Raw genomic sequence first — 72,089 nt, 5'->3', positions numbered from 1 at the left:
AGACGCGCTGGCACACAGCTGGCCCTCGGGGCTGCGCAAGTACGCATTATCCCCAGTGAGCCTTCTTGCACCGGTGCTGTGCAAGGTCAGGGAGGACGAGGAGCGAGTCACGTTAGTGGCCCCCTACTGGCCCACTTGGACTTGGTTCTCGGAACTCAGACTTCTCGTGACAGCTCCTCCCTGGCAAATTCCCCTGAGAATGGACCTCCTCTTAAGACGGCCCTGCTGATCGGCTCACCTCTATCAAGAGGGTCGGGGACCTGCGAGCGTTCTCTGTCAGCGACACTTGCCTGGAGTTCGGTCCGGCGGATACGTCTGTGATCCTAAGACCGCGACCGGGCTATGTGCCCAAGGTTCCTACCACACCATTCCGAGATCAGGTATTGAACCTGCAAGCGCTGCCCCGGGAGGAGGCAGACCCAGCCCTTTCGTTGCTGTGTCCAGTGTGCGCCTTTCCCATTTACCTGGACCGCACACAGAGCACCAGACGCTCTGAGCAGCTCTTTGTCTGCTTTGGGGGACGGCAGAAAGGGAATGCCATCTCCAAACAGAGGCTCACCCACTGGGTTGTCGACGCCATCACACTGGCTTATCACACCCAGGCCGTGCCCCTACCCTTGCGGGTCCGAGCTCACTCAACAAGGGGTGTTGCGTCCTCGTGGGCACTGGCCAAGGGCACCTCCCTAGCAGACATCTGTAGAGCCGCGGGTTGGGCAACACCCAACACCTTCGCGAGGTTTTACAACCTCCGCGTTGAGTCGGTTAGCGTCTCGTGTTTTCTCAGGTCCGAGCCCGTAGAACTTCGGTAACACGTGAGACCGACCGGCCGGGTGGATCGCTTGCGCTCAGCCCTTTTCCTGGCGTCAAGATAAAGTAGTGTGCCTTCTTCCCAGGGCGCCCCACTCCGAGTCGGGACCCTGGTCGATTCCTCCCCAGCCCTCCGGGTCCGCGGTTCAGTGGAGGAACTCGCCGACCCAAGCCACTGCGGGTACCCTGATGGCTACCCTGTACCGGTATAGGTGCTCCACAGGTAAGGCCTCCTGTTCGGACTCCCCCTGTGTGTAATTCCATGGTTCTGTCCCCTTACGAGCGGACCCCCGTGTCTCCCTTAGGCAGTTACAGCTGCCCCGGTCGCCGTGCTGTAGCAACTCCCCCCTTTCGAGGCTGGCTCTACCACCGCACCATACTTTCCACATGAGCCCTAAGACGGCTGTGTGACGTGTCTACCACTTTTCCTCCCCAAGAAAAAGGGTAGGTGTGGTCTCCGCAGGGTCTGGGTAAGACCCCCTTCCCTATATGCGTGTAAGGGCCCGGCCGTGATTGCTCTATGCGAGAAACATAGAGAGAAAAGAGGCCCAGCCAGGCTGGCCCGTTCCCATGTTGGCAAACATCGCCTTGTTCCCCTCCCAGGGTAACTAGAAGGATCCCGATGTTCTTATGGGGCATTGGGGAAGGGTACATGCAGCCAGGTACAGACGATGCGTGGCACTGGATGAAATCCCTGCCCGCCTCTGTATCGGCGGTTCACGTACACGGTTCAGCGCATGGCAAGATTGGAATGGGTCCCCTAGTGTCGCTTCTCCGACACAACGTGGAGAGAGCGACAGAAGGGGAACGTTTGGTTACGTATGTAACCTCCGTTCCCCTGAACCTTGCCATGCGCTGAACATACGTAACCAAACGTTACATGTTTAAATCTATGATCATCTAAACAAACAATGAAATAGACATAAATCATTTCAATATTTATTGTGAGAAAATTATCCACCACACCAAACATTTTTGGCACTAATAAATATATATATATATATATAGAGAGAGAGTATATACACACAGGGTGACATAAGTGGTTGCCTAGGGTGCAAAATGACAGAGAGGTGCCACAGGAGAGATTAATTTGTTGGAAGTGCGCCCTCTCGTGACATCCGTTCGCCCCTCTACTAGGGCTAGCCGATAAAACGGTATCGTATTTATCGACGGTACACCTTTATCAATAACGATATACAATTTTTTTCGATATAACGCTTAATAGTTTTATTTAAATGCATTCAAATGTAGATAGACATGAAGTTTGGTTGCATGAACAACCCTCAAGCATGCACCCCCCTGGATCATAAACAGCCTATCATATGGCTTGATATAGGAGCGTGCTACGAGTGACAAGCAAACAGCCAATAACAAGTTGCGTTGCTGTGGGGTTCAGTTGCGCCATCGCCAGGTGACATCAGAACACACAAACACATGCGAAAATGAGGAGGAGATAATGAATAAAAAAAAGGACATGTCAGGTCGACAGTGTGGCAGGTTTTTGGTTTCTTTACATCTGACCAAATCCAATTTTATTTATTAAGTTCAATAGTTTCTTTAACACTTTATATATTTAATCTTCATATAAGATATAAGAAAGAAGATATCTGTTTAAATTGTATTTTGTTTTTGACTTTTAAAACTAAAATAATTTTTGGTTTGCATTAATAGAGTGGGTAAATTACAAATACAGTGGTTAAATTCAAACCTTTTTTCTCATGGTGTTTGTTTAAAAAAGGTTATTATAATGTATCAATAATTATCTATTCCGAATTATATGAAACATTATACTGTGATATATTTTTTCAAAGTATCGCCCAGCCCTCTACCCATATATTGAGCACTAGCACTACGCGATTATATTATAATCGAATCCTAATCATATGTGGAGAAAATGAGTAAAAAAAAGCCCAGATTATAGGGTGCACAAGGCAGGAAGCGGCACAAAGAAGAGGAGCAGAAAAAACGAGCAATATAAAGGTGAGAATCACACGTTAATAACTGTTCATGTCAGCCATTGATGTTTATTTACTACTTTGAAATAGCTTATTTAGAACCTCTTCACTGGCACGGACACTGTGGGCCGTTTTTTGCTTGTTTTATTTAGCCTAAGTTTAGTACAAGTTAAAGGTGCAGTATGTAAGATTCAGAAACCCTTGTTATTAATGACACCTGTGGCCGTTAAGTGAACTGCAGCAGCTACCTGTTGCTCGTGCTCATGCACACACTTTATAGGGACGCAAGCGAACATCGACCAAAACAATGACGTAACGTACAAAGAGACTAAACATGATTCACCGTCATCATGCTGACAGATGAGGCAGCATAATTAAAATTACACAGTTATGATTGTTTTACTACAAATATTGAGATTGTATATTATATTTGACTCTCCAGTGCTGGAACAGGGCTAAAACATATTGTGGATATACTGTCGGTCTGACAATGAGAGACTGTAGTTTGAAGTAATCACTTTTCGTTGCATGATACATTGACTGCATTTATACGATAGCATAAAGCTAGCTCGCTAGCGTTAGCTAGCTAGTCAGCTTTATCAATAATTACATATTCAATAATAATTATGAAATGTTGACACAATTCAGTATTGATGTGATTCCATCACAACTGTTATTTTGATCTATTGATGCGCTTTTATTTTATAATAATAGAATGTATTTATTTTCTGTATAATCAAGTTACGTTACACTAATGAATGGAGCTTTTGGCATTATCTTGAACATTGTCTAGCATTCATTTCATGTGTTATTGTAGTTTAGCTAAAATGACACAGATCAATCCTTATGGCACTATATTTCACATGCTTTGCTGTTCTGTCAGTTTACCTGTCCAATAATAAGAACGCCAATTCAGGGTCGGTTTTGAGTCCCAAAAACCAAACTAATGTCCATCCAGGAATCAAATGCCCTGCCGATGCTCACTCTAGTTTTCGCTTAACCATGATCATATTCCCACTTAGCCAGACGGGATTCAGTATATAAATGATTTTTTTTTGTTTAGTTTACTCTGAGTTTGTGGATGAGTCAGTGTTGTGCTGGGAACCGAACGTTTGCTGGTTTCCATCTCTAAGATAATGTTACCTAGTGTTGCAGACTGTCTGTCGACACTGTTGAATAGTGGAAGAGAAACTACTGTCTGAGGCAAGGCTCACGGGATCGCACATAAATGTCACATACTTTGGATTTTTCTGGCAAAAGCGACCCGCTCCCTTTGCATGAAAATCAGTCTACAGGCTTTAATAGGCAACCTAGGAAGTCCGGGAAAATTGCATGCAGTGTATTTTCTTTCAAATAAACTTAAGTTTCTATAATGTTGCTTTAATTTCAGTTATATTGCTGCTTGCTTTCAGTACACCCAAACACTCCTAAGTGTCTTCTTTAAAAGAAACCATGACTAGGACTGTAGTCTAAAGCATTCATGCTTAGCAACCTCAAATGAAACTTAGAGCACCTTCAATTGCAGACCAGGGCAAACTACTGCCCGCAGGTCGATTTATCATGAATGTTTTTATTAGATATTTCATTTATCTTGCTTTGGGACTTATTGCACCTCCACAAGCTTTTTACATGCTCAGGGTTGCTAGATAATAGATGCAACACCCCAATCCGTGATTTTATACATGCACAAATAGTAAATATTTCACCTTATGTCATACTTAATTTATGCAATCTGGCAACCATGCATGCAAGTGCACACATTCTCTCTCCTCTTCGGATAAAATAAAATCAAATACTTAGCGCTCAATAGTGCAATATTATGCTCAAAGAAAAGTGTGATGCAGCCACTCTTTGTCCATTCATGAGTCTGCGTGTGCCGTTTATTGCCAAGTCTCCAAGCAAACATTTTCAGTGATGACCTTTAGTAAAATCCCAATAGATCTTTGCATCATTCGCACATGGAGGGGACATGCGAGCAAAACCAAGAGAGAGAGGAAAATGTTTGTTCTTTGTGTTATCTGTGAATGCTGAAGTCCCTCACACCTGTATGTGAATGTTACTCGGGCAGTAATCATTTATCAGTGTCATGCAGACTTTTTTATTCAGTTGTGTGCTGAATGGGGTGCCAGTCAAACTACATCATGACCCATGAGCGTAAACAGTAAGATACTTGTTTTGAGAATAATCAACTTTATCCACTTTGCGGCAAACATTATTAAAGTAAGCTTTTAGAATCTATAATTTCGGAATATTTAATTTTATTATTAAACCAGACACATGATGTAGAGTGTTAAATTGAATACTCAATTTCCACTGCATTGAAGTATGGTAAAATAATCAATTAATAATTGTATTCAGCCTTTATTCAGTTTTACTAACACGTGATAGAAAAGTAGCAGCGAGACTTCAAGCAAACACAGAATGGTCTCATCAGTCTGTAAACACTTCAGAAAATTGTGCATCATTCATTGAGTGCATGAGTGCACTACTACTACTGGGATTAAACATCTTATCTTCTCTCTTCCAGGATCTACTTAATGGATGATGCACTACGAGAAATGATTGTTCGCTTACCACTTAATCTACCCAGACCTTGACATGTGGCCTTGTTAGGAAATGATCACCATTTTTTGCTTTACCTGTGAGTGGTAAATGTTTTGGCTCATCAGTGAAAAAATATTTTAACAAGACTTTCTAGAAATCTTCAGTGCTTAAAGTGCCCAAAGTTGAAGAAACACCTGAATACAGTATGTTTAAATGTAATTATATATATATATATATATATATATATATATATATATATATATATATATATATATATATATATATATTTAGATAGGAAAGTGATGTAGTCATCAAGCCGGGGGAAAAGTAGTGGTATTATAATATGTCTTACATACATGAACCCTAACCCAAACTGTGGACTCAAGGAAGTGTATGCTGCTGGACTTATGGCAGTTGATGGGATCTGAGGACAGTACTGCAGTAAGTGCAGTGACTAGAAAACCAAGGTCTTCCAGTTCAGCTCACCAGAATACTGAGCATGATGTTACATAAAGATAAAAGCATGTGCTCCCATTCAGGTGGATTATCTGTGCGAGTGTGTGTGTGTGTGTGTGTGTGTGTGTGTGTGTGTGTGTGTGTGTGTGTGTGTGTGTGTGTGTGTGTGTGTGTGTGTGTGTGTGTGTGTGTGTGTGTTAGCAAGAGAGAAGGGATCTAGAGGGACACATTGAGAATATTCATTGCATCAAAGCATCCAACATCCCTAAATGGCAGAGGAATAAAGCAACGTGAACACAGCGGCAGATAATGAATGGCCTTGTGTGACATACAAATAGGAGTATCTACAATCACCTTTTACAAATTTATGGTGTGAATAATTGCACACTGTTCCTCCATGCAATAGATGCATTTTCCTATTTCCCAAAGGCCAAATTAGATGTGGCATAGAAAAAACTAATTAAAAATCTTCCACAATTCTTTTTATGGGGCCCTTTTTAGCCGACTTATTTGTAATATTTCCTCCATAAACCGTGCTTTTTCCCCCTGATGTCTTGAGAAAAAGAATGAACAGCATTTGTCTCAGAAATGCATTGTCATTGAATTTCAAAGGTGCATACAGTACGATGCATAATACATTACCTGTTACCTGTATTACCATAACAATGGCTCTTGGAAACTGAACACAAAACTAATATTTAGACAGTCTCCACCTTCTGTTTCACCTACAGTCTTGTGAAAACATGTTATAGTCACTTGTCACCCAAAAATATAAAATAATAATACTTTGTATTAAGAAAATTATACATATTATACGATCTGTAAGATTTTTTTGCCTTGCGATATTAGTTATTAAACAAAACTAATAAATAAAAATTATTTAAAAAATATTTGTATTAACCTAATTAAAAAATCGTATTATTATTATTTTGTAATTTCCATAACTCCTTAATTGATTCTCATTACGGTAATGCACTAATACACTTAAATCTTACTGTAAAAAACTGATATTTCTTTTGTGAAATAAGTAAATACATTTCAATACAAAATATTTTAAAAAAATGTGTCTTACAGTAATGGTGACCTACAGACCTACAGTTTGGTGAATCTCGAGAAAGTACAGTATGTCCTAGTAATACACTAAAATACAATTAACTGTGATAAACAAATATTTTGTTCTTGTTAAAGCAGTATAATTTTAATTACAATAAATACTGATGAAATATAAATACTCTTTCAACTAAAAGTATATATTTTTGTGCTACAGTAAGGATAAGTATAGTTTGATGACATGTCCTAGTCACATTTCACCCCAAAATCAAAAAGTGGGGAAAGAAATAAATTCTATTTTGCATAAAAATGATGCATATATTTTATTAAATATGTTTTTTTACATTAAAATAAATAAGTATTTATATGACAAATATTATTAACCATGTTTCCATTCATAATTTTTTTATGTAATTCACTCATACATTCATACTGTAATACACTAACATACTCAAATAAAGTGTAGTGTAATACAATTGTATTTTATATATATATATATATATATATATATATATATATATATATATATACATTTTTTTTCAAGAGTCATATTCTAGAGCTGTCTGTGAAGCAGGACAAATGAAATGTGGTGTGCTGTCTGCTCTGCCCTGCTTTAAAGACAAATCACCTCTGGTGAAATTATGAACTCTCTAATCCTTTGTACTAATTCTTCTGCCCACAGATATAAACGGGTGCGCACTGTCTCTTTTTTTGCCTGTTAACAGGCAGCTGTATAATAATGTAGTTTCCTATGATGTTTTGACACCATCACTCCAGGCTCAAGCTTAGTTGGCAGTGTACAGGATCAAGAAAAAAGTGAGCCAGTAAACCAGAGCCAGAACAAAAACTCGTAATCACAGGTTTCTATTCCTGAAGCAAAACATAACTTCTGATTTCTTTCTTTTAATTGTATCGTGGATTATGATCTGGACATGTTCTTGATAGGTTTTAAGAGATTCAACCAGATACTCTACAGGGCCAACTCTTTGATATAAAGGACCAATGCTCATTCTGTGTGAACAGGTTCACCACTGAGAGATATAGTGATAGAGAATGTAGCTCTGTTTGCATGCTCTAATTGACAACTCAGTAAATCTCGAGATTTGGAAGAAATGAAATATTTAACCGGAAAAAACGTCTATTTATAGATTGGTGTTGGTTGGGGTAAATTATTGACGTGAGAGTGTGAGTTGGGCTTTTCCTCAGCATTGAGAGGAAGGTAAGGCGATGCAGATAAAGAGAGACAAAGGGTGGTGTGGCTGTAATGCTGTTGGGCACACCTCAATGAGAGAGTGAGCGAGGAAATATATGTCAGAGGAAACTGAGATGTCAGTACTGGCCCACTTTTCCACTGAATTAAGAACCTAACGATTATCTAACCGACAACATTAATACATAACCAGCCCACAAACACACAGAGCAAATTGCGGTCTTTGTAGGAATGTCATTCCATGCAGGAATTCCATCCTTAATTAGGAAAACACAGGACATCCCACTGTAGCTGTGGGCAGATGTTCCCTCATGTCCTCATTCACCCAGTGTTATCCTAGAAATCTACAATTTCTCATGATTTACTCACCTTTAAACCATCCAAGATGGGTTTGTTCAGAAGAAGCAAAATGAAGATTTGTTTAAGCACATTTCAACTGTATGTCCATAGAAATCAAGTGAATGGGTGCCATGAGGATGCTGTTATTTAGCGGTCCAAAAGGCATACAACTGGGGGCCAAAAGTTTAGAATGTACAGATTTTGCTCTTATGGAAATACATTTTATTCACCAAAATAGCATTCAACTGATCACAATAAATAATGTGAAATATTACTACTACAATTTGAAAAATTAATTTTCAGAACTAAACTTAAACTACTTCAAAGAGTTCTCATTAAAAAATCCTCCATGTGCAGTTATGACATCTTAGACATCAGATTATTGGCATTCTGCATGTCATTTTGTCCAGATACTCAGGTGACATTTCACCCCACACTTCCTGTAGCACTTGCCATAGATGTGACTGTCTTGTCGGGCACTTCTCATGCACCGTACTGTCTAGCTGATCCCACAAAAGCTCAATGGGGTTAAGATCCATAACACTCTTTTCCAATTATCTGTTGTCTAATGTCTGTGTTTCTTTGCCCACTCTAACCTTTCTTTTTGATTTTCTGTTTCAAAAGTGACATTTTCTTTACAATTCTTCCCATAATGCCTGCACCCCTGAGTCTTCTCTTTACTGTTGTACATGAAACTGGTGTTGAGCGGGTAGAATTCAATGAAGCTGTCAGCGGAGGACATGTGAGGCGTCTATTTCTCAAACTAGAGACTCTGATATACTTATCCTCTTGTTTAGTTGTCTCTTTCTGTAATTTCAAGCATTGTATTGCCTTCATTCCTCAAAACAATGATTTGACTGACAAGTTTCTAGAGAAAGATGTTTCTTTTTTACATAATATTGATCTTAAGACATGCCAGTCTATTGCATAATGTGGCAATTCAAAAACAATCACAAAGACAATGTTAAGTTTAATTTAATGAACCAAATAGATTTTTAGCAGTGTTTGATATAATAGCATGTGATTTTCTAGCACCAAATGATCAATTTAGCATGATTACTCAAGGATAAGGTGTTGGACTGATGGCTGCTGAAAATGGGATCTGTCTAGATTTGATAAAAAATGACTTTTTTCAAATAGTGATGATGCAGTTTCTTACATCAGTAATGTCCTGAATATACTTTGTGATCAGTTGAATGCCACTTTGGTGAATTAAAGTACCAAATACCTTCAGAAATATCTGTACATTATTCCAAACTTTTGGCTGCCAGTGTATTTAAACAGCATACAATTAATCCACACGACTCCAGTCGATCAATGAATGTCTTCTGAATCTAATCGCTAGGTTTGTCTAAAAATTTTTATTGATAATTTAAACTGTATTAACTTTTAAAAAAACACTTCCTGGTACCAGTCGTCCCATCACAGAGCTGTGGTGTGACATAAGCGATATGGTGCGTTCACTCGAGAAGTCAGAAGCGCACGCTTCGTATACAACAGAGGAACAAACTTCACGTGAGAGTTAGGTCATTTCAAACAGCAATACAGCAGTGGGCGGAAGCAACGATTTAAAGTAAAAAACATTTGAATTATCGATTTGTTTCTTATACAAACCTTGCTGCCTAAATATGAATTTTGGACCATCAAACAGCCAGCAGTCTAATGGCTCCCATTCACTTTAATTGTATGGAAATACAGAGCTAAAAAGTGCTTTTAAAAATCTTAATTTCGGTTCTGCTGAAGAAGGAAAGACATACACATCTGAGATGGCTTTAAGGTGAGTAAATCATGAGAGAATTATAATTTTTGGATGAACTAATCCTTTACTAAATGGTTTCTACAACCAAACCAGACATCACTTCAAAACCTCCATAAGCCCCCCAGAAAGGACCCGGAGATATCAGATGGTGTTACAAGCCTTGTCCATGACTAACATTGGAAATATGTTTAAAAGTGCCTGACAGGGTCAATAACGTGTTTTGGCAGCGTGTGTTGTGTGTGTGAGTGAGGCAGTGGGAGTGTGTGACTCAGTAATGTGCATTCACAAAGAAGAATGGTGAGTGTTGTGGAGGCGCCTTGCGCTACATCCAAGGCCAGATTGTATTCTGTTGGTGAAAATGGACTTGCTTTATGTCTTAAGAAGACGTGACAGAGTAAAATCTAGCAGAGTGTGGGTCTGTTTCATAATGATGCATCATCTGATGTCTCATGTTGAAAAATGTCTTATACTGTAGCTAACTTGACAGTCTCTTCTATTGTTTGACAGTTGAATAACTAACAGTACAGTGTCTAATCTCTGGCTGAAATTCTTGTCCATCAAGATCTCAAGAGGTTTACAAAAAAATATTGCTGTATTAACTAAAATGTTAACCGCTTAATTTCTGCTGCATATTTTGGCTTGTGCATTGTTTCACACCAAAATGTAAAACCTTACACACAGTGGACTAATTACAAAATATAAAATCATTTTAAGAAGTCATCAATCTAATGATGTACTTGCTTTTTGTATCCTGTCTTTAAAAAAGTGTGAGCAAACAGATCCTGAATCAATGTCCTTGCTAAAAGTGTTAGTGTATTAAACTGGATGGCAGAAAGTACTAGGAATAATAAATGTCCACTGTCACCTTCCATTACAATATACAGATCTGAAATGAAGGTGGCGCTCTAATTCAGCTAAACCCTCGCCTTGTGCTGTCCATAGGCATTCAGGCTATTTTGTGATCCCATGCACCTTTCCTCCCGTTATGTCAACTACAAGCTTAATCTAGGTGAGATCCTCAGCTTTCCAATAATATATCATAGCAATATCGCATGAGCAAGAGTGCTCTTATGACCACATATCATGCTGCACGACTGTGATTCAGTCATGAGAAAGAGTCCACAAGCCAAGTGCTGAAGGTAATCACAGCCAGGCTGATATACGGACAAAGCAGCACAAGATCAAGTGAGATTCACTTGAGATTCAAGTCATCTACTTGTTTGTTGAACTATTGTATTAAATCACTAAGGTAAAACTAAAGTAGTAAGGAAAAAGTACTGTCTCAATAAACTCACTTGTGTGTGGAGCTACTTTCTTACACCACAGATCAGGATCTGCAGTTTCTAGTTCCAAAGGTGTGCCCAAGCCTCTGTTACTTATTAGAAAATGTCACTTTATAGCTAGTAAGGATGGCTTGGGTTGTTTTTAACAAGTAATTGGGGAAACAAGGACGTGTGTGTGTGTATGTGTGAGAGAGAGAGTTTGAGCATGTGATTACCAGCTACAATAATGCTGAAGCTGTTAGTTTAACACTATTCCTCAGCTGTAGTGTGATAGTAATCCGCTCTGAGCGATTGTGGAGCGATGCTGCCTATCAATGTGCTATTGGAAATATCCTATGAGTATTATATTAACTATTATGTGTTTTGATTTCAGAGAGAAAACATGGAGGACGCCAGTTTCATTCTTGTATATTTCTTGGGGAATTCTTATTTCTAAACGTCACAGTACTCTCTCCGCCACGTTGTAAGTTTAAGTCACCTCTCAACTCGGAAACTTGGATATCTGGTAGGCGCACTGAGTGTGTTTGATCACACCTTCTTTCACAACTCTCAGCGGTGAGTGGCAGTAATGTTGAAGCAGTTAGTTTAACTCTATTTCTCAGCTATAATGTAGCAGTTATCTGACCGATCATGGAGTGAGTCAAGCTGATGATGTCAATCAAACCCGATCACTAACAGTCAATGAAGTCTCTCTTAGCGACAACTCAACTCAATCATAACACATAAATTACTTTTTTTTTTTGTCGCCACCAGCTGGCTGAAATTTTAATGCCACAGGAACTAATTAAAATCCCCACATCTAGCTGCTCTTACACTTTAGTTTTGAACATCACAAACACAAAAGCTTTTATTTTGATAATCATTGGAACTGTGGTTTTACTGCAACAAAATCAACTGCATTGTCACATTACTGAGAAGGAGAGCTTTCATGGCGCTTATGTGCGACTCAGATGTTTTATGTAATTTTATGTAACATAAATCCAAAAGTGATGGGGTGTTGTGAAAACTTCAGATTCTATGCTTTGAAACGGTACCACATATGACTATTTATGTATCTATTTATTTATTTATATATGTAACCAGATGATTTAAGTATGTCATAAGACATTGGATACTTCATATGTCATTGTCTGAACCTTGGATTTAGGATGGAACACACCGAACCTTACCGGCCAGGTTGAACTGTGTTTCACATCCCTGATCTCTGCCTGCATCACCTCAGTCTATTGATGGACTACGATCTTGAAATGGAATGCATAGACTGACAATTGCCAACAAAAGCATTCAACAGCCAATTAACAAGGACAATTGCATCTATATGAACTTCTGCAGTTAATCAAGGATGTACTTCAAAGACATTGGTCATTAATCTTACAGTTCAAACACAATCTTTGTTTAAACACAGACCCTTAACACTTACTTAGTTTAATAATTTTAAACCATGATTTTAACTATACATAAGTAATATTTACATTAAATTCATAATGTTAGCCAGAAGGGAACTGGCCCCCACAGTGAGTCTGGTTTCTCCCAAGGTTATTTTTCGCCATTAATCAACATCTTATGGAGTTTTGTGTTCCTTTTCACAGTCGCCTTCAGCTTGCTCACTGGGGTTATTAATACAGTTATTATATAATTACTTATTTTTAAACACGATTAACAATCGTATTTTATCTAATTACACAATGAGGATTCATCGACATTATAAACATTACAGTTTTATCATCTGTTAATGCTGATCTTCTGTAAAGCTGTGTGTTGTAAAAGCCGCTATACAAATAAAATTGACTTGACATGACTTATAATTCCATCATGTACAAAATATGATAACATGTATGAAGCTGAACATTCATTTCCACCCCAATGGCCAGACCCTCATTGGGGACTTCTATCAACTTCTATTGTTTTTATCCTTAGCTAATGTTATTTTCCATTCACTATTCATACGCCTACATCTAACACAAACCCATTTGCATTTTTAGCTTTTTAATTAAGACATTATTTAACATGTTTATTAAGTTGTTTTTACTGTGGGGACCGTTGGCACAATCAGAACCTCAGTAATTTAATAAACAAAGAAACTCGAAAAAGAAAGTTCATCTCGACAAACTTTTAATGTTGGCTTGAAAGCATTTTCTGGAATATTATAACAGTTTTGAGGTTAGTTTGAAGTTTATATAGGCTTATGTTGTTTGAAAACTTTGGCAGTTTGAAGAGATATTTGAAGTTTTAATGTTTGATATATTGCATGCCTTGCTGTTTTTGCTAAGGTGTTCTGAGTGAGATATAATTAGTTTTCCAAAGACTAACTAAATTAATAAAAACAGACTCAATGTAAATTGATATGACTCATGTGGATTTGCATAAATATTGCACAGCATTTTGAACACACCATTTCCAGCATAATCAATTAAAAAGCATGCAATATTCAGAACAAGGATGTGATTGTTCAAACCAAATCTTTATAATATGATGAACGTTTCAAATAAATTTTGGTTTGCTTGGTGTGGTCTTTCGAGTGTAGGACGAAGACATGCATAGAGTCATTATTTCATAGCATGAAGGCTACTGAAGAACAAATATTTCAAGAGCTGTAATATTGGGAATATTAAACTTTTAACAAATGTCATAATTCAAGTTATCAGGCTCCTACTCATGTAAATACTATTACCACCTAATGAAGGCATCAATAGCAAATATAATTACCCAAGATGAATTATCTCTGGTGTCAGAACTGAAATTACGAAATTGCAAAAGTATGCAGCATTGCATGCTGGCCAAACAGGAAGGACATCAACATTCTGAAATTTTTTAGGACATTTGAAACATCTATCCAAAGGCAACATAAAAAAAAAGACAAAAACACAACAAGGCACAGAATCCTGACCACATACAGCCTATAAAACAACCCATCAGTGAGCGGTGAAAGTTAATGAAGTATTTTGTGATTGTTACACTAGTGGAAAACTTTCAGTTATTCCTTGCTTTACCTTTAATATGGTGACAATCAACTTTTGGGCTAGGGTTCAAATTTATAACTGATATGTCAATAATGTAGACACAGGCTCCATTCCAAAATCTATTAATCGACATTGCTGACTATTGCCTATACATAGGCAGCTACCTTCTTGCATAATGCTAAGCTAGCATCATGCTACTTTAGAAGGCATAAACATACATAACACACAAATTATTAGATAAATTAAACAAGACAGGTTCAGGCCTAAAAGGTACTTTTAATGCATTGTGGGATTCAACTTCAATACATTGGAAATGTGCAAGTGATGGTACCTTAAAATTTGCCCAAAATAAAGTATTGTACATAGGGCTGGGTATCGTTCAAAAATGTTTGATATCGATACTGATACCTTGACTTCGATACCTGTTCCTAAACAATACTTTTTTCTATACCAATTTTATGAAATCCATTTTAACAAGATTACAAACATTACACATTACCTCAAAAAAAATTTGGATTTATTTTTTCAGATTGTTGACTTTTTTTATAGACTCAAAGACTCATCTCCTCAGCCTTCTGGTCTCCTCATGCCAGGCTTGGCAGGCGCAGAGGATATAACATTAATGTGAAGAGGATAAAAAAAACAAGAAAGCTAAATGTCTCGGGTTACTTAACTGTAACCCCTGTTCCCTGATAAAAGCGGAACGAGATGCAGCGCTGATTTAGCGCTTTGGGAACGTCTTTAGGAGTGACCAGCTGTGAATATGTGTGCAACACATCAATGAAATTGACTAGAATTTATAGCCTCTGCTGGTGACATCATCAGGATGTACCTGTAGCAGGGCTATAAATAGATGGTTTAGTTGCATCATCGGTGCATCGTCAGGTATTTTTTCTGAAGTGCAGTCCAGGGGCATCCTCAGTGTGGCAGTGAAGCACAGCATCTCGTTACGCTTTTATCAGGAAACAGGGGTTACAGTTAAGTAACCCGAGACGTTCCCTATCAAAAAGCTACACTTTGATGCTGCACTGATTTAGCGCTTTGGGAACGAGAATACCCACGCCGCCGCACTGTGGATGTCTGGACCCTTACGATTGTGTAGTTGTGCTCACAAGAGCGAGAGAGGTCTCAGACATGAGTGCTTGTGATGTTGACTCAAGGACATAAGAACCCGGAGTGGCATGAACATCCAAACTATAGAATCTTATGAATGTATGCAGAGAGGACCAGTCCGCCTCATTACAAACATGTTGCAGAGGGACAGCTCTGGCCAAAGCTTTAGAGGAGGTGACCCCTCTGGTAGAGTGAGCCCTGATACCTACTGGCGAAGCTTGACCGCACGTCTCGTAGGCAAGGGCAATAGCATCCCTCACCCAATGTGCCATAGTTTGCTTGGTGGCGGCCGCCCCTTGGTTACGGCCCCCATGACAAACAAATAATTTTTGAGCCTCCCTTCTTAGAACGACCGGGGCTAGAATGGGTGGCCGGCGGCCCCTCCCTCTGAGTGCGGCGAGGGATGAATTTCCCAAAGGCTTCCTCATGGCTTTTCGCCTCCTGGAACCTGGTGATAACCGTGTTCATGGTGTCACCAAATAGGCCAGAAGGCAAAACCGGGGCATCAAGGGGGAACACTTTGTCCCTGTCTTTGATGCCCGAAAGGTTTAGCCATAAATGTCTTTCTGTGCTGACCAAAGCAGCCATAGTCTGGCCAATGGCGTGAGCTGTCTGTTTGGTTGCCCAGAAAGACAGATCTGTTGCACGACGAAGCTCGGCGAAAGCCTCTTCGTCGACCGTACTACCCGCACTCAAGTCAGGTCAGCCTGGTACGCCTGCAACACTGCCATAGTGTGCAGGGCAGCACCAGCCTGAACTGCTGCCTGATAAGCTTTTCCCACAAGCGTGGAGGTGGTCCTGCACGGCTTTGTGGGGAGAGTGGGTCTCTTAAGAGATGATGCTGAGCCAGGCGAGAGATAACCCGCAAGTGCCTCTTCTACCGGCAGCATCGTTGAATACCCCGTGTCTCAGCACCCACAATAGTCGAATATGTCGATGTTGAGGGCATGAAGACACGGGAAGTATAAGGTTTCCTCCATGAACGAGAAAGCTCGTTATGGAGGTCATCGAAGAAAGGAAGGGACTGATATAGCGTTCCCTTCCTTTTATTTATTTATTTATTTTCCCCCTTTTTTTTGGGCCACAGAAAGAAATATGTCTTCTAGTCTCTTGTTCGCGTGGCCAGTCTAACTGTAACCTCGAGTAATTCCTCAGCCGCTTTGCTATTGTGCATGGAATTATCAGAGGTGCTTGCTTTGCACACACTGCTTGCTTTGCTACACACTCATTCTTGGAAAGAAGAAAAGGTTTTCTGCACACTGCCTAACAAATTCTAACTCCTATCAGAGGAAAAGAAAGTTCTGACAGCTTGAGAAGCACAACACACAGAGTGGTCTGAAAACAAAAGATCTGACGATGCACCTGTGACGCATCTATTTATAGCCCTGCTACAGATGCATCCAGATGATGTCACCAGCAGAGGCTATAAATTCTAGTCAGTTTCATTGACGTGTTGCACACATATTCACAGCTGGTCACTCCTCCGCTGGGAACTACCGGAATTCTGTAACTACTAGAATGGCCATAGTGGTCATTCTGACCGTTCAAACTAGACTGTACCAAATGTCATTTTTTTATGTCATATTTACATTTGAAGCTTCTATTGAGGTTTTAGAATGAAGCTTCTAATGTCTGTCATCATATTTTATGACGTCATCTAGTAGTGCTAGACTATACAAATGTTATGCTGTAAAATCATTATGAACGAATTCTCCTAAAAGTGGGACCACTTGAACAAGGCATCTGGTTGTTTTGGGGGCAAACACCGCACATCATTCGCTGATGCTTGTTTTTCTTGCAGTTTCTCCACACTTGGCACTGCCTTCCCCTCTCCATTATCAGCTGCTCCTGCCTGGGTCCTCGCACCATCAGCTGTGTGGCTTTTGCTGTCATATGGCGGTTGCGAAGTTCATTTGCCAGTCGCATTATGAAGTTCCTACGTGACATTCTCTCATTTGTGCATTTCTTGAACAGGATGGAAGCATTTATCACAGCCAGGTCAAGGATATTATAAAACACAGCCACTGGCCACCTACATGTGGGTGCTTTCACAGAGTATTTCCTCACCATTTGATCTAGCACATCTACTCCGAACTTGGTTCTGTAGTAGTATGTGACTGTCTCTGGTTTAGCCTTTTGGCCACTTGTGATGGCAACAGCTGTGTGGACAGTGCTTTCCTTCTTTTGCACTGATAGACTTTGAGCTTTGTATTGTCACGATTTCGATTTTGCTAGCTATCTATAGCCAAACATCCATTTTCATATTTTTTTATTTATAAATATTTGAATTATTCTGCATTATTTATATGAATTATCTTCATTTGGGGGCCTTTCTCAGCAAATAATGATGTATGCGATTAATTGTGATGAATTAAAATTATTAATCAGCATATATTTAATTTATATGGATAAATGATTTTCAACTTAATAGATAACTAAATATTAAAGGAAACAACTAATAAAATGCAACCTTTCTAGTAATCAAAATACTTTTTGAATGTAACTGTATTCTGATTACCAACGATTTAAATTGTAACTGAAGTGAAATACGGTTATTAATATTTTGTTACGCATCATGCATTAAATGCATCATACTTTTGCACGTATTCCGTTACTCCCAAACACTGGGTCTGTCAACACAAAACGTGTTTGGAAATGATGCTTGATTCAGCTGTGTCATTCTGCTACAAACTGAAGTACTGTATCAATCTTCAAATCGAAAACCTATGAGTGTGAAATTGGCTTTTTGCATGTTGGCAAACGTTACTTATTGCAATGCAGTGAAGAGTTATGTCCCATCAGTATTGCTGGAGACAGAGAATGTGTGTGAGAACTGAAAAAAAATTAAAATGGAGGAAGATTGAATCGCACCCCAGTCTGATGATATATGTAATCTATTTAGGAGGCCTTAGAAGAAAATAATGAAATTATAACCTTTAATTGAACACATGGATGAAAGCTAAAAACACATTCATCTGCAACCCATAAAGGAAAATAGATGAAGAGAAGCCAGAGAGCACTGATCATGTGTGACCATGAGTGATGAAGGCTGGCTTGAATTACTGTAATTATAATAACACAGGGATGTTTTTCATAGCGGTGTATATTTGAATTTTCCCCAGCACAGAGACTCTCAGTCAGTTTGCCGATTACTGGGTGACTGAATCCATGCAGCTCTGGGCAGGCAGGGATGAACTGGGCTCCCACGTCCATGAGGGAAGCTTTAATTGGATTTTTCCTTTATGATGAAGAAATGAAGATCCTGTAAGTATAAGGGCTGATGGTTTGAACAGCTTAAAGCACCCTCTATGGTTTCCTTACATTGTGGAGAACCACAATGAATGCAATTCATACAAATAACATGGGCACAACTTTTACAGTTCTTGTAAGTCAGTGATTTATTCTAAACCTGTTGTGCTTAGCATTAAACTTGACCTGTAATGTCTTATAACCACTTAAGAATATGTATGCAAGTAAGCATATTTATAAGAAGACATTGCTTTTGTCACTTTACATAAAGCATATATTATATATTAAAACTATTTATGATACATTATAACATAAAATTGGATGTTGCTTGTGTTATTATGCATTATACTCTGAAGTATCACTATGAATAGGTAACTATTATAATGTATTATAACTGTGGTTACAATTATTTATGAGAAGTTATGACATATTATAAGGTGTTTTATGAGACATTACTAATGCATTATAATGCCTTTACAATTCATTATAAATATGGGCTTCTTAGAAAGTGTTACCCAAATTATATATTCACAATTTGGCCTTCCATAACAATAAATGTAAATAAGTATATAATATAAATGAATTAAAGTTTTATGAATGAAGTGTTTAAGGTTATTGAACAAACCATTTATTGCTAAAATGATGCTTAATATTTCTCTTTTAAAAGATTTCCCAAGAAAACACCGACGAGCATGCAAATCATTGCACATTGAGGTACTATGATTGTTTGGTTATATGAATGCATTGTAAAAACGGGAATGTATATTTTTTTATATAGATTACATTATAGAACGCAGCTCACTGCAACACAGGTCTAACGGGAGGAGAATAGATAGCTTAATCCACTCTGTTTAATTAGCCATGAATTTTAATAACCAGGCCCAGATGGGATCTGCAGACTTTTCTCACACATTTTTGTGGCTAAATCTACAGAATTCTGTGCACTGAATTCAAATACACAAAAAAGTGTTCAACAGAGCCGAGAGTACAACACTCTTATTAGTCATTAGTCCTAGTCATTCTGTCATTATTTGCTCACCCTTATCTCATTCCAAACTCGTGTGCTGTTATTTCATCTGTGGAACACAGAAGGAGAATTTTTGAAGAACCCTCACACAGATCTTTTTTCAATAAATACATAATGACAGAATTTTTGCTAAAATTCAATGCCGGAGAAATACACATCTCACATTTATTAACAACGTGCACTAACCTCCCATAACCCTTAATGCAACCCAGGTTTAAATGGATACCTTTATATTTTAATCTAAATATATAACAGAGAAAAAACTGTGAGTGAAATAAAGAGTCAAAACACTGACATTTTTAATAAATGTAAATTTTATTCATATAAATTTAATTTGAAAACAGATGGTGGAAAAACTTGTCCAACAGGAAACCGTAATGTCACTACCGAGGTGAGCTGACCGCTTAGGTTAAACCTGCAGTACCGGTGACTCCGCCCTGATTATCAGACAGAGCCAGAATGTTCGCAGATTTGATGAGAGCAGCATCGGAGGAAAAAACTAGACCCACTTTATGTTAGGTGTCCTTAACTACTATGTACTTAACCATTTGATACAATGTACTTAATATGTACATACATGTTGATGCATTGTAATTACATTTAAATTACTTGCATTCAATTACATTTGTAGTTACGCTGATAACTTTACCCCTAACCCAACCCTTACACCAAAACCTAACTCTATCCATAACCTTACCTTTACCCCAAATTTACCTCAACCTCAGTAGCAGCAAATGTGGGCATTATGCAGAACAACATGTAGTTACACAGTATATACTTAGTCTTGTTTGTATTTAATGTTAGTACATAGTAGTTAAGACCACCTAATATAAAGTGTGACTAAAAAACCTGTAAAGGAAAAAGAAGAGAACTGGGGAAGAAAACCGGTTTAAATTGAAACTCAACGGTCTAAAATGTTTATCATTGTTAAACTGAGGCCTAGTCCACACTAATACGTTTTCGTTTGAAAACGCATCTTTTTGTCTCCGTTTTGGCCTTCCGTCCACACTGAGACGGCGCTTTTGTCCGTGAAAACTGAGCTTTTTGAAAATGCACTCCAAAGTGGATCATACATTTAAAAACGCCATTTTTGCATTGTTGTGTGGACTTGAAAACGGATGCTTTGGAAAACGATGACACATTTTAAGTCATGTGATCTATCCAACCAAAACAATCAAGATGGCGGCCCGTGTTATAGCGGCGCTGTTGTGCCTGATACTCACTTTGATAACGTTGTTAAAAAATAAATGGCTTTATACAACCTTCACATTGCATTCCTTCAAAGGCGAAGGGAAGTTTACTCGGAATTGGTGTCCGGCGAAGGAACACGAGGACAATTGCGTTTCAGACCATACGTGCAGCGGGGATTTTCCACATGCGCAGTGACACAATTTAAACATTTTCATACGTTTCAGTGTGGACGAGCATCTTTTTGGAAAACACTTGAAAACGCCAGTGTGGACGGAGAGCGTTTTGAAATGAAAACGCCATTTTCAAATGTATCCGGTTTAATGTAGACGTAGCCTCAGCTGTTGGATGATTGTTTTAAACCTTAAACATTAAATTAGAGATGAGTGAGGAGTTTGAGCTGAGTACCATTTCAACTGTGTCGAACGAAGAGAAGAAATCAGCAAAATGAACTGTGTTGTTGGAATTTGGGAATCAGTGAGTTCAATGTTCAAATTTTAAACATTTTATATACGTGTTGATCTGATGTATAATTCAAAACGTTTATGTATTTTCACATTATATGTGATGTATGCTGTGTGCATGCTGTTAGCTAACAAAACTAATCCAGAGATTGTGTAATGGTGAATAATGTTCATTCAGTAAAATTTTCAAGCTCATGATGATTTATTTTAAGCGAACTGAGAGTAATAAAAAAAATGGATCAATTGTCACACATTATACATACATTTCTGCATATACATGGTGAAATTATTTATTTTTCACATATCCCTGCTAAGCTGGGGTCAGAGTGCAGGGTCAGCCATGATACAGCGCCCCTGGAGCAGATAGGTTCAAGGGCCTTGCTCAAGGGCCCAACAGGGGTGTCTTGGTGGTGTTGGGGCTTGAACCCCTGACCTTCTGGTCAGTAACCCAGAGCCTTAACCGCTGAGCCACCACTGCCCTAACTAGTATTGTCCTGCTGTGTGCAAGCAAGGTTATTACTGTTGTTTATAACATGGATTCTACTTCGGATGTCGTTCGCTTGGTCGTTCATCAAATTCAAACCGCAAGTGAGAAAAAAAAGATGGCGATCCACCCACGGGATGGAGCATGGAGTGAAATTTCCAGGATTTGCACTGTTCATCTGGTTGGATAAACTTTTAAGTCTAAGATTTGGAGTGATTTCTGAACTGTTCATTAAAAAAAAAATATTATTACAAATATTAAGAAGTATTGTCGGGTTGTGTTCATTATGGTTGCATGACATTTACCTGGTAATGATATAACGGAGTGTGGGTTTCCAAAGAAAAGGTTAGACTAAAGGTTAGAATAAACCCAGGAACCATAACTAATACTTATTTGAATTTACCCTAATTAGGCGTTAACTAAATAGAATTTCTAAAATAGGATTTAAACTAGAATAAATCAAACAAACCTAAAGACAGAGGGAAATTGACTTATGAAGATGTGATCAATCCAAATTAAGTTTTGGGTTTTACTGTGTTTTATTTGATGTAAATTTCATTTCTTTGTTTATTTCACTGAAGTCCAACCGATTGTTATACCATTTGAAATCCCTTAGTCCTTGTAAGCACACTAATTGTATTGTTTTGTCAGATTAGTTTTGTTTGTCTCTGCCCAATATTTCTTTACATAAACAAACGTTTGTGTGCGCCTTCCTTCTGCGAACTTGAGTCTTCTGATGGCCCAATACTGTTGCTCAGAGTAATGTCGTTTAACTGTTTCTCTTTACACTGAGCGTAACTTTAGTGACACACGGGTCTTACATTAACACTTTAGAGATCTCATTTGAAAACTGCTGTTAGCAAAGTGCTAAAATGCAACTTGAGAAGATACTGCTGTGGCTCTTTTTTAATGTAGACAGTGGGGATTTCTTTAAGACTGCAAGGGAAGCTCAGCTTCCCCTATAATGTCGAAAAAATAATGGTCAAATATGTACTATTGTGTAAACAATTTATTGACTAAAAATGCGTTAGAACACGTTCATCTCGAAGACGAGTTCGTTCAGAATCAGCTACATTACATATAGCAGGTCGGCTGACTCGATTTACTTCTCATACATTCCCGTGAAGGCCAGTGCATTTCCCTGTTGAAGCCGAAGGCCCATTGACTTCAATGGGGCTGCTCTGAACAGTTTTTTCAGTGCTCCGAAAATAGACGGTCATTGGATAAATGCTGCGATTATGTCCCGCCCACGGACGCTCAGCGTCTCTGGGGGTGAATGAGGAGTGGGCTGGCCCGGACTCCGGGCTTCAGCGTGATGATTGGAGGATCTGTCGAAAGACTGCATCTCCTTTTGATTGACAGCTAATCTGTACTATAAGAAGTCACTGAAGCTATTTCACGCTCAGTCCCATCATGGATTTCTCAAGTGTAGTCGAAAGACAAACTGCTGCAACCTATTTCTTTATATTTGTTTGGCTGAAATTGCTAGTCAATTTGCATAATACATTTCACACAATTATACACCACATTCCTTGTATCAGTTTTACCAAGTTTAATATATTTTGTTTTAGAGCGTCGTTCGTTCGTTCGTTCGTTCGTTCGTTCATTCATTCATTCATTCATACAGTAGGCTAGGCTAGTGTCGTACGGGTGAAACTGCGCACGATGGCAGACGTTGCTAATATTGTCGACCTGATTTTGGCGAAGCCATTTGAAAGTCTTCCTTACGAGGAAAAAATTAGAATTAAACAGCAGGGCAGATCAACACCTAAGATTGATTTAGTGCAAAAAATAGGGTAAATATGTTTATAATGTAGGCCGAAAATGAGCTTCCCCTCTTTGAAAGACCAGCAGCCGCCACTGAATGTAGGGTACGGTGGGATGCACCATGTGAAATTACAGTTATCGATCTCTGTCATTACTTGGTGTGTTGCTGCTGTTAATGGGGATGCATTATTTAGTGGCACACCACAACAATTGTAAGTCTGTTTGGAAATGTAGCTCTTGAGTATTTGTGTGTGTGAGTGAGAGAGAGAAAGAGAGATTAAACTACACTAAATAACTATTACTCTGCTGCACACATTAATGAGACAGTATAGCCCATCTTGGGAAATGTAAATTTTACATTAGATTTGCTTTTCCAGTAAGGTGCTTTCTGGGGTTTCTGATTGGGTTGGGAACATCCAGCCACATTACTGCTGCTACTGTATACCGTAGGGCTTGTATCTATTAAAATGATAAAAATCACTCTCTTCTGTGCAGTGCTGTTTACTTTTATTTCTGATGTGGGAGTGATCAGTTTGGATCCACAGATCAACCTCACAATTTCTGGTCACACTTTATATTATTTGGCCTTAACTATTATTAAGAGTATTAACATTAAATACATACAGTACATGACTGTATTTACTGTATAAATACATGTTGTTCTGCAAAATGACCACATTTACACTATCAACGAATTTGGAGTTTAACTTAAAGCAGGCACTTATTAGATCTTGTTGAATGGGCATAAAAAGGAAAAAAATAGTCACTTCCAAACCAAGCAACTTCCTATTGGTCAAAGCTATGAATTTACGGTCACCTAAAGTCACCAAACTTTAACAGCATGCAAATTTGCATAGGTAAATTCTTCTCCAACCGATGTAGAAATTTGTGTGGCTTTCCACTGATATGAAGGTATTTCGCCCCTCAAAATGTTGTGGTGCAATGGTAAATTTAGAATTTATTGGATACATAAGTATCTTAATTCAGCGCCTTTATGCTAACACAAGCCGTCTTTGATGTAAGACGCTATTTAAATATGTAACAAAAAATATCCACATATTATATATATAAATCAAATCATTATATTTCAGACTGGTGGGAAAATTTAAGCACTTAAGTTGTATTTCAGCATGTTCATTAATTGAATGCATGAAGCATCGGGTGCTTGAAATGTTGATTATAATGGGAGCGATCTAGTGTTGTAACTAGTTATTGTTTTGAGACCTGATCAGATTACTTGGAGACATTATACCACTTACTAGCCTCTTGAGAAGCTTGTAATAGTGTGGACTTCCCAGTGGTTTTCTACGGTTTCAGTGCTGCACACTATGGCAATTTTCTCTCTGAAACCCTCCTTCTCCCCAGCACCATCCCTCTAGATCTGCTTCAAGGGGATTATATGGATGTTCAACATGCTCAATGCAATATGTCTTTGTGTGTTCTAGAATTAACAAGTGTTTGTACATGTTCTGTAGCAGCAGCAGCCTAAGCAGATCTGCCAAGACCAAACCTAAAATCTTTATAACACCTTAAATTTATTCTGAGAGTTATCATCACTGAAATTACATGATCAATTGAATTACATGATCAATATGTAGTCGTGATAAAATCATGAATATAAAAATGGATAATTTCTCAAGTGTGTGTGCTTACTACCAGGCAGATGGCATTTGTTTTGTAAGTCAATGATGTTTGTTGTAAAATAATGTAAGTTGTGTTGGCTGTGTTTTGTGTAGGAATGAATTCCGTAACCTAATGTGCATATGTTTTTGCTCGACTATACCTGTTACGAATGCAGACAGCAAAGGCAGACGAGGAGAGCGGATCTAAGTGCAGCTTACGTTATTATTACAAACACAACACCGAAAACACAGGCAGGGAACACAAACCGAGCTAACAACATTCAACGAAAGACAAGGACTGAACCAAAAACCAGGATATAAATACACAAGGACAGGATGATTACAAATGATAAACAGGTGTGAACAAAGACACAAAATGGCAGTGATGATGACAGGTGGATACTGGGAAGTGTAGTTCTTTAAAGAATAGACTAGTGAGACAGTGGAGCTAAACAAGGGACAAAAGTGAACCTATGGAAAACAAAAGGGACAAAAATGGAAACCAAAGGGGCAACGGTAAAACAAGACAAGGTAACCCTAACATAGCCCCCCCTCTAAGGATCGGATCCCAGACGATCCTAAAAGAAAAAACACCAAAAGACAAAAAGGAACCCACAGAAAACAAAATGATGGCACCGGGGGCAGGCAGGAAGTCCAATGGGGCACAGAGGGCAGGCAGGAAGTCCAAGGGGGCACAGAGGGCAGGCAGGAAGTCCAATGGGGCACAGAGGGCAGGCAGGAAGTCCTGGGGGGCACAAAGGGGCAGACAGGCAGTCCGGGGGGCAACGAGGGGCAGACAGGCAGTCCAGGGGGGCACAGAGGGCAGGCAGGAAGTCCAATGGGGCACAGAGGGCAGGCAGGAAGTCCGAGGGGCACAGAGGGCAAGCAGGAAGTCCTGGGGGGCACAAAGGGCAAGGACAGGTTCAGTTGGTCTGGGAGCTGGCCACCGGGCAAGGATAGGTTCAGGAGGCCTGGGAGCTGGCCACAGGGCAAGGATAGGTTCAGGAGGCCTGGAAGCTGGCCACCGGGCAACGATGGGTTCAGGAGGTCGGGGAGCTGGCAACAGGGCAAGGATAGGTTCGGGGGACCGGGGAGGAGGCCACTGGACAGGAACAGGGTCAGGGGGCCTGGGAAGAGGCCACAGGACAGGGGCCGGGTCAGGAGGCCTGGGAGGAGGCCACAGGACAGGGACTGGGTCAGGGGGCCCGGGAGGAGGCCACAGGACAGGGGCCGGGTCAGGAGGCCTGGGAGGAGGCCACAGGACGGGAACTGGGTCAGGGGGCCTGGGAGGAGGCCACAGGATAGGGGCCGAGTCAGGTGGCCTGGGAGGAGGCCACAGGTCAGGAACAGGGTCAGGGGCCCTGGGAGGAGGCCACAGGACAGGGGCCGGGTCAGGAGGCCTAGGAGGAGGCCACAGGACAGGGGCCGGGTCAGGAGGCCTGGGAGGAGGCCACAGGACGGGAACAGGGTCAGGGGGCCTGGGAGGAGGCCACAGGATAGGGGCTGGGTCAGGAGGCCTGGGAGGAGGCCACAGGTCAGGAACAGGGTCAGGGGCCCTGGGAGGAGGCCACAGGACAGAGCTGAGGAAGGTTCAGGAGACGGAACTGAGGAAGGCTCAGGAGGCGGAGCCGAAGAAGGCTCTGGAGTCTCTGGGGCCTGAGCCGTAGGAGGCTCAGGAGGCTTTGGGGGCAGAGCCGTAGGAGGCTCTGGAGGCGGAGCCGTAGGAGGCTCTGGGGTGGAGCCGTAGGAGGCTCTGGAGGCGGAGCCGTAGGAGGCTCTGGGGTGGAGCCGTAGGAGGCTCTGGAGGCGGAGCCATGGGAAGTTCTGGAGGCTCAGGAGGTGGAGCCGTGGGAGGCTCAGGAGGCTTTGGGAGTGGAGCCGTAGGAGGCTCAGGAGGCTCTGGTGGCGGAGCCGTAGGAGGCTCTGGAGACGGAGCCGTAGGAGGCTCGTGAGGTGCTGGAGGCGGAGCTGAGGGAGGCTCAGGAGGCAGGGCCGTAGGACGCTCTAGAGGCGGAGCCCTAGAAGGCTCGGGAGTCTCTGGGAGCAGAGCCGTACGAGGCTCGGGAGGCGGTGCCGTAGGAGGCTCGGGAGGCAGAGCCCTAGAAGGCTCTGGAGTCTCTGGGAGCAGAGCCGTAGGACGCTCGAGAGGCGGAGCCCTAGAAAGCTCTGGAGTCTCTGGGAGCAGAGCCGTAGGAGGCTCGGGAGGCGGAGCCGTAGGAGGCTCTGGAGGTGGAACCCTGGAAGGCTCGAGAGGCTTGAGAGGCGGAGCCCTGGAAGGCTCGAGTGACTTGAGGGGCAGAGCCCTAGAAGACTCGAGTGACTTGAGGGGCGGAGTCCTGGGAGGCTCGAGAGACTTGAGAGGCGGAGCTCTGGAAGGCTCGAGAGGGGGAGTTCTGAAAGGCTCAAGAAGCTTGAGAGGCAGAGCCCTGGGAGGCTTGAGAGGCGGAGCCCTGGGAGGCTCGAGAGGTGAAGCTTTGGAAAGCTTGAAAGGCGGAGCTCTGGAAAGCTCGGAAGGCTCAGAAGGCGGAGCTCTAGGAAGCTCGGAAGGCGGAGCTCTGGAAAGCTCGGAAGGCGGAGCTCTGGAAAGCTCGGGAGGCTCGGAAGGCGGAGCTCTGGAAAGGTCGGAAGGCGGAGCTCTGGAAAGCTTGGAAGGCGGAGCTCTGGAAAGCTCGGGAGGCTCGGAAGGCGGAGCTGTAGGAAGCTCGGGAGGCGGAGCTCTGGAAAGCTCGGGAGGCGGAGCTCTGGAAAGCTCGGGAGGCGGAGCTCTGGTAAGCTCGGAAGGAGGAGCCCTGGAAAGCTCGGGAGGCTCGGGAGGAGCTGACTCTTGGACGGACACGACCACTGGCGCTGGCTTTTGGACGGTCATGGCTACTGGCGCTGGCTCTTGGACGGTCATGGCTACTGGCGCTGGCTCTTGGACGGTCATGGCTTCTGGCAGACGGACAAGACCACAGGCACTGGCTCAGGGACGGTCGAGGCTACAGGCGCTGGCTCTTGGATGGTCATGGCTTCTGGCAGACGGACAAGACCACAGGCGCTGGCTCAGGGACGGTCGAGGCTACAGGCGCTGGCTCAGGGGCGGTCGAGGCTGCAGGCGCTGGCTCAGGGGCGGTCGAGGCTACAGGCGCTGGCTCACTGACGTCGGAGGCTACAGGTGTTGGCTCACTGACGTCGGAGGCTACAGGCGCTGGCTCACTGACGTCGGAGGCTACAGGCGCTGGCTCACTGACATCTGAGACGACAGACGCTGGCTCACTGACGTCAGAGGCTACTGGCGCTGGCTCACTGACGTCGGAGGCTACTGGCTCGCTGGCCGTGGCAGGCGTGGGCTCTGGCTCGCTGGCCGTGGCAGGCGTGGGCTCTGGCTCGCTGGCCGTGGCAGGCGGAGACTGGGGAGCAGAAGCCTTTCCTCTTCTCCTCCTCCGGGCGGATCGAGCTGGCAACGCTGGCTCGCTGGTCGTGGCAGGCACGGAAAGCCCAGAGGCGGAAACCGGGATCGAGAGAGGTGGTTCCCCGGCAGCGAAGTTCTCCCAAGACTAAACTCACATATTCCCTCCACGTGAGGTCTCCGGAGTTCGGCAATTCCCTCAGCTGGTATGTTGGTAGCCCGAGCTGGTAGATGGTCTTTAGGGATGCGCCGTCGAGCTGGTGTGGGGGGCAACAGCGGAAAAGAAGTGGGAGAACTCGCGGATGGTCAACTCCGCCTGGGTCAGTTCCATGAGGTAAGCTGCTAGATCCATTTGTGGTCTTTTGTTCTGTTACGAATGCAGACAGCAAAGGCAGACGAGGAGAGCGGATCTAAGTGCAGCTTACTTTATTATTACAAACACAACACCGAAAACACAGGCAGGGAACACACACCGAGCTAACAACATTCAACGAAAGACAAGGACTGAACCAAAAACCAGGATATAAATACACAAGGACAGGATGATTACAAATGATAAACAGGTGTGAACAAAGACACAAAATGGCAGTGATGATGACAGGTGGATACTGGGAAGTGTAGTTCTTTAAACAATAGACTAGTGAGACAGTGGAGCTAAACAAGGGACAAAAGTGAACCTATGGAAAACAAAAATGGAAACCAAAGGGGCAACGGTAAAACAAGTCAAGGTAACCCTAACAATACCAGGGTACTCACATAATTCAAGTTCTCAGATCTCAACTTAAATGGCAGATTCTTTGCATTTTCAAGAGAGCATGTGTGTTTTTCACATATAATATTTCATTTCATTGACTACACATTACAAGGACAAAACCTGTGAAAGGAGGTCAGGACATTAACAATAGCAGCCTTTCAAAGTTCTGGCATTTTTTCCTTTAAACCTCAAAATAAACAGAATGTTTTAGGATTTTGAAAATGTGAAACAAAGACACGTTATGACATGTATAAAATGAAGAATAACACTTAATTTTCTAATCAAATGCAAGTAAATGACATTGACCATGTTAACCTCAGTTTTGCTTGCTTCCATTGAAGTACACATGGGATAACACAAACTGATTAAATTTATATCATGCATTTTTTTTACTATTTTATTTTCCTTGGAGTTCAATTTTAATTTTAGTAAACTTTTTTGCACAAAAACAGCCATGATATAGAATTAAATTACCTTTTTTTCCACCTCTATCTGATAAATTTGGAGGGCTATCCTGTCCCCTTTAAGATTTCATTATACTCACTACTGTGTTATTATTTGCTAACATCTTTGAAGTGCAAACACCCCTTGCCAAAATTCGTGGAACTGTTTTTTTCAAGAATAAAAGAATGAAAACATGATTTACAAAATCCCAATTTATGTGAAGCATGCAATCGAATTTCAACAGTTGTTCCGACTTACATAACAATCGAAAACTGAACAAAGTCGGCAAACTGTTGCGCCCGAATACTTATATTACTATGCATACAACATATGGTGATATTATGCTATATAAAACTGAGAACAGTGAAAATAGTCCAGACTAACACAAGCTGTGAATGTGAAGGGTTAATAAATCTGTATCCAGCGGAAATGTTCTTTCGACCGGGGTGTTCGCCTCTGCAGTGTGGCCGCTATAATATGTGCAGTGGACCGGGGTAAGGGATAGCACTTGACTGTTTCGCTGCTTATATAGGATATTGGGCGTCCTGACGCATTCATTTCAGCCAATGTATGGGACGTCCTGGCTAATACAAGACAGACGAGACAGCAACCACTAGTTTCTCTACACAACTGTCCTCCGTTGCACTTCTTACATAATAAAATAATTTAATCTCACATAAATATTTTATAAGCAATTATGCATTTCTTTAGCAAGTAACCATACAATAAGCACAATCCAATGCATGTTGAAATCCTGATCAAGGTTTATTTTGTGATTAAAAACAGCTACAATTACTTAAATATCAAACAAATGCAGACAGAATAGTAGTATTACGTTTGTTACTCACCAGCATTACTGCCATGTCAATGTAGTTGGCAGCACTGCTCCATCTTTCAATATAAGTTTCTTTGCAAAGTCTTAATCATAATAGCTCTCAAAAAATCCCTGTGACAAATGTGCCGAACAAAACGGATAATCCCATATTGACGCATTCGGGAACTTCAATTAAATAATCCACTCATTCCTAACGTTGGGATGCTTCAGAATGCTATGCAGAGATGCAGTTTTTCCACAACCAGGAACACTACAATGTCTAGTGTACTTCACTCTGCAAGGACCTTTCTTCACATCTTAATCTTTTAATTGTCTTAAAGCAAACAACAGTAACAATAGGACAATAGTAACAATGTTGTGGAGGCAGGGCTATTCAAATAACACTGCACTGTGATGTCACAATGTACCCAATTTTAAGAGTAATTTTTGCAGAGCAGAAACAATAAATGCTCTTTTTGGACTGGAGAGGAAGTTTTGAGTTCTAAAATGTACAGTATGTTTTTATATTTCAATGAACTCTTATATGTCCATATATCAATGGAAATGTGATTCCTCATGACATGACCCATTTAAAGCAACTGGGGACATACCGAATGCTCAGATATTTTGAAAGTCATGTTAAAGGAATATTTTACCCAATTGAAGTAAATGGTGAGCAAATTAGGATACAATCTTATTTTTTGGGGTGAACTTTCCCTTTAATTCTCATTCATTTGTAATGGTTTGTTTGTATTGAATTAGAAAAAAGAAATCTAAGAATTTTCACTATTAGTCTCAGACTTTTGGACCCCATTGTATGTGAAAAGCAAGTTGACTATCACAGGTTGCCAGAAATAATCATTAGACCAATCGCCCACAAAGCTATTACACAAGAAGGAGGAGGACACATCAGATCAAAAAATGAAATGTTTTGAGAGGTGAGGAGTATAAAATGACCACAGATCAAGTATTTTTTTATGGAGTTCTGAAAGGTGAGGTGTCATACAAGGCTAACGACCCATAAAGCACTGATCTTTCTGGTTAATTTCACTGAGGTAATTGAATCTCTTGTTTTAATGTGCTCTGTAAAGACCTCTTACCCAGGCAGGGCAGGGTAATGATGGTCAATATAAGCTATGGTCAAGTAAGTTCCTTGTTTTACATAATGGGGTTTTAGTGCCGCTTGCCACTTCCTGTTTACTAAGCACATCCTCTGCAATCAATAAAGGATTAAATTAAATACGCAGATGTTGGCTAACTATTTTTTCCTCTTTTGCCACCATACAGATCTATTAAATTAAATGCAAATCTAGCTGAAGAACGTAAACGTGCATGAAATTCTGTTTTACATTTTGTGAGAGAAGATTGTAATTTGTATTACTTTTTTTACTACTTAAAACCTTGTTAATTGGTTAGCTGTAAGTTACCTTAACAGGGTGATTCTCACGAAACCTGTCAAGAAAATGTCCTGATCAAATTAATACAACAATCATGTATATATATATACATATAAAGAAAATGTTTGGCAATATATGTATAATTAGATTTATGGTGAATATCTTTATTTAATAAAACAATACAGGTAAACTTGCACAGTAAATTACAGTTACATTTATTTAAAAAAGTAAATTGTGGAAATGTGGAACTACAAAGATCATCTAATTTGGAGATCAGTTCACCATAATACAAATTCACTCTGCACTGAAAACAGCCCCCACAATTGTTAGCACAATGTGTGATGCCATCAGAAATGTGTGATGTCGCACAGGCATCATCATTGTCAGAGCTCGTGAAAAATAGTCTTTACACCTGCAGTAGCACATCCAACGACAATACCATCACCATTGGAGTTAGTCACAGTCAGCAGTCATACACTGCTGTGTGTGTGTGTGTGTGTGTGTGTGTGTGTGTGTGTGTGTGTGTGTGTGTGTGTGTCAGGGTAGGAGAGGATCAATAATCACTGATTTCATCACTAATGAAGCTGTTCTCTTCATGATCGTTTTCAGATGCTTGTTTAGTGAAGTGGACATACTGTAGCTGACAGGAAATGACAGAGAGGGAAAAAATTATGCCCTCAATTATTTATACAGCACGAGGTTACCAAATCAATACAGCAACATGATACCGGATGTTAAATGGTTGCTAATGTTATTGCAAAATGTTACACTGTGTTAACCAGATATTCTTACAAATACTTTCAATACAACATTTCACTCTCTGTGTCTACTTGGAGAAAAGCTGGAATCTACACAAATGTGGCTATTTTGTCAAAAGTTAGCTACAATGTAGGATAGTTTTAATTGAAAATTTTTGGTCATTAATTTTTGTGAATTATTTATTTATTTAATTTTTTTTGAAAAAGCAAGTCATCAATGAGAGTGTTCAATCTGGCTTTTTTTGGAGAGAGAGAGAGAAATAAAGATGAGTTATTATGCCATCTTTCAGTTGTATCCTAGCAATTCAATATACACTAAAAGGAGGTAGCATTGTAAGCTTAAGTTTATTGTATAGGCCATTGACGTCAATGGTTTCTGTGATCTGCTTGGGCTTATGATGCTTTTGGGAAACAAAGCCATGGTTGATTAATTATGGTCTCTGATAGGGGTGGGTAAAAATGTTGATTTTTCGATGCATCACCATCTTCATTTGAACAATCTCGATATTGATCCTTAAATCCCAAGATCAACCTTTTACTCTGCGCAACCCTTTATACAGTGAGAGGAAATCACTTGCATTTGCAATATATTTTATTTTGCAACTGGCTGGTAAATGTTTAGATTTCACTCATCAGTGATTGTGTATTTGAGTGGTGAAGTATTCAGCAGCAATATCATTTCATTGGGTTTTCAAATGTACCCACTTGGGAGAGTTTTTTTTTCTCGAAAAGCTAAATTTTCACTAACAAAAATGCCATCTCAGAGAAACAGATGCTTTTAAAAAACAAACAAATATATTAGTGTGGATGTGTCCTGCTTGCTGAGAGCAAAAATTGTTCTGAATAATGTGTGTCCAAAGACGATATCCACACAACCCATTTGTCATTTAATAATGTCTCTTTTAAAATCCTTCTTGTTCTTTTACAGAAGCACTTTCAAAGTCTTTCTAGCAAGTCAGTCCACTGTCGGCCATCTTTCGAACGCTTTTGGGAAGCTATTTCCTGTAGTCTTGGGATAGATGCCTTTTTCACGCATCGATAATCAGAAGATATATCTGGATTTTTTCAGATACATTTGAAGCCAGATGTTTACATACACTTAGATTGAAGTAATTTAAACTAATTTTTTAACTACTCCACAGATTTCATATTATCAAACTATAGTTTGGCAAGTCGTTTAGGACATCTACTTTGTGGATGACACAAGTATATTTTCCAACAATTATTTACAGACAGATTCCAAACACCTGAATGTACCATGTTCAGCTGTACAAACAATAGTACGCAAGTATCATCATACTTCATACCGCTCAGTAAGGAGACGCATTCTGTCTCCTAGAGATGAACGTAGTTTGGTGAGAAAAGTGCAAATCAATCCCAGAACAACAGCAAAGGTGAACATTCTGGAGGAAACAGGTAGACAAGTATCTATATCCACAGTAAATGGAGTCCTATATCGACATAACCTGAAAGGCTGCTCAGCAAGGAAGAAGCCACTGCTCCAAATCCACCATAAAAAGCCAGATTACAGTTTGTAAGTGCACATGGGGACAAAGATCTTCCTCTGGTCTGATGAAACAAAAATGTTACTGTTTGGACATAATGACCATTGTAATGTTTGGAGGAAAAAGGGTGAGGCTTGCAAGCCGAAGAAAAAGGCTCCCAATCCTGAAGCTTGGGGGTGGCAGCATCATGTTGTGGGGGTGCTATGCTGCAGGAGGAACTGGTGCACTTCACAAAATAGATGGCAACATGAGGAAGGAAAATTATATATTGAAGCAACATCTCAAGACATCAGCCAGGAAGTTAAAGCTCAGTCGCAAATGGGTCAACCAAATGTACAATAACTCCAAGCATTCCTCCAAAATTGTGGCAAAATGGCTTAAGGACAACAAAGTCAAGGTATTGGAGTGGCCATCACAAAGCCCTGACCTCAATCCGATATGAAATCTGTAGGCAGAACTAAAAAAGTGTGGCATACAAACCTGACTCAGTTACATCAGTTCTGTATGGAGGACTGGGCCAAAATTCCAGTAACTTAATGTGATAGGCTACCCAAAAAGTTTGACCCAAGTTAAACAATTTAAAGGCAAATACTAACAAAGTGTATGTAAACTTCTGACCCACTGAGAATGTGATGAAATAAATAAAAGCTGAAATGATTCATTCTCTCTACTATTATTCTGACATTTCACATTCATTTTTTTTATCCCATATTCTCCCAATTTGGAAAGGCCAATACTTAGTAGGTCCTCGTGGTGGCGTAGTTACTCACCTCAATCCGGGTGGTGGAGGACAAGTCTCAGTTGCCTCTGATTCTGAGACCGTCAATCTGCGCATATTATCATGTGGCTCGTTGTGCATGACACTGTGGAGACTCACAGCATGTGGAGACTCATGCTACTCTCCGCTATCCAACTTACCACACTCACCATTAAGAGCAATAACCACTAATCGTGACCACGAGGAGATTACCCCATGTTACTCTACCCTCCCTAGCAACTGGGCCAATATGGTTGCTTAGGAGACCTGACTGGAGTCACTCAGCACACCCTGGATTCAAACTTCCCACTCCTGGGTTGGTAGTCAGCGTCAATACTTGATATTTCACATTCTTAAAATAAAGTAGTGATCCTAACTGACCTAAGACAAGGGACTTTTTCACGATTAAATGTCATGAATTGTGAAAACTATGTATATATGTATCTGGCTAAGGTGTATGTAAACTTCTGACTTCAATTATATGAATGGAGCTGCTCCTTGCACAACAGTCTTTGTGACAAATGTGGCAAAAATTATATATATATAAAAAAACTAATAAAAATAGAATTATTAAAACAAATATTTTCACAATGTTCCTATTTGAAGGTCCCCTGTATAATTAACAGCATCAGCTGTGAGAGAATTTCTTAATTATAACTGAAATACACCCATGTATCCATACTGAATCTAATCGAAATCTAAGCGAACTGTGAGCCTGTGAATAGGAATCGAATATGGAAATCTATATCAATACCCAGCCCTGGTCTCTGATCAAAACTCCTCACTCCAGCCCAGACCACCTCTAAAATCATCATACCAGACCAGCATGACTGGTGGAAAGCAGCTTTGTAGCCAGCTGTACCACCTTGGGCTGGTTTAAGATGTTATAATTATTTTAATTAATGTTTTCAGCAAGTGAATTTCACCTGAGACGTGTTTGACTGACTGAGCTTCTGAAATGAAACACCCTCTCAGTATTTGCGGGGATTTCGGCTCAGACTTGATCCTGTTCTACTTAAAGATGAAAACAATCTGCAAATGACTGTGTGGAATTACTAATTGAGCTTTAGAAAACCGAAAATCCGATCGCCAGGGGCAAACTCAGCTTAATTTACTGACACGATTATTTCTTTCTACTTTAATATCCAGGGGCGGGAAATAATGATCAGGCGCGTCGTGCAGCTTACAGCCGCAGACCGCGTGCGCTATATAAAGCCCGAGCGTACCACAAGCGGATTACAAGCAGGAGCTGTCCAGCGAGAGTGTGGTGCTGAAATCACCGCCGAGACTTCTGCACGAAACAAACGCGCCATGGAGGCCGGAGCGAGAGGAATGCATTGGAAACTTTTTATACTTTCTTGTCTTTTGGTGGACGGGATGAGCCAGGACTTTGGACAGACCCAGTTCATTTGCACGTCTGTGCCCAAGGATATGGACATATGCGCCGCCACACTGCAAAACAGCGTGCCCGGGGAGGATCTGAAGAGCACGGTCATGCAGCTGCGAGAGACCGTGCTGCAACAGAAGGAAACAATCATGAACCAAAAGGAATCGATCAGGGAACTGACTTCCAAGTTGGCGCGATGTGAAAGTCAGAGCGCGTCCGAGCCCGGTGACGCGCGGGTCGGCGGGCGGCGGAAAGAAACGGGCACTAAGAACACAATGGGAGATATATCGAGAGGTCCGACAGATACATTGGCTCAACTCTCACAGACTTTACAGTCACTCAAGCAGAGGCTCGAAAACCTGGAGGTACGTTTCTCGGGAGGTTCGCTATATAGGCTACCGAGGAGTGCATTGTTTAATTTTTGAGAACGCTTTGAGGCAAGATAAAAAAATCAATTCTTCACAACTTTAGTATTTTTTTTTTTAGCACATCAACTAGCTCTCTCGTTTCTTAAAAAGAAGAAGAAAAAGCAATGATAATAGTGAAAAGGATATAAAGTACGTAAGGACGTAGTCCATAGATATAAATAAATAAAGAAAGAAAGAAAGAAAAAATACAGATTAAAGCTACACTTTAAACATGTTTCGTCATGAAGTCTAACTTAATTTTTTTTTTAAATAATAATAATAATAATATAATAAATCAAACATTGAACGTTGTCAACCGTTCTTAATGAACGTTTTACCATATTTTTTTATATTTTCGTATTTTTAATGTAAACTTAAACTCATTGAAAATGTTTGTGTTTTTTTCTTCTTCTTCTTCTTCTTCAAGACCAATAAAAATGTAATGTTTGTTCACATTTGTTTCGTTCATAGCAATTTAGCCGGAATAACAACTCAATCCAGGCGAACAGCTTGAAAGATCTTCTGCAGACTAAGATTTACGACCTGGAGAAGCAGGTCCTGTCCCGTGTGAACGGCTTGGAAGAAGGAAAACCGGGACAGCGCAACGAGAGCGAGCAGCGCGGGCGCGTGGAGTCAACTCTCACCTCACTGCACCAGAGAATCACTGATCTAGAGAAAGGTAACAATAGGCATTTCTGCTTCAGCTCAGTACCGTATAGATCGCACGAAGACATTCAACAGAAAAATGATCGTTTTTAGCAAGCTGGGAAGTTGCCGACGTGGTATCGCTTGCCTGTCGCAGGAGACATGAGGGAGGGGGCTTTACAGAGCTGCATTGCTTTGCATATCCAATTCCACCCAACCAGTTTTATAGCTTGATTTACGGATATAGTAATCGGAAGCTGGTTTTTGCAAGCTCATGTGTTTTGTGCATTCACGTTTTGTGCAATCACGTTGTCAGTCGTTAAAATATAGCCCACCCTTGTCTCAGAGCCTTTTACAGTAGCAGGATCAGCTTTATGCTGATGCAAATCCTGTCATCATACTCACCCTATGGGTACAAACCATCATACTCACCTTAATGTTCTTAACGTCCAACGTAATGACTTCTTCTACAAAACACAAAAGGAAATATAGCCTAGTGCAAAATGTCCAAGCGGTGCTGTTCTATGGAGCCCCTAAAAGACAGTGAGGGAATTTTCTAAAATAGTTTTGCTTTCCTTTGCAATAAATGTTGCGTTCCATTGCAATAGTTTTGTGTTCCCTTGCAATAGATGTCCAATTCCTTTAAATACGTTTTGTGTTACCGCGCAATATTTTAGTGATTCCTCCAAAAACATCAATTTTCTCGCAGTAGTTTGCGTTCCCTTCCAATAGTTTTGCAATCCCTTGCAATAGCTTTGCTGTTCCTCGAAAAACGTTTAGTTTTTTCGCAATAGTTTGCATTCCCTTCAAATAGTTTTGCAATTGCTCGAAAATGTTTTTCAGGTTCCCTCGCAATAGTTTTGAGATTTCTTGAAATACGCTTTGCATTTTCTCACAATAGTTTTGCGTTCCCTCCCAATAATTTTGCATTCCCTCAAAATAGTTTTGCGATTTCTCGAAATATGTTTTGTGTTCCCTCGCATTACATTTATCCGAAAATGAACCATGGTTTTTATAACAAAAATGGTTACATGCTTCCTGCAGGTTTACTATAAGTTTAATATGAAATCATGGTTCATTTTCATAAGGAGTTTTTTTTATGGAAACCATGGTAAAAATACATTGCACTAGTTTCTGTGTTAACACAATCATAAAGTTTGTGGTTACAATGGTTTTACTACAAACACCATTGTTCAACTGTGATTACTGTAGTAAAACCATGGGAAAGAATAACTTATTGTGAGGGAACACAAAACTTTTGTGAGGGAATGAGAAACTATTAAGAGGAAAAAAAACAGAATTGCAAGGGAACTCAAAAGTATTTCAGAAAATAAATTCCCTCCTTGTCCTTTAAGGGGCTCTATACTTTCCATGTCAATGTGGTTTGGGATTCACATTGTCAAGCTCCAAAAAAGAAAAAACCATCATAAAAGTAGCCCATATGAAATTTGCACTATAATAAAATATTCTGAAATCATCTGAAATTCAAGTCATTATTCCTGAAAATCTTACCATAGCTCTCGAAACACTTTTAGAGGTACTTTTGGGGCTTGGCAGTAGGCTATACATCATCATGCACTTTCTTTGTGTGGGAAAGAGCAGCTCTTGCATTCTGGTAAGCATATCAAGTCATACAGGTTTGGAATGACATGAGGGCGAGTTTTTGAAATCAGTAATGAAGCCTGTCATACCAGGTCTGTCTGATGACGCATCTAGAATACTGATTGCGGATTTTACTCCTTGTAAATTGTAGTGAGCATCAAAAACTGCATGTCTTTCCCCAGGCAAAAATTATATAATAAAAAAATTATCCTTGGGATTGGAAAATTAGTGACTATTTGGCTGAAAGTCTCAAAATTTGTTTATCTGCATAAAAATAACTTTTAAATGCCTTTTTTAATTTTTGCTTTAATTTTAATGTTAGGATAAAGAGAAATTAAAAGTCGTTGAATCGTGAGTAATTGTTTAGGTAGAGATCTTCTGACAAAGTTATCATGGACTACATAGAGCTCGGCCATTTTGTTGATTTTGTTTGAGCTAGAATGCAATGATAACATGTCAGATATGACTTTTTGAATGCTTTTTGTTTCACAGGTCAAAAGGAAAACAGACCACTGGATAAATTTCAGCTGACGTTCCCTCTAAGGACCAATTACATGTATGCTAAAGTCAAAAAGAGTCTTCCGGAGATGTATGCCTTCACTGTGTGCATGTGGCTTAAATCCAATGCCTCTCCAGGAGTGGGCACTCCTTTCTCTTACGCAGTACCTGGTCAGGCCAATGAGTTGGTTCTTATTGAATGGGGAAACAACCCAATGGAACTGCTCATCAATGACAAGGTACATTCTCTCTTTATAAGCATTGTGCTGAACAATACTGAGAAATAAATGATCCCATTAAGTCAGTGACATATCTGAAATGTTAAAATGTCTCTTATAGGAATACAGCCTGATAGATGGGGGTTGCTAGGCAGTTTCTAGGTGGTTTTGAAAGGTATACTGAGTGCTTGCTAGGGTATTACTAAGGTTTTCTGAATGGTAGATTGGGTTATTAATATGGGATTCTGGTCATTATTGGGATTTTTGGTACTCCTAGGATTCTATTCATTTTGGACTCTTTGTCTTTGTCTGCCATAGTATAGAAAGAATAAGAACATTTTTGACAATCTATAAATAGATTTTTAAAAACTATCGTCTGATCAATCGGTTATCAGCCTTTCCCAACACCTTAGTAATCAGTATCGACAAAATCCACCATCAGTCGACCTCTAGTTTCTAGAGTTTTGGTAAGTCGTTTGTAAGGTTATCCGATTGGTTGTTATTGCTAGGTCATTACTATTCAGTTGCTAAGGTGCTTTGTGTGCATGCTATAGTGCTATAGTGCTACTGCTAGGCAGTTGGTTAGCGGTAAGCAGACAGACAGACACAGATAGACAGACAGAGGATGGATGGATAGTTTGAGTACATTCAGTTCATCACAAACTGAAAACCTCAAAGCATGCAGTTTACGTCTATATAAATATCATATTGAACTTTCTTCTCTTTTTTGCCTTCTTTTCTTGTAGGTTGCTAAGCTGCCTTTCCTCATCAATGATGGGAAATGGCATCACATCTGTGTGACGTGGACTACACGAGATGGAGTGTGGGAAGCTTACCAGAATGGTGTAATGAGGGGAAATGGGGACAGTCTGGCTCCTTATCATCCAATCAAACCACAAGGGGTCCTTATTCTGGGACAAGAGCAGGTATAGATCCTCTTGTTCAACTTCTCAGCAAATATTGAGTTGGCAAAGTGTGGCATGGTAATTTTAGATTAAAGTTGATTTAATGATGAGTGAGGAATATATGATGAGCCAACGTAGGCAACATTTTAAAACATTATAGGAGGGGTTCCTATGCAAAGGCTGTTTAAATGCCAAAACTGCTTAGATACTTTGCTTTGGGCAAATTCTAAGGCAGCATTGCATTGCAGATCACATAATGCATTGCAACAAGTTCATTGAAAAAAAACACATCCAAGATGGCAGCTGAAGCATGAGAAAGTTAGATAGTAAATGCTATTTATTATACTTTTTATAAATTATATAAATTATTTATAATAATTATAAATTATACTTTTTGTTACTAACAAAATGTATAAAAAAATAGTTCAATCCATTTAAAAAGACAATTCTACCAAATATATGTGTGTGCAACGTGATAACACCAAACTGTTCAGGGTTTCCACACTTTTAACCAATTCATTTTCAAGTCCAGGACGATTGGTGATTACTGGATAAGGATTTTTAAAAGTAAATCAAAATCAGACTGATTCACTAATGAATAATTCAGATTTGTGAACCCATTTGATTGATTAATTTTGATTCATTCGTTCATTAAAAAGGAAAACTTAAAAGAACAATTCACACACATTACAATGGGTTGCAAGTTAGTTTTACTCTACACAAGAACAACATTTAGCCAATTAAATATACATTTTTCTAGTTCTGCTTTGTAATTAGATATTCATTAGGGCTGGGTAAAAATATAGATTTTCTGATTAATTCTAATCTTCATTTGAACAATCCCTTCATCGATTCTTAAAATTCCAAGATTTATCTTTTACTCAATGTGCAACCCTCTACAATGAAAGAAACACAACTTAAAAATGCAACCAAATTTCGCACTATTCAATGAAAATGTCTGTGATAAGTCACTAGTTGAGACATTTTCAGATTTAAATTCCCAATGTTTGAGTATTTTGCCAAAGAAGTTCAGCATCGAGATCCTTTCAATGCATGTTGAGAGTAAAAGTAAAATCCATTTTCATTGAATAAAGTCTCTTGTAATACCCTTTCAGTTCTTTACAGTCAGTTGTTGATCAAAAACAACAAAAATAGATATGTTTATTTCTAACCACACTTACTGTAGCACCGAGGCAGAAGCCATTCGACTCTTGTTAATATGCGCTCAAACAAAACACTTCTGTAAGACACTCAATGAACTGCTGCTATTCTTAAAGAGACAGTACAGATTTAGCAATTGTTCTACATATAGTATAAATGTAAATATTTTAAATAGTACAAATGATGCATTTAAAAAAAATATATAACACTATAAAACAGTATACTGTATATACAGTATGCAATTATGAATATCTTATTTATTTATGGAATATGTGGATTCATTTTTAAAAAGTTAAACTGTGACCAAAATTATGAAAATTAATGATAAAGTAAAATGTGTAAAATATAGTTTTTTTTTGCAATGTACCAAGTTTAATGAACAGCATAGAGAATTGTCATATGTAAGCAAACCGTACATAACTTAAATACACCCAAAAGACATCAGAATCAAACTGAATCGTAATCAAATTGAGAGCTTGTGAATGAGAATCGGGTAATCTGTATAAATACCCAGCTATAATATTCATTATACAAATTTCTATGACTTTTAAGATTTTATTAATTCCTATTACTTTCCATGCTTGGAAAATGCCATTTAAACTTTCCCTGATATCTCCAGTTTTCCATGGCATGGGAACTCTGTCTATTGAAATAAATTGTGAGTTGAGTCTTCCTTGCGTTTCGCAAGCTCACATCAGCAGTGCTATATGTCTGACGCACTTATTTAGGGTTGCTGCTTATTTAGAGCGTTGCAAATCTTTCACTTATGATGTTCCATTTTTAGGATACTGCCTTTGTAGGTAGTAGACAGCAAGGCAGCTAACAAGGTTTTGGAACAGAGCCAATACTAAAGAGATATCATTGGAACTTTCCATTCTAAAATATACTATCGCAGGACCAATAGACGATTTTAGCTCATTTTACATGGAGAGACCTTCAAAGTAAACTGTAGGGATGACAGGAAGATATGAATAATTTATGGGCAAATTAGCTTCAAAGGTTAACAGTGTATCATACGCCTTTGAAGTTATTTAGTGTTTATTCAGCATCTCAAATCAATTTTATCTGCCTGCAGGACACTCTCGGTGGAGGGTTTGATGCTACACAAGCGTTTGTTGGTGACATGGCAAATTTTAACATCTGGGATCGAAAGCTGTCCATTGGAGAGATTTATAACTTGGCCACATGCAGCAGCAAAGCTCAAGTGGGCAACGTCTTGTCTTGGTTGGAAACCAGCATTGAAGTCTACGGAGGTGCTTCAAAATGGACATTTGAGGCTTGTCGCCAACTAAACTAAAGAGCTCCGAAATCTCCATAAGCCAATGAGAAATGAGAGTTACCAGGTCTCGGTTACCACATGAAAACAAAATGCACATCAATCAATTTCATCTGGAATTCTTGAGACATTTTAATTATTGTCTCTTAACAAAATCAGGACTGAGAACAATCACTTTTTGCTTCATTTATGTCTGGATCTTCAGGGCAAAATCTTAGGTTGGTGTTAATTGAAGACGCTCTTTGTTTTTGCTCTCCTGTGGTCATCTGGGCAAGCAATGCCTTACTGGAAAACTACTTCAACATGATATGGCACAGATTTTCATCCTTACATCCTGGACCATTTGACCCCCTACAGGAAGCCATGTAGACATACAGTAGATTTTCGAAAACCACTTAGAGTAGGTTTCTATTTCTCATCAGGATTATTAGATATATACCCACTGCCTGGGATACTCACTGTGAATTACAGATGTAGAATGTAAAGCACGCAAAGATGAGTACAAAACGATGTTTTCTTTTTTCTTTCTTGTGGTTTTGTTGTCTTATCACCTCCTGCTTAAAGCATTTTTGTTCGTTTTGTTGGTGTGTGTGTGTTTATGTGTGTGTGCGTTTGTACAATATAACTTAATAATTGCCAACATATTTCAAGCCTGGGTGCCTTGGGCTCTTGAGAAATATCAAAACTCGACACATTTGTCTTCATTTGCGATGTACTACTATTTATCTATTTATTTCCTTGTGTAACTACTGATTTGAACGTTTTGTTGATGACACTTTGTAACAATTCAACTGGGCAGCAAGAAATATTTCAGAGGAAGTCGTTTAAATCATGGTGTGTCCAGGCGGGTGTTTGTATTTTTCGTGGAATGTTACTTGTACAGAAAACAGCATGACCAACTAAATGCTGCAAAAGCATTAATGAAAATCTGCTTTTATTAGCTCTTTTTGGGTTGAGATTTTATATTGTATTGTTATATGCTAAAAGCATGGCAGCACTGAAAGATGAAAAAGGACTAATTTTTCTAATAAAATTGTTATACTACAAAAACAGGTGTGATAGTGCCTTTTTTTGATTGATTTGTAACAATAAAGTTTCATGTTTTGCACAAAATGATAACACAATTAGTTATCATTAGTTTCACATAGCCAGACTTTTAACCGTACACAAAGTCTTAACCACATTGCAGCTTATTCTGGGCAGAAACCACTTACCAGGGACTAAAAATATAATATTTTCCATTTCGGTTCGTTCTGAGCAAAAACTGTATTCTTTTGTTCCGGTTCAGAAGTTCCACAGCTTCCCTTCCAAATGGTAACCGGTTAGAACAAAATAAAAGAATGGCTTATAATGTTTGTAGTGATGGTGGCGTGTCCGAGTGACGTCTGTGGAGAGCGAGGCTGAGAGAGTGAGTGCAGTGAGGATTGACACCTGTGGGAAATCACCTCTAACAGCTGTGTTTGCAGTGAGAGGGATTTAAAGGGCAATCCAGACCATTGGAGGGAGAGAGAGAGAGAGAGTTGAGCTTTAAGCCGTGTGTGTGTGTGTGCTGAAAATAAAATATTTTAGTTGGTGCTGAAGCTGAAAAGCAATCTTTTCTGTTAATAAACGTTTGACAGTGGAGTGTTCACACGGCTCTCATATCCTCTTAAATTTATTCAATTGAATTAATTGTTATATTTTCAATTGATTATATTTTTAATTCATTCATTTATTTAAACACTATTTTGATGATAAAATTGAAATAATGTGTTGGTATGGAGCTTCAAACGACACAATCAAATCGATCACAACAGAATAAAATAATTTTTATTTAACTATGCAGTTTGATTAAATGCTTGCTGTTGGACATCAAACTTAGGTTTAAATAGCTGTAATTTATTGACATCAAACATATAATGCAGTAAATGATAGACTATTTTATAAGAACAGTACCGTAACTGGATTAGCCTATAACAAAGATCCCATTATATTTATAGAAAAATACATTTAATGTATTATACATTAATGTATTACAACATTTTACAGACGTTAATGTTTTCCCTTTATGGCAAAAGATCAGGGCATTATGTGCATAACTATAATCATGCAAAGATTGAGTTTATGTACTAATAAAAACACTCTCCCAATATTTCTTGCTGTTGAATCACTTTCAACCCACACGAGTGCACAATATATCTAAGACAAGCACAACACAGATACTGTAACAGGTCAAGGTATGACCCATTTAATATGACTAAATGTTGTAAAAGCTGTCGGAAAGCAAAACACTGAAATCCCATTGAAAATAAGTGTTGAGCCCTAAGTTTACAGTATCCATTATCCCGGTGTAACATTAACAAACAGATGCATTCCATTCCATGCTGATGTCATAAACATGTCAAACGTGCATCTGTTCTGCTGCAACCTCTGAGAAAGAAATGATCGCACACAGTAAATTACATCAAGAATTATTAAATAAAACCTTTAACAGTGCATTTATATATTAGTATATGGTTGCCAAAAATATTTCCAGTATCCAATGAAAGGCTTAATCCAAAACAATTCATAAAGAAGTGGTTGGATTCAGAATCAAAGCATATATTTTCAACTGTAAATAGAAATGGCTTGGACTGAAAAACGATGCCAAGTACATATGACAGATTACTACTTATTTCAAAAATATTTTGTCAGGATTTGTGGAAAGAAGGTCAGAATGCAGAGTTATAAGTTATGAACTTTATTTATACAAAAGTAAACAAAAACTACACCATTGGGGAAAACCCAATGTCCAGGACAGGTGACGAGCAGACTGGCTGGGTTGGAGAACCAGGACATGACAGGACTAGACAGACATCTAACAGACGCAAACTAGACAGAAGTGTGCACGGCAAGGGAATCAAACCTGAATATGTGCCCTCACACAGATAAATGAACAAAGACAGAGCACATGGCCAGGAAATAAACACTGAGCCATGTGCTCAACACAAAACACAGAACATGGGTGTCAGTAAACATGAATGACCAAAGTGACAGGATCCTGACAATCTTTTGTTTTGAAAAAGTTGTTTCATTGCAATGGACATGACAGGCCTACCATTACTTTGGACATCGGTTTATACCAAAATGGAACTTTGATTATTTTTTAATTTAGCTTTTTTTGGTTTATTCTTTTGCAGGTTTTTGAATACATTTCCATTAAAGTTTGTATATCTCAATATATATTGTTATAGTAAATTTGTCTTATATCGCCAATCCTTAAGTACTACTACAAATTGTATAAAATAACATTTAACTTCATCTGTATTTGCTCTGCCTGTTCAGTAAACTCATCACCATGAGAAACACAATGAAAACCGATACGTATGCATCGCTACATAATGTAGTAGTGGCACTTTTGAGGAACTCTAATATGGCCAACTCCAAAATTCTGGCCCCTTGAACGTTAGTGATGCATCTGTCAGATAGTACTGCAGTCATCGCCCATCTTTGCTTGTGGAGTTGTGAGAACATGCTGCTGACAGAATTCCAGCATGTTTTACAGAACAGTATTAGATCGTGCTTTTCCTTTAATGCCATGGTTGCCACAGTGCTATGGGGAAAATGGCTCACCAGTTTTGTGCATGCACCAACAACCAAAGGTGTTAGCCTTCAATTCATCGTTTATGGCTAATTTCAGTTTTTGGGTGAAGCATACCATTGACTCCCATTTCAGAAGTTCATGGTGGCCAGTACTGTTACTTGCATTGCCATGGACGCAGTCCGCAACCTTGTCTTTTAGACCCCCATTGCTGATGGCTCTTTGTAAGTCCTCTACCTAGCTATCACTGAGCATGTGAGTCTGGAGCACCTTACTGATTAGTTCCCATTCAACGATAAAATGGCATGGTCATCTAAGACTCTGTCATTGATGTCCAGCTTTCTGTAGTTATTGCCACATACTCTGCTTTCTCTATACTCTCTTTTGTGTTTGCCATCATCTTCTTATGTGCCAGCTCCAGCCTTGATGTGATAATTGTCCTAACTGGCACTGTGTATTCAGGCTCAATATTGTCCATTAATTTTCAGAAGCCTTTGTCCTTAATGAAACTGAATGATAGTATGTCCCTTGCAGTCATCTCTTTGATGATCTTGGTTATTTTTTCCAAGTGTGTGGGATCACAGCAGTGGTGAAGTGAACATAGTGCTAATTATTTGCTTGCTTTGTCTAGTCTCTTCAATGCTCACATCTAAGTGTCTGTGTTAAAAACAAATTCTGATTGCTCCAGTGGAATTTTTATATACTAGCTTGACATGACATAGCTAACAGAAACGTTGTATGTAAGATAAGTAGAAATATAACCTAGGACGCAGGGTCAGACAGGGGAGAGAAAATTAACCTATAAATGTCTTACATATAGTTGTCTCTGTCATAAAAATTATAAAATAACAAAAACTGCATACCAAATCAGTCAGGCCATGCCACTGGGAATTCTCCTGGTGATCATGATGGCCAATCCTGGCCTGTTAGGACACTACCTTAGAAGGCAGCTGCCTATTTAATGTTGGGAGGTAGACAGCCAGGCATCTCTATAGGTTATGGAGCTGAGATTTTATTCTCCACAAACCATCACATATTGTAGTCACTTTCTTCTTCTAGCAGGTGGATTGTAAGGAGTCTTCAGTGGATGCTGTAGGCAAGCTGCAAAATATGCACACATCCATTTGTATTATGGCACAATCTTTAAGCAGATCCACATTAAAACAGTTTCACTACTCAGTGGAACAATGGGATATACCCCCAAAAAAACCCATGCCTGCTTGCCAGATCAGCAGCTCCTTGTTAATGTGTGCATGGCAAACCTTCATCCAGTTTTCTGCACACTAATTCTGGGATGCAAGTCTGCATACAGTCCATCTTGCTGTAACGGGGTAAAAGGGAAAGGAGGAGGCGAGAACCGGCTTCACAATATAATAATTATTTAATGATTAACTTAAAGCAAAATACATATTACACACACACACACACACACACACACACACACACACACAGCACAGCTGCTTTAGCTCTCTCTCTCCCGAACTGCCGCCTCCAGCCACCTTTATCCCTCTCGTGGGCTTGATTAGTCCGGGTGTGCATCATCACTGCCTGGCCCCGCCCTCCTCCTTGCCTCATTTGCATATTAAGAAGACTGGACACAGGTCTTACACCTATTTCTGTGGCGGACCCTTGAGCATGTTCTGTCTGTGCAAACACTGGCTGTGCTTTAATGGGGATAATGTGGTGTAAATTTCCCTACAACCCTCTCCTTCTCAGCCGTTATACCACCTGCATTGAATTCCTAATGACTGCATCGCCTTGCTGCTCTCCCAATAGTGCCCCATGAAAAAGTGGGTCAGTAGAGTGGGGAGTAAATGGAGATAAACAGCCAAGGTTTTTGTTAAACGATATAGACGCATCCCCACATATGACCTTTCAGGATCAAGAGAGTTAATGAAGTCCGATTATGTTTTATGTCAGATTGTATTTCAAATATAAAGAATTCAAACATGGAGGATAATGCATCTTTATTTATTAGGATCGTTTCAGTCTATCAATGCATCATAAAGACATATCTGCTCCATGATGAACCTCTTCATCCCATGTTTGATTTCTCCAGTAGCCCATGCAAACAGCTTAAAAGACGAATTTCCCAGTGGAACAGCAGAAAGGATATTCTATAAAATCCACGCCATTTCCCATACATCAATGCAGATGAAAAAGCTGTTTGGCCATCTAATCTGTGTATTGAAGTTCAGAAGGTGCCGATATACACTGATTCAGACAAAAATATGAAATTTAGACTGAGATGTGTTTCAGATCCACTGTTGGATAACGTATGAAAAAGATTGTCCAATAATGGTATTGTAAATTCGATGAAAGAACGTTTCCTATCAATTGGGTTTGGTGAGGGGTTTGATGCGATTGAGTTTTGTCAGAACAACAGTTTGAAAATCATTTTGTTTGATGAACGCTTATCCAGTTGTGAAAGGACTATTGTTTTATCCTGTTTTGACATCCTTTTATACCAAGCAATATGTAACCACACATTCCATTTTAGGGCATCCTGTTGCATATGTCATTTAATAGTTCACCAAAAATAAAAATTCTGTAATCATTTACTCACCCTCATGTCTGTTTGACTTTCTTTACAACATGGCGTCATAATGTTTTTGGTCACGAGACATGCAAGAACCAGCGAGGTTTGATGTTATCAACACCATATTGGATTTCACCGCTCTTTATGGACTAATGATTGGATCTGTGGTTAACAGCTTTAATTTTGGTCTGTTCATCATACAAAGTGGCCGTATGCCTTCAGAAGAATTATATGATGCACAAGTCACCCTGACTATTTTAACAACACTTTTGGGTGCTTTATTTAGCACCTTTTATTTAATTCAGGCAAGGGGACATTCATTAATTTATATCCTTTTGTGTTCCAAAGAAGTAAAATTCACAAGGGGTTGGAACAACATGAGGTTAAGTATATAATAACAGAAATATTCATTTTCCTGTTACTTTAAGAATCAAACATTGAGAAAACTATAGTACATATATTGGTCAACCGCTTATCTGAATAATGGGTTCCTGTAACTACACTGGTTGAGTGAGGCACTAGCAAATTCATGCAGGAAACAAATGCCTAAACGTATACCTTCAATCCACAATTGCCCCGTTTTGTTTCAGGTGATCTGATCACATGTGGTCAGCCCTAAATACAGGTCTAAAGGGGTCTAAACATTTTATGATCAGATCACAGAAAATGCATATGTCCACATAGTATTTGAAAAGTAAACGCTAATCAATAATAATAAATAAATATCTCCCTCAATGTCTTAAGTGGTTACACATATCTACTTGTTAACCAAGTGGACCAAAGTGCCTGATAAGAATATGCTGAGATGAATCAGATGAAATATGATTCACACAAGTAAAAGTGTGATTTTTTTTTTTATGTTTTAACAAGGCTTCTAGAAGTCTCTAACCCAGGCATAAATCTAACCCCAACTCTAACCTGAACGCTAAGATCAGAGGGCAATGATAAGTTTATCTTTTGACAAGTTTATCTTTTATTCGGTAAGTTTCCGAATAAAGAGCATTTATTTAAACCAAGCTGCAAAAATGGTTCATTTCGATTTTCCATACTTTGTGATATCACACAGATGAATAAAGCACATGACTGCCTCTACAACAAAACATCAATGCCTACTTTTACAAAATTGCACTCTTGGCCTGCTACTGGCTCTCAGTGAGAAAGGTGAAGAAGAGGGAACAAGACAGATGGGCCTAATATTCCTGCAGGGAGACTTACACTGGACACCTTGTGTCATAAACATACAATAGACAACTGCTTCAACCTTTATCGTGCATCTCGCACCACGATGAAAAGACGCAATTTCAGCATGGATTGCACTGTACTGTAATGTGGGTTTGGCTCATTTAGTGTGAATGTGAACTAGTCACAATATGATTCAAGCTTTGCAAATAAACTGTTATTGAAAGATGGGGCAGTTAAAACCTCCATTGGACTTAAAACGCAAAACTGTAAGTAAGTAATTCCCTTTATTATTGTTTCATATGTCAAAACTTATATATATAGTTCATGGTGCTGCTGTGCTTGAGTGAACAGTTTGATACATTCAGATGCAATGTGTTGTCTGTGTGTATAATGTGTAAACCCTGAAATGTAGTTTTTTGTTGTTTTCCGATCTTTTCCGATTGGGTTTCAAATATATATGCCTGTATTCAAGGGGCTGCACAATGTTGGCAGTGGGCATAACAGTAGGCATTGAAGATTACATTGAAGTTCCAAAAACGTCCCTACAGGACCTCCTCCTCAGTCTCTAATCCGCCAGGGATGCCTTCCCCGATGCATCTATAGCGTTAAGATAGCCCCAGCCACTTTTTAACTGTATGACGAGAGTCATAGAGAGAGAAAAGGCCGCGGCTGGCTGGCTGGCTCCCATGAAAATCATGTCGCTTGTTTCCGTACGGGTACTGGGAACCTAAGAGAGGTATATGAAACCTTTTATTGGGGTGTTGGGGAGGGCTATGTGCAGCCGACCCAGCTGCTTCTAGCATGGCCAGCTAGCAATTAGCCGGCCAGAGGGCCAGGGAGGAAGAGCATCCAGGAAGCGAGAGCTTAGTGGCTAACCTGGGAAAGAAGGCACACTGGATCAACTTGGTGAAGGGTGCAAATTGGTGAAGGGCGCTGGTGAACAGCTTGCTTGCACCTGGCTCAGTAGTCACGTAACACAGGTTAGTCCATGGCATTTTGAAGTGGGACCCCTGTGTCACTACGTCGAGTGAGTGACAACGTCGAGTGAGTGACAGAAGGGTAACGTCATGGTTACTGTTGTAACCTCCCTTCCCCGATGGAAGAAATGAGAAGCTGTGTTCCCCTTGCCACGTCACTATCCCTACCATTTTAATGAGCTGTAACCTTATTCTCGGCTCCTCAATGAAAACCTGTCTGACAGACGCTCACCCGCTCCCCTTTATATGCCGTATGTCCGGGGGCGGGACATCCAAATTCTGTCTGCCAATTTGACATTGGCCTTTTCACAAGTTCAGAGGTACGCGAGGCTCTCAGAAGAGACCCCTTGTGTCACTACAATCAACACAACATCTCGTTCCTTCCATCGGGGAACAGAGGTTACAACAGTAACCATGACGATTTTAGTCTCAGATCACACCCTAGTGTGTTTAGAGGTGTTGCCACATACAGAGAAAAAGAAATCATATTGTTGGCACTTTAATGTATCCCTTTTGCAAAATCCTGACTTCCAACAAGTGCTAAAGGCTGAAATCAATATCTATATAGAGACCAACTGGACATCAGTATCCTCTGTGGGCTTTGTAGAGTATGTCTCATTCACCCAAAAATCTAAAGCACAAGAACTTGTTTAATTGGATAGGAATATTAATAGTGCAGATGCAAAGCTTATGTGCTGAATGTCGTCTAATGGCTTCAGGGAATTTACCTGATTGAAATACAGATATAATACTATTTTGTCGTGAAGTTTTGGCTATTCAGGGCAAGACAGTCATATTTTGAGTCAGGGGAAAAGGCAGGGAAACATCTGGGTAGATAAATAAAACAGTCTTTTCCTCCCATTCCCTCAGTGAAATCTGCTGGTGGTGAAATATTTAATGCTTTTAAAGAATTCTATCTTGATCTCTTTAGTTCCACTACAAAAAAATTCTCTTGATTCTGAGATAACCTTGGAGGAGCTTGGTGAGGTAATTAAGGCCTGGCCTACAGGCAAGACTATGGGGCCAGATGGCTTCGCCGCTGAATTTTTTAGATCTTATGCTACAGAATCAGCTCTACTTTTGAGAGAAGTTTCTATGGAATCATTAAAGAATGGAAAGCTTCCACAAATCATGACACAAGCCCGGATCAGTCTGATTCTTAAAAAGGTCAAAGATTCAAGCGAGTGTATGAGTTACTGTCCAATTTCCCTGTTCCAGCTAGACGTTAAAATAGTCAAAACTTTTGGCTAACCGATTAAGTAAAGACATCTCTTTTACATATAGATCAGGTGGGGTTTATTTGGGCCAAAGCTCTTCTGATAACATTTCATCAGTATCATGTGGTCATTAGTGAATGGTCAGACTCCAGTCGCTGCTATCTCACTTGACGCTGAAAAGGCATTCGATATGGTAGAATGGGATTATCTTTTTAAGATTTTAGAAATATACGGGTTCGGAAATACATTATAGACACCTGGTAGCGATGGTACAAACAAATTGATTAATTTCAGATTATTATACTCTGGATAGGGGGTTGCCTTCTTTCTCCATTATTGTTCTGTCTTGCCCTGGAACCATTAACAGCCGCAAAAGAAAGGAGGATGATTTTACAGGGGTGATGGCGAGAGGTGTGGCGCATAAGCTTTTGCTGTACGCAGATGATATTATATTATTCATCTCCGACCCTACTAGATCTTTACCTTGCCACCACAGAATTATTAATTATTTTCTATGTTCTCAGGATACAGATTTAATTGGTCTAAACCAAAGCTTTGGCTCTGACAACGTACTGCCCTGTAAAGGACTTTTCAGCAAGGTGCCTTCCAGTTGCCCAAACAGGGCATTAAATATTTGGGTGTTTTATTCCCAGCAAATTTGTGTGATTTATTTAGAGTTAATTTAGACCCTTTAATAAAAAGGTTTTAGAGAGATGTGAGCAGGTGGGCGTCATTACATTTATCTGTAACACTTTATTTTGATGGTCCAAATTAGATATTTAACTGACTATAAGCGACTATTTAACTGACTATAAGTGATTTATTAACTGGCTTGCTATAGCTAGTAAACAGTTTTTCAATAAACATTCAGTAGACTACCAATAGCCTGTATAACAGCAGCAAAATAACAGCTTATCAACTGACTTGCTATAGCTAGTAAACAGTGTTTCAACAAACATTCAGTAGACTTTCATTAGCCTGTATATAGATCTTTATTAATGACCATTTAATGAACTGCTGTTCTCAACAATAATGTAAGTAGGTAATTAATAGAGATCTATATACAGGCTACTGAAAGTCTACTGAATGTTTCTCAGACATTTGGCTCATTGGTCATATTCTCATTAATATAGGGGATAAGAACATAAAAAACTGGGCTCTAGCCAGTGTTATGATCGGTAGATAGGTCAACCTTAGGGGATGGAAGTTGGCTGAAGCGCCCTCATTTCAGGAGTGGTACACAGAGATGGGCAGGATAGCAGCATTTGAGGAGATGGCATGTAGAATGCTAGGCAACAGGAAAGCTATTTAGCCTTTTTGGAAGGCTCTCAGGGAGAGGCAGCGGAGAGAGACTAGTGGTTTGTGTGTGTTGTTTTTGAAAGTATGCTTTTTATGTCCTTTTTATGTTTTTAAGTATTTTCTGCTGTTTTATTGTCTATTTGTGTATCTTTGTCTGTTGGCTTTTGACCACTTTACTAACATTCTATGTGGACCTCAGGGAAAATTATACAATTAAAATAAAGTAAAATAGGAAAAAGACCCCTTTTATACTAGCTTTTATACTTATATCAATGGTCAAGCACTGCTGTTCTCTCAGTTAGTTATCTTGTTTTGGTACATGGAACATACAGGTGAAACTCGAAAAATTAGAATATCATGCAAAAGTTCATTAATTTCAGTAATTCAACTTAAAAGGTGAAACTAATATATTATATAGACTCATTACAAGCAAAGTAAGATATTTCAAGCCTTTATTTGATATAATTTTGATGATTATGGCTTACAGCTTATGAAAACCCCAAATTCAGAATCTCAGAAAATTAGAATATTACATGAAATCAATAAAAAAAAAAGGATTTTAAATACAGAAATGTCGGCCCTCTGAAAAGTATAATCATGCATATGTACTCAGTACTTGGTTTGGGCCCCTTTGCATTAATTACTGCCTCAATGCGGCGTGGCATGGATGCTATCAGCCTGTGGCACTGCTGAGGTGTTATGGAAGACCAAGATGCTTCAATAGCGGCCTTCAGCTCTTCTGCATTGTTTGGTCTCATGTCTCTCATCTTTCTCTTGGCAATGCCCCATAGATTCTCTATGGGGTTCAGGTCAGGCGAGTTTGCTGGCCAATCAAGCACAGTAATACCATGGTCATTGAACCAGGTTTTGGTACTTTTGGCAGTGTGGGCAGGTGCCAAGTCCTGCTGGAAAATGAAGTCAGCATCTCCATAAAGCTTGTCTGCTGAAGGAAGCATGAAGTGCTCTAAAATGTCCCGGTAGACGGCTGCGTTGACTCTGGACTTAATAAAGCACAGTGGACCAACACCAGCCGATGACATGGCTCCCCAAACCAACACAGACTGTGGAAACTTCACACTGGACTTCAAGCATCTTGGATTGTGTGCCTCTCCATTCTTCCTCCAGACTCTGGGACCTTGGTTTCCAAATGAGATGCAAAATTTGCTCTCATCAGAAAAGAGGACTTTGGACCACTGAGCAACAGACCAGTTCTTTTTTTCTTTAGCCCAGGTAAGACGTTTGACATTTGAAGCCCATGTCCAGGACCCGCCTGTGTGTGGTGGCTCTTGATGCAGTAACTCCAGCCTCAGTCCACTCCTTGTGAAGCTCCCCACACATTTGAATGGCCTTTTCCTGACAATCCTCTCCAGGCTACGGTCATCCCTGCTGCTTGTGCACCTTTTTCTTCCACACTTTTCCCTTCCACTTAACTTTCTATTAATGTGCTTTGATACAGCACTTTCAGAACATCCAACTTCTTTTGCAATTACCTTTTGAGGCTTTCCCTCCTTGTGGAGGGTGTCAATGATGGTTTTCTGCACAACTGTCAGGTCAGCAGTCTTCCCCATGATTGTGAATTCAACTGAACCAGACTGAGAGACCATTTAAAGGCTCAGGAACCCTTTGCAGGTGTTTAGCTGATTAGAGTGTGACACTTTGAGCCTACAATACTGAACCTTTTCACAATATTCTAATTTTCTGAGATTCTGAATTTGGGGTTTTCATAAGCTGTAAGCCATAATCATCAAAATTATATCAAATAAAGGCTTGAAATATCTTACTTTGCTTGTAATGAGTCTATATAATATATTAGTTTCACCTTTTAAGTTGAATTACTGAAATTAATGAACTTTTGCACGATATTCTAATTTTTCGAGTTTCACCTGTATATCAATCAATAGGCTATAATCCATAAAACTCTTTCTTTTCCTCGCCAATCAGATCTCTTTCACTGCTGGTCTAATTCCGAATCCTCCAAGCAAACCCCATGAATAATTGATTTCACTGCAACAGGGGATTTTTTTTTCTGACACATGCCATCATACCAGCTCTAGACAATCCACTCAAGCCTGTACAGATGGAACGAGGGCATCTCGAAAACTCCAAACAAGTATCCTTAAAGCATCCCCTCTTCAGCTTAACTGCACAAAGCAGATACTTGATAGAAAATTACATTACCACTTGTGTACCGCTGACACACTTGTTCCTTTGCTCTCCAGAGGTTACCACTGATGCTGGAATATTCACTAAGGTTCTCTATCTACTAGGATACTTTGTATTTTATTAACAAGTGGTTGAGCCAGTCTACTTTTTTCAAATAATGCCTCAAGATTTACCTACTGTAAACCTCACTTTACTCACACACATAATACACACAAAAATCAATTGTACTATATTATAGGGGGCTCCACCGAAACTCTGAAATCTCATTTGCATTCATATATTTTGCTGTTGTGGGTTTTACTCTGCTTCAAATTGTGTCTAAAACCCTTTAGCATAATGTTTTACTACTTAAATAAACAAATGCCAAGTTCTTCCTATTTTTGTCTCAAATATGCAAGGATATACAGTTGTGCTGTTTTATAAAGTCATTCTTCACTAAATGGATAAATACTACTGTGACGAGGAGGAGGGCATGGCCGGGTTGAAAGGATTCATGCCTGGCACTGAGTTGCTCAATCAGCAGGAGAGCGATAAAGAAGGAGACGGGGACACCAGAGAGAGAGAGAGAGAGAGAGATGCACGCATGCGGCCGCAGTGTTTGTGAGCGTGTCGTCGTCTGTTGTTATGTTTCAATTCAGCGTTTGTGTTGATTAAAGTCTTATTAGTTGTTAATCAGATTCCCACTTCCACCTTTCCTGAATGTTATTACAACTGCATATACTTCAAAATTGCCTCAAAATCTATTAAATTAGTGTATCAATAGCAATTAAGAAAAAAATCTTTGGCAGATTTTCAGTTTTCAATAATGATGTTCATCTCCGCTGCAATATTTGGAAATAAGAAATAAAATTAATATTGTGTTAACTGTCTTCAGCAGACTGTTGCCAAATTATGATATCATTTAAGATTACTACAGAGCAGATATTTAAAAAAATAAATTTGTGAACATTTTAGAGGCATAAATGCAATGCAATAATTGTTCCTTACTATATATTGAATGCAAAATCAAAACAAACAAGGAATGTGATCACATATGTAGTTCATTGATTTATAATATTAAACCGATTACAATGAAACGTTTGTGTATCTTTGACAACCCATTTCCATATGAATAACCAGTCAGTAACTGCTCTGCCTGATTGAGGTCTCACGGCTCTGAAGTACAACATTAAATAAACACAGTAGCCATTCCAGATACAGTTTAGACTGTTATGTAGCCTAATATTGTAACAAATTCTTGTTAAACTTCAACAGTTCTTATATAATTTTGATCTGTGCCTTGATAACTTGTGCATCAGTACTTATAAGATTCATTCAGTAGCCTCTGTATTATGTAGGCCTATATGTTGAAGTTATATCACAAATGACTACAGAATACACTAAGCACTCATTCATGTGTATGAATGTATGAAGTGTAGTATTGTCCTAAAAAAGAACACAAAATGTTTTCCTACATGGAAACATTCACAGTTTAACAGCTGACAGAAGTAACATTTCAAACGCATGCAATGTGTTGCCGCTAGCTTTAGCGCATTAGCCAACCTCAGTTCAACACTTCTATATTAAACAACGTACACGTTCACACAGCATGGGGTGATGTTAAGCATTCAAATAACATTTTTCTGGCTTTGTAAAGCCATTTAGATTGACCTGTAGCCTATGACTGTATGAATCTTTAACATGTCCATTAAATGATGATACTTATAAATGTATGTTTCATTTTTCAAAAATGAGAAAAACTACTTAAAAGACAATCTTTATTTAAAAATGCAGTCGACAAAAATAAAATGATAAATTACTCTTTCATGTCATTAGTTTGACTGCTTGCTATGTAGTTTGTCACATCAGAGACTGTACTGCCCTACAAAACAAAAAGGCAGTAACTGCATTTTTGGTCAAAAATGAGTTATTATCATTTTCATGACATTCAAGGCATCCTTTGTTATGTGACAAAACATCTTATCTCAAATGTGTGTCGTTTTGGAGAAAAATGGTAGTCGTTTGTACAGTAACTGCAAAAAGCCCTAGTGAAACAAAGCAAGAGTACAGTAACATCCATTACTGTATTCTTGTTATGTTTTACCTAACAAAAAATAACCGTGTTGCTGCGCAGTGAAGTTACTGTTTCCATGGTGAACACACACAGCTGACTTCGCGGCATCCTCACGGGACGGTTTTAACATTTGCGATTTCACACTTCTAACTTCACACAAATTTTGTTTGAGATGGCACAAAGCCGGGGAAAGGAGATGGTCGAAATGGCATTGAAAAGAAAATACCCGGAGAATGGTAAGTAACAGTGACAGATTAAACATTTAGAGGCTAGGCTATCACAATATAAACACCTGTCAGCCACCAGGGCGGGACTTCCTCTCAGAGGTCCATTCAGATAGCATTATGCTAACTGACAGGCGATGTTTTAAATAGCTTTGCTTACCTGCCCCTGATCCTCCCTGCTCCTAGCTGTAACTTTATCCTCTGTAACTTCACATCATCGCCGATGCCATGTCATCATTTTGTTGTTCATGTCACAAAGTTATAATCCAACCAGCGGTGGAAAAATATTCAATAACTAGAAAAGCATGTGGTCCTATTCAAAATAAATTTTCCCAATTTGGGCCTTGACACAGCTTAGCAATGTGAGACTTTAAGCAGCCGTTTCAGCATCAGAACAGCTTCTGGTGGAAAATATTGACCTAAAATGGTCAAATTAGTTTGGGTTTGGTATATCCATGTTCAGGAAAACAAATGGTTCCAATTATTTCAAATGCAGTGTATAACACACCCAGAGCCCAAGTTGTGGCAAAATAGTTTTTGGAGAATCTGTAGTTACCGCCTTTTTCCTTGGTATGGTGCCACGTTTTTGGTAAGTAATACAAAGCAAGAATACAGTAACTGCAAAATAGGGGTAAAATATCAAATTAAATATGAGGATTGATATGTACAAAGAATAAGCTAATATAAAGTAACAAAACAGCCACATGTCCAATAATCTACCTACAACTACTTAGGCTGGATGACAGGATAACTTTAAAGTCATTTTTCTCAATTCTGCACTCTGCGTAGTTACTGCCTTTTTGCTTTGTAGGGCAGTATAGTCTTCAAAAATACATTCAGCATGGACATATTCTCCAGAGCCCATGATGGGCATATCAAGAACAGCATCGTCCTGCTTAAAGTTTGCAATTTCTGTGCCATTAGGACTAAAAATAATGTCTTCTCAAACAACTTTACATTCCCATAACATTCTGGGTTTAATAAACTGTGGAAAAAGGAAAAAGTACTGTAACATTAAAAAAATGTCCCACATCACTGTTGGATGGTTGGGATTTTCTATCCCTCACCAAAGATGACAGACACACATTTCCATGACTAAATCATGTCCAGAAATAGGGACATGATTGGTAAAAAAAACAAATGACAACTGTGATAAAGACAATGTTTGGAGGAGGACTGTTGTTGGATTTACTGTATCATCCCAGGAAAACCATTGTCTCCTTGCAAGTTGATAAATGACTCGAGAGAAGTCAGATCTGAATAGGTAGAGAAAGATTCATCTTTACAGGCCCAAAGAAATCCCAGTAACTCTCAAAGGAGCTTCATTTGTTTTTTTTTGTTGTATTTTTGTGAATCACCTCAATCTGGGTGGCGGAGGATGAATCTCAGTTGCCTCCGCATCTGAGACCGTCAATTTGAGCATCTTATCATGTGGCTTGTTGAACACGTTAACGTGGAGACCTTGTATGTGTGGAGGCTTCACCCTATACTCCGCGGCATCCACACACAATTCACCACGTGCCCCACTGAAAGAGAGAACCACATTATAGCGACTTCAATGAGGTTAACACAACATGACCCTACCCACCCTAGCAACCAGGCCAAATGGTTGCTAGGAGGCCTGACTGGAGTCACTCAGCACACCCTGGATTTGAACTTTTGACTCCAGGTGTGGTAGTCAGCGTCTTGACTTGCTGAGCTACACAGGTATTTGTTGAATCAAAGCTTACTTTTAAAGATGCACTCAATGTTTTTCTCATGAAAACTGTTTATACAAAAAGAAATGAATTGCAATATTTTTGACAGATGTCATTTAAATGATACACTTACATGAGATTCCAGTAATATATGTAGCTCATAAAAACCAGTTAACTCTACATAAAATGGATCGCACCCTCGGAATCGTCGCTATGTTGGATCTCAAGACCAGCCATCCAGTTTATGAACTACGATTAATAATAATTATATTTTAACATTTTCCGCAATGACAGAGTGATGTTGCTTGACGAACAAAAAGTGCTGTGGATGAGAGACCAATATTTAAGTCCTCTGCTTTTTTAATATAAATCTTCACTTTCAATTTCAGATGTGAAAGTGAAACTAAACAGGCACAACATGTGACTTACAGATGTGAAAATGGAGATTTATAGTAACAAAGGACATAAATATTGATCTGTTTCTCATCCACACCTATCCTATCACTTCTGAAGACATGGATTTAACCACTGGAGTAATATGGATTACTTTTATGCTGCATTTATGTGCTTTGTGGAGCTTTAAAGTTATGGCCACCATTCAGTTGCATTGTATGGACCTACAGAACTGAAATATTCTTTTAAAAGTAAAAAAGAATACACGTCTGGCATGGCATGAGGGCGAGTATGATGACAGAATTTAGATTTTCTAATATAGATCAGTTCTGTCACTGTGATTTCAACTAACAAACCCCATAAGTGTTCAACATCACATACACCAGAGATGTGTTCAAAAACAAGAGCGATATATCCAAAATTAGCACCAAAAGTCCTTCAGTGACGAGTCAAATAGATTTGTTCACCCCCTAAGCGTTTTGCACTGAAGTAGATCACTAAAAGCATTTGAGTGAAGGCGTCTCAACACCGTTCTTTTTTCCTGTAAATACTGTTGTCATGACGATTACATACTGTATCTCTGATGAGCTATTCAAGACAGATTCGCCATGTGTTGAGTAACTCTCAAGTGAGACTGCGAGCGCGCATGTTTGATTGACGCGTAAATGTATTTTGAATGAACGAAGACCGACAACCGCTCTCTAAACATCAGCCATGCTCAGATATTATCATTTTAATATTTTACATTTATTTGTAACAATTTTATTTGTCCTTTTGCATTTGAATTCCCTCTCTAACGTGATTCAGTAATGCAGAGAACTAGCATAAATCCTCATGAAAATGGACACCTCACAAGTCATACAGATTTGATAGACTGCTGATAAACATATTTCTGATAATGATATCATAACGCCAGCTGCAAAAGATCACTGGCTGCTACAGCAAGTACAACACATGAACGGTATGATATAACTATTGCCATTTGGGTGTACTACTGAAATTAGTAAGTTGTGCATCGTTTTAGACTCAATGAGTGCCTTAGAAAAAACATATGTGTAGCTTATATTTTATGTGTAGCTCAATAGCTAGTTGCATCTCATAAAATTTCAGTGTGGAAGTAATGAATCCTGTTCTGTCTTTAGTTGCATCTTCTCTTTGATACACAAAAAGGTTCCTGCCATCCATTTAGTGAGGACACCTGTCAGGTTTATCCCGTCCTTCTCGTTCTCTGTGTTGTGTCTTTGTCGACCACATCCAGATATTACACAGATCTTTTCATCTGGAAAGCATAACAATAATTAATCTCTGCTAAACATCTTAAAAAGATAAAATTTACAAATATTATAAATCGCAAACATCTCATGAACTATTGACTTTCAAAACAAACTTATTGGCCCCATTTACACCTTGCATTAACATGCGTTTCTTATACGGATTGTATCTGGATATTTTTAGCTGGATTGCATTTACACCTTACAGTCAAATGTAATTTTTGATTTAATCTTTCAAAATCAAAATCATTTAGAATAAGTGAAGTGCATTTGATACAATCACTGTTAATACTATGATTTATGTGTCAGTAGATGAAAATGATTAATAATACTTACATTATAATTTCACAGAACGTAAATCTAAATCCTTACGAGAACCACATTCTCCATGTGTATAAAAGGAGTAAGTCACTGTAATAGCAATTCAACAGGAAAGCAGTTAATGCACAAAAGAACATAAGTATTGCATACAGTCCATTTAAACTACCAGCTTCTTATAAATGTGCTGTCTTTGTGTGACTTTTGTATTTGGATTATATAATAGGACACAGAAGGTGCCGGAGAAGAACCTCTGAATTAAAGAGTACTTGGCCCAGCCCATTAGCGCTTTGCGCACACAAACAACAAACCCACTTGCGCCTAGACTTAGTGCATAATTGCACTATATACCAAATCTTCTTGGCCATGCCCATTTACAGTGTTCAGTAATGTCATTATTTGACAAAATTTTAGAGATGATTGAAACATACCTTATAACCACAGAAATTTTAATCTACAGAAAACAACTCAGAGACAGATCTTCATTCATGCCCTGAGAATATACATATTTTAAATAAAAAAATCCATCTGCAGGGTTAAAATTGTCAAATTTTTACGTAATTTTCATTAAAATAAATAATTACTGTTTTAAAGGAATCTTTATATATATATATATATATATATATATTGCACACTTTGATGGAACATCCTACTTATATGGCTATTGCATTAAGAGAGGTAAAGCTCTGGATACAAAACCATCACTTTACAAACAAGGTAAACTATGATTTGTAATTCTCTATTGCTAGTCAGTGGTAGGGATGGGACATTCACATTCGAGATAATTGTATTAAACAAAAATGTGTCTATGGCCCTATAATCTCTGAAGAGAAATTTAAAATGAAAATATATGCTAAAAGTTAATCTTTTTCAACTTTTAGGGGCACACTAGCATATAGACTTAGTGATAATCACCATAGACATTGTGAATATTCAGACTGTTGATCAATGTCAAGATTCTTATTGTTGGTCCCCCACAATATTGAATGTTTGGTTACATCCTTGTATAGATGACCTCAAAGCTAACATTAAATGCTACAAATCTCCAATTTTGATTTCATGGTATATTAAAAAATATTCAATATATTTTTAGGCAACATAAAGTTGTTTTTATGTACCTTGTTGAAAATCATTACATTCAGATATCGTTCATGGTATCAAAATCACCTGGAACAAGCAGTATATTTCTGGAGTCAAGTGTCAATATACCATCAGGAATATTCTTCCATTTGTCATATTTAATGCTAATCCATTTGCTAACGTCAGCTAACAGTTTGTAGTTTAATCTGAGAAAAAATTGCGTTCAAATAAAAGGGAAATATTCACTAGTTAGCCGCTAACATTATTAGCAACTGAATCATTACAAATATTCCTTAAAGTCACCAAAAAGAATATGTGAGGAACAGTGAGGTGCAGTTACACTTTACTGCCACTTATATGAAAGGAATAAACTTGCTAAATAATTCCACTGTCTTAGGGCAAACTGATTAAAAATAATGCAAAATTCAGTTTCATGGCTAGTTAGATTTTCTTTTTACATCTTTTTATAATAAATAAACTATAAATAATATAATTTGTTTCATAATATTTTAAGTTAGTATATTGGACCTTGTGTAAATGTCAGTTCCCTTTAAAGCCAGTCACATCAATGCTGCGTTAATAGCTGATGCTGTGGGAGCTCCTCCTAGGGACGGTGATCTTGAAACCATCACACCGGAGCCCAGCACCTCACAATCAGAACTGTCCTCTTTCAGGGTCACAAAGTCATCTCTCATGCTCTGGAACTCATAACCAATGCTTCGCTGTTCTAATTTGCTCCATGTCAGTGATAAGAACTCCTTCTCCCTGCATGATCCAGAAAAAAAAAAGCGAATGCTTAAAACACTTCCGTGTTTGCAGGTTTACATTGTGTTTGCTATTGAGTATATTAAGTCTTGTGTGTATTGAAAACCAACTGATTGTATTCAACAATTAGCTGAAACAAAGTCCAAAAAATGGAAAAATGTTTTCCACCTTGTGAGTGATCCTCTGTCCAATGTGCACAAGTGCTGTATTTTCTGCTTGGGACAAGCTCACACTGAAGGCAACTAATTTATTGCTTGATTTTAAGAATATTATTTCAAATAAATTACGGTTAAATATACATCTAAAATCTTTATATATTATCCCCACCACAAACCCAAATTGTTTGGGGGGGGCCTTATAATAGTTCTGTGCTGGGGGCCCAACATTTGGTTCTACAATCCTGATTCCATCCATCTATCAATCATCAATTCAGCTGAAACTAATGACATGTAATGGCATGTTTGACCTATGACTTTGGTGGGATGAGCAATGTAACAAATGTCTCCACCATTTGTTTATATTGGTCTGACAGAGGAAAAGGTCTCATTTAATTACAGGAAGCGGTCGATATCAAAGTGAGTGAAAATGGTTTTGTCTGGTAGAGACACACACCTAGAGTTTATCAAGGATTCTCTGAAGGTCAGTGTTGAGGAATACATATTTTCATGTGGAGTAACTGCAGCAGTAGACATAAGATCGAGCTATTGAGAACTGCAGAGAGAAACAGTCTAGTTCAGGAAATAAAAATCCCATTCATTATACCTCCAAAATGATGTTGACTTTAAAAAATAATTCAAGGCAGACGACAATACGCTCTGAAATGATGTTATGGTATGCTTCTGTAGAAGTTAGAATGATTTAAACTTAAAATTTTTCATTAAAAAAAAAAACTTCTCAGTGAACTTCACTACCAATAATCCTCAAAAAACAGCTCAAAATACTTAAAGGGGTCATGTCACGAGGAATCAAATTTTCCTTGATATTTTGACATATAAGAACAAATTCCAGAAATTCCAGAACTCAAAAACGTAATCCCCAATGCAATAAATGCATTTATTGAAACCAAGCTGGCAAAACGCCCCATTCTCTACTCCCATGACAACCCTACATCACTTGGGGTACTCATTAATTCAAGACGGCCTCTACAGAAACAACATCAACGCCTATTTTAAAATCATCTCACCCTTGGCCCCGCCCACCGGTGCTCACTTGGCTCATAAACAGAGACAGAGAGGCCTACAGTACTCTCTGTGGCCTAACATCTCCTGAACAAGAAATGGGACCCATCTGGAATATTTTGAATTATTTATGTATAAAAAACATGTACTACACAGACGTCTTTGACTAGTGTCAACTCTCTGGCATACTTTTAAAAGATGCAGTGTGAAGTTGCAACTCTGAAGAAAAGATTTAATTGTTGGTGAATGTAAACATGCATTAGATGGATGTCTTTTACCGTTTTGTAGGGATGGGCGATACCAGTTATTTTCTTTTCGATCCGATACCAAGTACTTTGAAGACAAGTATCGCCAATACCGATACCGATACTTTTATGAATTATTTATATGCCTTTACATTCAGCATACATATCGTTAATTGTACACTCCATCAGCTTTTTCCGGGAAGGGATTTGGTAACGTGAATCAAGAATCTTGACAAGAGCAATAAATCCTCTGTCTTCTACAACTGAGATTGGCTGGAGGTCCCTTGCAATCATCTCTCCTATGCCTCTTGTAATTTCTGATGCTCTCTCGTGAGTCATCTATAAAATATAATACATATATTATGTTCTTAAAGCTGTGTTACAGGCATTAAGAATTTATAATGATAGTAAATCTCTCCCGTGTTACTTGACACAAACTATGTCATTTGTTTAATAAACTTTTTTTTTAAATGTTAAAAATAATATATAAATGATTTAACTCAAAATATCCACCAGATAGCCTATCAGGTAACAGAAATAGATATATATAATGAAAAAATGTTTAAAGCAAAATATCCAGTTTAATATTCTGCTCCAAATAAAATACTGTAATAGCTTCATATCTGAAACAGTATATATTGTACAAAATAATAGCTATAAATAATGTGACTTTTTGTATTCAAATAATCTAACCACCACTTTATACCTGGATAACGTTTTTGACCTCTCTGAAAGCATTCTGCTAGTGAACTCTGCCTCGAGCTAGAAGATGTGGGTCGTGTCTGTGTTGACTCCTCTGCTCGTTTCAGCTGCACCTCGTCGTGCTCTGTAGGGTGTTTTGCTTTCAGATGTTTGGTCAGATTTGTGGTATTACCACAGTGGCGTATGTTGTTTTTACAAATGTCACACGAGGCTTCGTCAGTATTTACTGGAGTGAAATAGCTCCAAATAACACTTCTTTTCGTTCACTCATTGCAGTCATGCACTCGAACACCTGTCTGCGCTTAACTGACCGTACTTTCTGCTTCATTAATTCCTAGTGATGATCGCCAGAGTGTTTATATGCCTACTGCCTCTGGCGGTCAGTAGGAATTCACAGAACATGTACTAATTGTCGCAAGCGCATCACAATTTGCTCTGGCCAACCTGTCAACAGCGCTATCGACAATTTGTGGACGCTCTGACGTATTTGAAATAGGCGGCTAAACAAACAGATAGTATCGATACTTTTATTTGAGAATCGATCCTTTTGTTACAAAGGCAGTATCGAAAATATCGATACTTAAGGATCGATCCGCCCATCCCTACCGTTTTGATTTGTTTCTGGCAATGTGCTCCTTGGTGCAGGGTGATAAACTGGATATGTGTGTCTTCTGATTAAATCAGTTATAAAACGAGTCTTTGCCCAGGAATTGTCACTGAAGGATATGGGACAGTTAAAAACACTATTGGACCCGATCAAAGACGTACGTTAAAATTTCCATTCATTTATATTTTAAATGTCATGATTGTTTATGATGCTGACATTCTGTCTACACCGGGCTCGTCGACACAACTTTTTTGTGTTGCTAGCAGTAGTAGCGCCAGCACCAGAATAGGACACCTGTTTGTTTATTGTTGGAGTGACATGCCGCAACGGACGCTCCCATGGTAGACGTCATCATTGATTATAGTTATGACAGCTATATCAAGAATTTCATTTAAATTTTAGAATTTATAAAATTGTTTCCTTTTTAGCACATAAATATATAAATGTATTTATAGATATTGATACATATTTCCCTGTGTGCAAATATAACTTCCAGTAATTCTGCTAAAAAGACAAACCAAAATTTGACTATTCATTACAATGAAATAAAAGTAGTATCAAAAGTAATACTATTTAATAGTTTCAATACTGCAGCAGGGTTAATGTACTGGTGAACTTGTGCAACTGCTGAATTATATCCAGATTTATAACTATAGATTCTGATTCACAACAATATTTTGAAATTTATAATTATATTGAGGATTTATATAGTCGATTTACCACTATATTAAGAATTTTAATGAATATTTTGAATTTATACAAATATTTCCTGTTTAGCTGCACACTGTTAGCCAATCATAACAGGAGGGGTTTACATTGAACTTTAAAGGAGGATCTGAGGCAAAAATCTAACTTTTCAGAAAGATTGTCATAGTTAGGGTGGAAAATTATCATATAGTAAAAAAATGATGTCTGTTTTGGTGAAAAAAAAACGTTAGTAACATTATCAGTGGACCTCATGGAAGATAATGAAACTATAAAAAAAGAGCATTTCATGACCCCGTTAAATAAAGATATATATATATATATATATATATATACACACACACACACACACATACATAATTAGCAATAAAACTGTAACAAGGGTTCAAATGGGAAAGGAGGAGGTGGGAACCGGCTGAACAGTCAAAATGATATGTAACCCTCTGGGGTCTGAGGGTGTTTTGGGTCCTTGAGAAGTTTTGACATGCCTTGACATTTGTGCTTTTTCAGTTGCTTGAAAACGTATTAAAGTCTAATAACACTGTATTCAGCACAAACTGGGTTACAATAATATGTGAGCAACATGTGTGTACAAGTTTGTATTTTTGAGAAAATAACGTTTATGTATGGTTTAAAAAATAAATAAAAATAAGTAATTGAAATAAGGCCATATAACACACACTAAACAAGCCTTTTGAGAACTGGATCTTGTAGCCTAGAGTTTTTGCTATAAAATGATGTGAAAACCATCCTGATCACTCATTCATACAAAACAATATATAACTTTTGTAAGACACGTTTAGAAATGTCATATGCGAGGAGGCGTGCATTATCATGAATATTGAGGTAATTCACACCTAAGGAGAAAAAAGACCCCTCCCATGGGCCTATCTATGAGGAATGTGACGAAAGAGAATGAATGTGAGGAGACTTAATGATCAAAATCAAGTTTTAAGTTAAAAGAAGTAATCTGACTATACATTTTCTTTACATAAAACTTTACTTAATTTTAGACCTACACTACCATTTAAAATAAGTGTCTTCTGCAGTTAGCAAAAACAGTTTTCTATTTAAATATATTGTAAAATGCAATTTGTGATCAAAGCTGAATTTTCAGCATCATTACTGCAGTCTTCAGTGTCACATGATTGATCCTTCAGAAATCATTATAATATGATGATTTTATAATATGGGCATATTTACATCACATTTGACACATTTACACCTGAACACATATTTGTAAGCACAAGCTTCGTTGATGATGAGGCAGCATAAACACTAGTTAAAATATAATCTAAACATTCATATTATTTTTATATCATATTACATATCATATTTATATCATACAGCATACAATTTAAATACCTGCTTTAGCCGAAACAGCATTTAAATGTAACTAAAACTTGCTTATTAGGACATATTTCAAATGTCAATACTCTGAATCCTGGCTGGCAAGTCTGGAAACAGTCCCACTAGTAAAATATGTACATGTTTATATAAAATAACATATCAACTAATATGTAAGTAAAACTAAATGACTTACTCATCCGAAATTGTCTCCTGGGCTGGATCAAGTCACTCTTCAAAATGCAAATGTTCATCGGAGTTCTGCTCTTTTCTGAGGAAAATGTGGACTTTTCCTAACCTGTGTATCATGCCATCTTCCAAACGCGCAGAAAAGTGAATGATTTGACGTATTTAAGGCACAATCGGGGGGCGTGTACATTTGCATTGATCGTCTCAGCACATTACTGTATGAATAGCGCCCTCTGCCCGTGGGTGTGATCACATTAGAGATAATTAGCTAATTAGCTGAGCCAGGAGTAACTGTACATCGCTTTGTTTCATACAGATTGCATTGCAGGATAATATTTGTTTTAAATTTGAATTGTTTTATTTAAAAGTACAAATTTTAAGCTTTCTTTAGACATATCTTTCATGTTTGTGTGATGAGCATTCGCTGAGTTTCAGTTTCTGAAATATGCTCATGCACACAGAGACTGCTGAAAGCTCACCCTTTTTATTTTCTTTATTTTACAAAAGCACATGATTTTGTTGTTATTGTGAGTGTACACAAATAAAAGTAGACGCTTTATAGTCTCTAATGTCTTACACTTATCTGTATACCCCAAATTGACGGAGTATGTTATGTTGTTTCCGCTATAATGATGAAAAAGATCCAGCAGGATGCGCTGGCGCGTCCGTCGACCCCAGAGGGTTAATAAAACAAAAAGAGACACAACACAAACACACACATGGCAGCTGCGTGTGGCTCTCTCCCTCTCAAACTGCCGCGTCCCGCTGCACTTATCCCTCCTCCATGTCACAGAAACTTCTATTAATCAATAACTCTGCATTATACCAAGTTTTAAAGTATACCATTGCAAGTTTGCATTTTTTTTCTTTTCTGATTCAATTACAAATCAAAAGATTGTAATGCTGTGATTCCCCTTGGAGCTGTTTGGTTTTGTTTAAAGTTTTTTTTTTTTTTTAAATGCCTAGAGAAAATGAAAGGGAATGGTCAACCATTGCTTTTCTCAAGCAATGGCTGAGTTATTCTCGTGATTGTTTCATAAAAGTGTACAGTACATTATGTTGATAATATGCTGACTCAATTGCAGTATAAAACTGTATCAGGAGAATATTGAATTATTTATTATGCTTATATAACCCTTATTCAGATCCAGCTCCATTAACAATTTACAAACATTAACAATTCAAGAAACAACATACAGTATTACATTTCTGTAGCACTATTAAGTTGTGTGCGCCACTGCTGAATTTACTCTACAAAACATCAATGTAGCCGTATTCCCATTTGGACTGTTATGAGCCAGTTTTTTTTTTGTGAATCAAAAACTTATGTGCTTACTGAATTAATTTAAGGAATGACTCTGTAATAATTTGCAGTACTTCCTGTTTATTTGTGCAGCAGCATGTACTACATGCTCGATGCAGCATGTATTGAATTTTGTCTAATTGTTTAGCAGCTTGTCCACTGCACACATTGTTCAGGAATGGTTTGGGGAACATGATGAAAAGTTCAAGGTGTTGCCCTGACCTCCAAAGTCCCCAGATCTCAATCTGATTGAGCATCTGTGGGATGTGCTGGACCAACAAATCTGATCCACGGCGGCTCCAACTCGCAGCTTATATGACTTGAAGGATCTGCTGCCAATGTCTTGTGCCAGATACCACAGGACACCTTCAGGGGTCTTGTAGAGTCCATGCCTTGGCGGCTCAGTGCTTGTTTGGCGGGATATCAAGCAGGTGCTCATTATGTTTGGTTCATCAGTGTATATAGTTAGGAATAATTGTTCAAATGCATTTATTCCACCTCTGTGCCACGTTAAAAGTCTGTGTACATGTACCTTTTATAATAATAATAATACATTTTATTTAAAGGCGCATTTCTCGGCACTCAAGGACACCGTACAGGGATACATAAGACATTTAAAAGCACCAAAATTAAATAAACAACAACATTAAAAAAAGAGGTAGAGCAATTGATATCATGTGAGATAGGCATTTTTGAACAGATGTGTTTTGAGTTGTGATTTAAAGTGGAAAAATGAATCGATGTTTCTAAGTTGGGGTGGAAATGAGTTCCAGAGACGGGGAGCAGAGCGGCTAAATGCTCTGCTCCCCATAGTGGTGAGACGGGCGGGGGGTGGGGGGGGGACAGACAGGTGTTTTGCAAGCACTGTTTTATTTTTTCACATCTGCTCTTTTGAAATTTGAACTGCTTTTCCCACATCAAAATATGTCTTCTCTGAAAAGAAATGTAAATGGAATAATTGTAGGTACTGTAGATTTTTGCCCATTATGTTGAATTTGTGTGCATGTAAACACCTTTACCGGTGTTTTTACCAGCAAAAACGATGTGCCCAAGTGTTGTAAACATTTTGAAATCAAAAGCAAAGAATAGCCTGATGATTTCAAATCTCATGTGTAGAGGATTCAACAATAAGGAACCAACTGAAAGATTGACAGGTCTTGATTTACTTGGTGGCAGTCTAGGTAAATCAAGCTTTAATGGGTTTTCCCATTCTAACAAACAATCTTTGGCTTTTCAGCTTCACAGCAGGGCATTTACTCTTCAGCTTCAAAACAAGGTATCTACTTTAGCTTTAGTCATAAGAGACAACATAAGCACATAAATAAGGTTAACAGCTTTGCCGTGTTTAGCTTCACGATCTGACAGGTCTGTGTGACTGGGACTCTCCCCCTCACTAGCGTTCGGTGGCCTTTTCAAGCCCATCTCCGTCATCACTGTAAGGAGACACAGGTGTTACATATCATTAATCACCAGGAGATGACCCTTAGTTCTTCCTCTCTTCCCAGTGACAGACACAGGACCACTGCTCCACATCATGTAAATGCAGTTTTCTTGCATTGTCGATTTGTTTGAATAAGCAGATTTTTTATAGTTATCAGTGTATTGTTGTTCATGTAAACAAACTCCTTGTAAATCGCTGTCATTGTGAATGCCCCGTAAAAGTGCTAAAATTAGAGCGCAGTTCCATTATGCCACCAGACATTTGGCACAGTGATAACTATTATTAACGACACTGTGGGCAGAGAGCCTGAGACTGATAGAGTCATTTAGAAACAAGAAAAACAATGTCCCGTAAAGACCTTCTCACCCATGACTTTTCTTTGGGTGACAGGTTTTTCCTATGCTGGTAATTAGTCATGTGTGGGTGTGTTTGGTAATCAATA

At 38.9% G+C, this 72,089-nt stretch overlaps 1 protein-coding gene across 1 annotated transcript; it reads left to right on the top strand.

The window, feature by feature from the left end:
- The first annotated feature begins 36,076 nt into the window (after positions 1–36,076).
- nptx1l (neuronal pentraxin 1 like) lies at positions 36,077–43,539 on the top strand. The gene is made up of 5 exons (XM_052139973.1): positions 36,077–36,846; positions 37,360–37,567; positions 39,628–39,872; positions 40,598–40,777; positions 42,993–43,539. The coding sequence occupies exons 1-5, from the start codon at positions 36,256–36,258 to the stop codon at positions 43,212–43,214; spliced, it is 1,446 nt and encodes a 481-aa protein (XP_051995933.1). The 5' UTR covers positions 36,077–36,255; the 3' UTR covers positions 43,215–43,539.
- Positions 43,540–72,089: the final 28,550 nt, after the last annotated feature.

Source organism: Xyrauchen texanus, chromosome 12, assembly GCF_025860055.1.
Source record: "Xyrauchen texanus isolate HMW12.3.18 chromosome 12, RBS_HiC_50CHRs, whole genome shotgun sequence".
Taxonomy (NCBI): Eukaryota; Metazoa; Chordata; class Actinopteri; order Cypriniformes; family Catostomidae; genus Xyrauchen; species Xyrauchen texanus.
The sequence above is the reverse complement of the archived record's forward strand: the minus strand, read 5'-3'. Positions and strand labels throughout refer to the sequence as shown.

Coding starts and splice junctions, on each gene's coding strand:
- nptx1l (XM_052139973.1), top strand. CDS start 36,256: ATGATCAGGCGCGTCGTGCAGCTTACAGCCGCAGACCGCGTGCGCTAT. Junction 39,873..40,597: donor AACTGCTCATCAATGACAAG/GTACATTCTCTC, acceptor CTTTTCTTGTAG/GTTGCTAAGCTGCCTTTCCT. Junction 40,778..42,992: donor TTATTCTGGGACAAGAGCAG/GTATAGATCCTC, acceptor ATCTGCCTGCAG/GACACTCTCGGTGGAGGGTT.